The following is a 72089-nucleotide window of genomic DNA, read 5'->3' as shown; positions in this document are numbered from 1 at the left end:
CTCACTTGATGTTGACCCTTGGGCTGGCACTGGTCTCCTCACTTGATATGGACTCTTGGGCCGGCACTGGTCTCCTCACTTGATATGGACTCCTGGGCCGGCACTGGTCTCCTCACTTGATGTTGACTCCTGGGCCAGCACTGGTGACCTCACTTGATGTTGACTCCTGGGCCGGCACTGGTCTCCTCAATTGATGTTGACTCCTGGGCCGGCACTGGTCTCCTCACTTGATATGGACTCCTGGGCCGGCACTAGTTTCCTCACTTGATATGGACTCCTGGGCCGGCACTGGTCTCCTCACTTGATATGGACTCCTGGGCCGGCACTGGTCTCCTCACTTGATATGGACTCATGGGCCGGCACTGGTCTCCTCATTTGATGTTGACCCCTAGGCCAGCACTGGTGACCTCACTTGATGTTGATTCCTGGACTGGCGCAGGTCTCCTCACTTGATATGGACTCCTGGGCCGTCACTGGTAACCTCACTTGATGTTGACTCCTGGGCCGGCACTGGTCTCCTCACTTTTTGTTGACTCCTGGGCCGGAAATGGTCTCCTCACTTGATGTTGACCCCTGGGCTGGCACTGGTTTCCTCACTTGATGTTGACTCCTGGGCCGGCACTGGTCTCCTCACTTTTTGTTGACTCCTGGGCCGGAAATGGTCTCCTCACTTGATGTTGACCCCTGGGCTGGCACTGGTTTCCTCACTTGATGTTGACCCCTGGGCTGGCACTGGTTTCCTCACTTGATGTTGATTCCTGGACTGGCACTGGCCTCCTCACTTGATGTTGACCCCTGGACTGGCACTGGTCTCCTCACTTGATATGGACTCATGGGCCGGCACTGGTCTCCTCACTGGTCTCCTCACTTGATGTTGACCCCTAGGCCAGCACTGGTGACATCACTTGATGTTGACCCCTGGGCTGGCACTGGTCTCCTCACTTGATATGGACTCCTGCGCCGGCACTGGTCACCTCACTTGATGTTGACTCCTGGGCCGGCACTGGTCTCCTCACTTGATGTTGACTCCTGGGCCAGCACTGGTCTCCTCACTTGATGTTGACTCCTGGGCTGGCACTGGTCACTTCACTTGATGTTGACTCCTGGGCCGGCACTGGTCTCCTCACTTGATGTTGACTCCTGGGCCGGCACTGGTCACCTCAGTTGACATTGTATTTACCGCCATCCACAGGAATATCCAGCAGCATGAACTTCGATGAGGAGGAAGATGAGGAGGATGAGGACAGCTCCAGTTCTTCTCAGATGAACAGTAACACCCGACCGGGCTCGGCCACCAGCAAGAAATCCAATAAGGTCGGTCACTTCCCAACCATGGGGGGTGTAGTTGGGAGTTGTAGTCTGTATGTCAGATTATGGTCACAGGGGGGGGGAGAACATCGAGATATAATATCATTGCAGATTTGTAGGACATTCAGGATCTGTAAAAATCTGGGTGACCGCACCCTATGGCACTGAAAGTGTAACCCTTCATCTGCAGGAGACGGCGTCTGCCCCCAGCCCCTCCAACAATGAGCCATCCATCGATGTAGAAGATCTGGAGGAGTTTTCCATGCGGCCGGCCCCTCAGGGGGTCACCATCAAGTGCAGGATTACCAGAGACAAGAAGGGCATGGACCGGGGCATGTACCCCACCTACTACCTGCACCTGGAGCGGGAGGACGGTAAAAAGGTCAAAATGACATCAATTTCCAGAAAACATGATGTTGACTCCTGCCCTTACTGTAAAGAACCCTTCCCAGTACAGTTGAAAATTATAGGGTCACACGTAGAGTGATGAACATTGACCAACATCCAATCATTTTGCTTATGATTGGTTCTTTACAACTCTGATCAGCTTTAGACATGCTGCTCTTACTGTAAAGACGCCTTCCCTCCTTCCCCTAGGCTGCACTACCAGACACTGCCACCAACCTAAATGGCGACATTTTTGATATTTCCAGGTTTTTCTATTGGCCGGAAGAAAACGGAAGAAGAGTAAAACCTCGAATTACCTCATCTCCATCGACCCCACCGACCTGTCCCGGGGAGGAGAAAGTTTTATCGGCAAACTACGGTAATGATGGCGCCGCTCGGCCGTAACCGCCACGTAAGTGTCACGTACATAGCAATAATCACACGGCCGCTCGCCGCAGGTCCAACCTGATGGGAACCAAGTTCACTGTCTACGACAGCGGCGTCAATCCGGTGAAGACGTCCTCCAGCCTGGAAGCCAGCAACCTACGGCAGGAACTCGCAGCCATCTGCTATGTGAGTGTCACCGTACTCTGCTTGCTGGCAGTGAATGGAAACCTTCATTACTGACACATAGTCCTGCACATAGTCCTGCACAAACCTCTCCTGGACTGATACATTCACCTGATACACTGTAACAGTATTTAATTACTCAGGAGAAATGCCGCCACACAGTGCACAGACCAATCCAGTAAAGCAGTGCTTCCCAACCAGGGTGCCTCCAGCTGTTGCAAAACTAAAACTACTATGGTAAAAAGGTCAAAATGACATCAATTCCCCCCCCCCCCCCCAAAAAAAAACAGCACCCCCTGCATGGTGGAAGTGATTGTTGTGATAAATTTTTTTATTGGTGGGAGCTCTTCTTCCCTTACTGTAAAGAATCCTTCCCTGTTCTATTCTCTCATTGGTCAGAACTATTCATTTTAGGATCACAGACAATATGATGAACATCAACAAGAATCTAATAATTAGGCTCGTGATTTGTTTTTGTTTTTTTTACATATATTGCTAGAAGTACTGCCTTTACTGCAAAGAATCCTTCCCTGTACTATGGTCTTATTGATCGAAATCATTCATTTTTGGGCCACAGACAAAATGTATGAATGTTGATGAAAACCTAATAATTTGGCTTAAGATTTATTCTTTACATCTAAAGCAGTGTTTCTCAACCAGGGTGCCTCCAGTTGTTGCAAAACTACAACTCCCATCATGCCCGGACAGCCTTCGGCTGTCCGGGCATGCTGGGAGTTGTAGTTTTGTAACAACTGAAGGCCCCCTGGTTGGGAAACACTGATCTAAGGCTATGGAAGTGGTAACTTTACTGTAAAGAATCCTTCCCTGTACTATTGTCATTTTAGGATTATATACAAAATGATGAACATTCATAAAAACCGGACATGCTGGGAGTTGTAGTTTTTCAACAGCTGGAGGCACCCTAGTTTGGAGGCACTGCGGTAAAGTGTGAACGAACAGCTCCACCTGCAGGCCACTGGGGGGATTTCATCTGTCGGATAATATTTGGCGCATCCGTCTGATCTCACGAATTTTCTTGGTCTTTAGGAAACCAATGTCTTAGGGTTTAAGGGCCCCCGGAAGATGAGCGTCATCATCCCCGGCATGAACATGGACCACGAGAGAGTCTCCATACGACCGCGCAACGTGAGTCCGTGACCCGGAGCCGCCCACATTTCCTTCCCACCACAAATTCTAGGAACCTTAGTTGTTACTTTGTTGCAGGAGCACGAAACGCTTCTCTCCCGATGGCAGAACAAGAACACGGAGAGCGTCATCGAGCTGCACAACAAGACGCCCGTCTGGAACGACGACACCCAGTCCTACGTCCTGAACTTCCACGGCCGCGTGACACAGGCGTCTGTCAAGAACTTTCAGATTATACATGACAACGACCGTAAGGGGTTTTCTATCATCCTCCAGAGCTGCACTCACTATTCTGCTGTTACATCATGTCTCATCCTCCAGAGCTGCACTCACTGTTCTGCTGTTACATCATGTCTTATCCTCCAGAGCTGCACTCACTGTTCTGCTGTTACATGTCTCTTCCTCCAGAGCTGCACTCACTGTTCTGCTGTAACATCATGTCTCATCCTCCAGAGCTGCACTCACTGTTCTGCTGTAACATCATGTCTCATCCTCCAGAGCTGCACTCACTGTTCTGCTGTTACATCATGTCTCATCCTCCAGAGCTGCACTCACTGTTCTGCTGTTACATCATGTCTCATCCTCCAGAGCTGCACTCACTGTTCTGCTGTTACACATGTCTTATCCTCCAGAGCTGCACTCACTGTTCTGCTGTAACATCATGTCTCATCCTCCAGAGCTGCTCTCACTGTTCTGCTGTAACATCATGTCTCATCCTCCAGAGCTGCACTCACTGTTCTGCTGTAACATCATGTCTCATCCTCCAGAGCTGCACTCACTGTTCTGCTGTTACATCATGTCTCATCCTCCAGAGCTGCACTCACTGTTCTGCTGTTACATCATGTCTTATCCTCCAGAGCTGCACTCACTGTTCTGCTGTTACATCATGTCTCATCCTCCAGAGCTGCAATCACTATTCTGCTGTTACATCATGTCTTATCCTCCAGAGCTGCACTCACTATTCTGCTGTTACATCATGTGTTATCCTCCAGAGCTGCGCTCACTGTTCTGCTGTTACATCATGTCTCATCCTCCAGAGCTGCACTCACTATTCTGCTGTTACATCATGTCTCATCCTCCAGAGCTGCACTCACTATTCTGCTGTTACATCATGTCTTATCCTCCAGAGCTGCACTCACTATTCTGCTGTTCCATCCTGTCTTCATCTCCAGAGCTGCGCTCACTATTCTGCTGTTCCATCCTTTCTTCTTCTCCAGAGCTGCGCTCACTATTCTGCTGTTCCATCATGTCTTCTCCTCCAGAGCTGCACTCACTATTCTGCTGTTACATCCTGTCTTACCCTCCAGAGCTGCACTCACTATTCTGCTTTTACATCATGTCTTAACCTCCAGAGCTGCACTCAATATTCTGCTGTTCCATCATTTCTTATCCTCCAGAGCTGCACTCACTATTCTGCTGTTACATCCTGTCTTCTCCTCCAGAGCTGCACTCACTGTTCTGCTGTAACATCATGTCTCATCCTCCAGAGCTGCACTCACTGTTCTGCTGTAACATCATGTCTCATCCTCCAGAGCTGCACTCACTGTTCTGCTGTAACATCATGTCTCATCCTCCAGAGCTGCACTCACTGTTCTGCTGTTACATAATGTCTTATCCTCCAGAGCTGCACTCACTATTCTGCTGTTACATCCTGTCTTACCCTCCAGAGCTGCTCTCACTGTTCTGCTGTAACATCATGTCTCATCCTCCAGAGCTGCACTCACTATTCTGCTGTTACATCATGTCTTATCCTCCAGAGATGCACTCACTATTCTGCTGTTACATCATGTCTTATCCTCCGGAGCTGCACTCACTATTCTGCTGTTACATCATGTCTTATCCTCCAGAGCTGCACTCACTGTTCTGCTGTAACATCATGTCTCATCCTCCAGAGCTGCACTCACTGTTCTGCTGTTACATCATGTCTTATCCTCCAGAGCTGCACTCACTGTTCTGCTGTTACATCATGTCTCATCCTCCAGAGCTGCAATCACTATTCTGCTGTTACATCATGTCTTATCCTCCAGAGCTGCACTCACTATTCTGCTGTTACATCATGTCTTATCCTCCAGAGCTGCGCTCACTGTTCTGCTGTTACATCATGTCTCATCCTCCAGAGCTGCACTCACTATTCTGCTGTTACATCATGTCTTCATCTCCAGAGCTGCGCTCACTATTCTGCTGTTACATCATGTCTTCTCCTCCAGAGCTGCACTCACTATTCTGCTGTTCCATCATGTCTTCTCCTCCAGAGCTGCACTCACTATTCTGCTGTTACATCCTGTCTTACCCTCCAGAGCTGCACTCACTATTCTACTGTAACATCATGTCTTATCCCCCAGAGCTGCACTCGCTATTCTGCTTTTACATCATGTCTTAACCTCCAGAGCTGCACTCAATATTCTGCTGTTCCATCATTTCTTATCCCCCAGAGCTGCACTCACTATTCTGCTGTTACATCCTGTCTTCTCCTCCAGAGCTGCACTCACTATTCTGCTGTTCCCTCAGAGCTGCACTCACTATTCTGCTGTTACATCATGTCTTATCCTCCAGAGCTGCACTCACTATTCTGCTGTTATATCGTGTCTTATCCTCCAGAGCTGCGCTCACTATTCTGCTGTTCCATCCTGTCTTCATCTCCAGAGCTGTGCTCACTATTCTGCTGTTCCATCCTTTCTTCTTCTCCAGAGCTGCGCTCACTATTCTGCTGTTCCATCATGTCTTCTCCTCCAGAGCTGCACTCACTATTCTGCTGTTACATCCTGTCTTACCCTCCAGAGCTGCACTCACTATTCTGCTTTTACATCATGTCTTAACCTCCAGAGCTGCACTCAATATTCTGCTGTTCCATCATTTCTTATCCTCCAGAGCTGCACTCACTATTCTGCTGTTACATCCTGTCTTCTCCTCCAGAGCTGCACTCACTATTCTGCTGTTCCCTCAGAGCTGCACTCACTATTCTGCTGTTACATCATGTCTTATCCTCCAGAGCTGCACTCACTATTCTGCTGTTATATCGTGTCTTATCCTCCAGAGCTGCGCTCACTATTCTGCTGTTCCATCCTGTCTTCATCTCCAGAGTTGCACTCTCTATTCTGCTGTTCCCTCAGAGCTGCACTCACTATTCTGCTGTTCCATCCTGTCTTGCAGCTGATTACATTGTCATGCAGTTTGGTCGTGTGGCAGAAGACGTCTTCACGATGGATTATAACTACCCCATGTGCGCCCTCCAGGCCTTCGCCATTGCGCTCTCCAGCTTCGATAGTAAACTTGCCTGCGAGTAATCGCAACGCCCGCCCCAAAGTGTCTGCGGCTGCGGCCGCTCCGTGTCTCACCCTGTTTTATGGGCTGGACGATCTGTACGTTTTGTTGCGTCGCCATAAGTGGTGAGAAGCCAAGGCCGCGGGCGCCGCCGCTTTCTTCGGAGAAGTCGTCCTGTACGTTGGTGCGATGGCGGCCGAGAACTTTCCTTCCTCCGCTCACGACTCCTTTCTACAATTGTGCGAATTGTCATTTTATTTTTGTATTTGTTTTTATTGAGGCTGAAAGTGGTGGGGGAGGGGTGACGAGGTTATAACTGCCCCTCCCCCTCTTATGGTGGGGGAGGGGTGACCGGGGTTATAACTGCCCCTCCCCCTCTTATGGTAGTGGTGGGGGAGGGGTGACCGGGGTTATAACTGCCCCTCCCCTTTCATATTGATGGTGTGTATGGGGGGGATTTTCTGCTTTATATTTTAATATGAACCTAACACGATGTGTCCTGTGGCCCCCGGATCCATTTCTAGCACCCCCTCCCCCGGACTCATCTGTCTACAGAAAATCTGCAGTTACCACAACTATTATCAGGAAGCACAAACTAAAGGGGCACTCTGCACTCTGCACTCTGCCCTCTGCCCTCTGCCCTCTACACTCTGCCCTCTGCCCTCTGCCCTCTGCCCTCTACACTCTGCCCTCTACACTCTGCCCTCTGCCCTCTGCCCTCTGCTCTCTGCCCTCTACACTCTGCACTCTACACTCTGCACTCTACACTCTGCACTCTACACTCTGCCCTCTACACTCTGCTCTCTGCCCTCTACACTCTGCCCTCTGCCCTCTGCACTCTGCCCTCTGCACTCTGCACTCTACACTCTGCCCTCTACACTCTGCCCTCTGCCCTCTGCACTCTGCCCTCTGCACTCTGCACTCTGCACTCTGCCCTCTACACTCTGCCCTCTACACTCTGCCCTCTACACTCTGCCCTCTACACTCTGCCCTCTACACTCTGCCCTCTACACTCTGCCCTCTACACTCTGCACTCTGCCCTCTGCACTCTGCCCTCTGCACTCTGCCCTCTGCACTCTGCCCTCTGCACTCTGCCCTCTGCCCTCTGCACTCTGCACTCTGCACTCTGCACTCTGCCCTCTGCCCTCTGCCCTCTGCACTCTGCCCTCTGCACTCTGCCCTCTGCACTCTGCCCTCTGCACTCTGCCCTCTGCACTCTGCCCTCTGCCCTCTGCACTCTGCCCTCTGCACTCTGCCCTCTGCACTCTGCCCTCTGCACTCTGCCCTCTGCACTCTGCCCTCTGCACTCTGCCCTCTGCACTCTGCCCTCTACACTCTGCACTCTGCCCTCTGCACTCTGCCCTCTGCACTCTGCCCTCTACACTCTGCCCTCTACACTCTGCCCTCTACACTCTGCACTCTGCCCTCTGCCCTCTGCCCTCTGCACTCTGCCCTCTGCACTCTGCCCTCTGCCCTCTGCCCTCTGCCCTCTGCCCAACATGGAGAGGTGAACGGCCCCGGATAGAACCGTTTTTGTGAAGCCACAATAACATTTATGTAACAAGTTTTGGTATTTAAAGGGTTACTGCAGCCAAAATGACCTTATCCCCTGTCCACAGGATCAGTAATATGTCGCTGATCGCGGAGGGACTGACTGCTGGGACCCCCCTGATCTCTGAGCGGTAGACTGTACGCGCATCATCTATAGAAATGAAGGGAGCGCGTCCAGTCTAGCGGTAGATCCCACGCGCTTCTCACTGGGCGAGGCGGGGTCCCGTTCGGGGATCGTGGGGGTCACTGAGGTCGCCCCCCCCCCTGCGATCAGCTACTTATAAGTTAGTTTTGGCTGCAGTGACCCTTTAAAGTTCCGGTGTCCAGTTCTGGAACTTTCTAATAAACTTTGTATTTCACTTCCTCAACCTTCTAAGATCTCCGCTAGATGTCAGGGAATGAAATCATGATTCACGTTCAGAATATGTTACAATGTTTGGTCTAGATCAGGGGTTTACAAACTTATTTCACCAAATTCCCCGTTTTCAGAAAACAAAAATAATCACTGCTCTGCTACACCCACATACACTGCTCTGCTACACCCACATACACTGCTCTGTTACACCCACATACACTGCTCTGCTACCCCCACACATAACTGCTGCACCCACATACACTGCTCTGCTACACCCACATACACTGCTCTGCTACACCCACATACACTGCTCTGCTACACCCACATACACTGCTCTGTTACACCCACATACACTGCTCTGCTACCCCCACACATAACTGCTGCACCCACATACACTGCTCTGCTACACCCACATACACTGCTCTGCTACACCCACATACACTGCTCTGCTACACCCACATACACTGCTCTGCTACACCCACATACACTGCTCTGCTACCCCCACACATAACTGCTGCACCCACATACACTGCTCTGCTACATCCACACATAACTGCTCTGCTACACCCACACATAACTGCTGCACCCACATACACTGCTCTGCTACACCCACATACACTGCTCTGCTACACCCACATACACTGCTCTGCTACCCCCACACATAACTGCTGCACCCACATACACTGCTCTGCTACCCCCACACATAACTGCTGCACCCACATACACTGCTCTGCTACCCCCACACATAACTGCTGCACCCACATACACTGCTCTGCTACCCCCACACATAACTGCTGCACCCACATACACTGCTCTGCTACACCCACACATAACTGCTGCACCCACATACACTGCTCTGCTACATCCACACATAACTGCTGCACCCACATACAATGCTGCACCCACATACACTGCTACACCCACATACACTGCTCTGCTTCACCCACATACACTGCTCTGCTACACCCACAGACACTGCTCTGCTACACCCACATACACTGCTCTGCTACATCCACACATAACTGCTGCACCCACATACACTGCTCTGCTACCCCCACACATAACTGCTACACCCACATATACTGCTCTGCTACATCCACACATAACTGCTCTGCTACATCCACACATAACTGCTGCACCCACATACACTGCTACACCCACATCCACTGCTATACCCACATACACTGCTCTGCTACATCCACACAAAACTGCTGCACCCACATACACTGCTCTGCTACATCCACACATAACTGCTGCACCCACATACACTGCTACACCCACATCCACTGCTATACCCACATACACTGCTCTGCTACCTCCACACATAACTGCTGCACCTATGTACATACACTGCTCTGCTACACCCACACATAACTGCTGCACCCACATACATTGCTCTGCTACATCCACACATAACTGCTGCACCTATGTACATACACTGCTCTGCTACACCCACACATAACTGCTGCACCCGCATACACTGCTCTGCTACATCCACACATAACTGCTGCACCCACATACATTGCTCTGCTACACCCACCCATAACTGCTGCACCCACATACCTTGCTCTGCTACCCTCACACATAACTGCTCCACCCACATACACTGCTCTGCTACATCCACACATAACTGCTGCACCCGCATACACTGCTCTGCTACATCCACACATAACTGCTGCACCCGCATACACTGCTCTGCTACATCCACACATAACTGCTGCACCCACATACACTGCTCTGCTACATCCACACATAACTGCTGCACCCACATACATTGCTCTGCTACACCCACCCATAACTGCTGCACCCACATACCTTGCTCTGCTACCCTCACACATAACTGCTGCACCCACATACCTTGCTCTGCTACACTCACACATAACTGCTGCACCCACATACACTGCTCTACTACACTACACATAACTGCTGCACCTATGTACATACACAGCTCTGCGACACCTACATGCACACACACAGCCCTGCTACAACTCCATACCTATTGATTTTAATAAAAAATGATTCCCTGCACCCGTGTAATATTTATTCCAGTGGTTTCCCAACCGGTGTACCTCCAGCTGTTGTGAAACTACAGCTCCCTGCATTCCAAAGGCTGGCTGGGCATGCTGGGAGTTGTAGTGTTGCAACAGCTGGAGGCCCCCTGGTTGGGAATCACTGATCTCCTCTTTAGTCCTGGTCTTTCTAGCTGACCTCACCTGAACTGACACAGTGTAACGAAAACCTCATGAAAGGAGAAATTTGTGCTGCTCTATTGGGCACAATGATACAATGTAACAAACCTTTGAATGGCACAATGGTTCTGTACACTGACAGCAAACAGAGATCTTAAAAATGGTGAAAAACGGAAACAAGAAGCTTTTCTGAGATGGACCCTGCGCAGGACGGCTTGGGATGATCGGGGGAGGGGTGAATGAAGCTGCAGAGCAGAACTCTGGACGGGACCGGCGTCTCCTCCCATTGGATCCGTCTTATTTTTTTAATGAATTTAAATTATTTATTTTTCTATTTTTCTCCCCAGATTCTGGATTATTTCTCCGGTCGGTTTTATTTGCCTGAATGCTGAGTCTTCAGCAGCAGAAAATGATAGACTCCGCCTCCAGGGCACCTATGATTACACCCTAGTGACCTCTACAGGTGGAGTCTGGGATTACTGTCTAGTGACCTCTACAGGTGGAGTCTGGGATTACACCCTAGTGACCTCTACAGGTAGAGTCTTTGATTACACCCTAGTGACCTCTACAGGTGGAGTCTGGGATTACACCCTAGTGACCTCTACAGGTGGAGTCTGGGATTACTGTCTAGTGACCTCTACGAGTGGAGTCTGGGATTACTGTCTAGTGGCCTCTACAGGTGGAGTCTAGGATTACACCCTAGTGACCTCTACAGGTGGAGTCTGGGATTACTCCCTAGTGACCTCTACAGGTAGAGTCTGGGATTACTGTCTAGTGACCTCTACGAGTGGAGTCTGGGATTACAGTCTAGTGACCTCTACAGGTGGAGTCTGGGATTACTGTCTAGTGGCCTCTACAGGTGGAGTCTAGGATTACACCCTAGTGACCTCTACAGGTGGAGTCTGGGATTACACCCTAGTGACCTCTACAGGTGGAGTCTGGGATTACTGTCTAGTGACCTCTACAGGTGGAGTCTGGGATTACACCCTAGTGACCTCTACAGGTGGAGTCTGGGATTACACCCTAGTGACCTCTACAGGTGGAGTCTGGGATTACACCCTAGGGACCTCTACAGGTGGAGTCTGGGATTACACCCTAGGGACCTCTACAGGTGGAGTCTGGGATTACACCCTAGGGACCTCTACAGGTGGAGTCTGGGATTACACCCTAGTGACCTCTACAGGTGGAGTCTGGGATTACACCCTAGGGACCTCTACAGGTGGAGTCTGGGATTACACCCTAGTGACCTTTACAGGTGGAGTCTGGGATTACACCCTAGTGACCTTTACAGGTGGAGTCTGGGATTACACCCTAGTGACCTCTACAGGTGGAGTCTGGGATTACTGTCTAGTGACCTCTACAGGTGGAGTCTGGGATTACACCCTAGTGACCTCTACAGGTGGAGTCTGGGATTACACCCTAGTGACCTCTACAGGTGGAGTCTGGGATTACACCCTAGTGACCTCTACAGGTGGAGTCTAGGATTACACCCTAGTGACCTCTACAGGTGGAGACTGGGATTACACCCTAGTGACCTCTACAGGTGGAGTCTGGGATTACTGTCTAGTGACCTCTACGGGTGGAGTCTGGGATTACTGTCTAGTGACCTCTACGGGTGGAGTCTGGGATTACTGTCTAGTGACCTCTACAGGTGGAGTCTAGGATTACACCCTAGTGACCTCTACAGGTGGAGTCTGGGATTACACCCTAGTGACCTCTACAGGTGGAGTCTGGGATTACACCCTAGTGACCTCTACAGGTGGAGTCTGGGATTACACCCTAGTGACCTCTACAGGTGGAGTCTGGGATTACACCCTAGTGACCTCTACAGGTGGAGTCTGGGATTACACCCTAGTGACCTCTACAGGTGGAGTCTGGGATTACTCCCTAGTGACCTCTACAGGTGGAGTCTGGGATTACACCCTTGTGACCTCTACAGGTGGAGTCTGGGATTACACCCTAGTGACCTCTACAGGTGGAGTCTGGGATTACACCCTAGTGACCTCTACATGTGGAGTCTGGGATTACACCCTAGTGACCTCTACAGGTGGAGACTGGGATTACACCCTAGTGACCTCTACGGGTGGAGTCTGGGATTACTGTCTAGTGACCTCTACAGGTGGAGTCTTGGATTACACCCTAGTGACCTCTACGGGTGGAGTCTGGGATTACTGTCTAGTGACCTCTACGGGTGGAGTCTGGGATTACTGTCTAGTGACCTCTACAGGTGGAGTCTGGGATTACACCCTAGTGACCTCTACAGGTGGAGTCTGGGATTACACCCTAGTGACCTCTACAGGTGGAGTCTGGGATTACACCCTAGTGACCTCTACATGTGGAGTCTGGGATTACACCCTAGTGACCTCTACAGGTGGAGACTGGGATTACACCCTAGTGACCTCTACGGGTGGAGTCTGGGATTACTGTCTAGTGACCTCTACAGGTGGAGTCTTGGATTACACCCTAGTGACCTCTACGGGTGGAGTCTGGGATTACTGTCTAGTGACCTCTACGGGTGGAGTCTGGGATTACTGTCTAGTGACCTCTACGGGTGGAGTCTGGGATTACTGTCTAGTGACCTCTACAGGTGGAGTCTAGGATTACACCCTAGTGACCTCTACAGGTGGAGTCTGGGATTACACCCTAGTGACCTCTACAGGTGGAGTCTGGGATTACTGTCTAGTGACCTCTACAGGTGGAGTCTGGGATTACACCCTAGTGACCTCTACAGGTGGAGTCTGGGATTACACCCTAGTGACCTCTACAGGTGGAGTCTGGGATTACACCCTAGTGACCTCTACAGGTGGAGTCTGGGATTACACCCTAGTGACCTCTACAGGTGGAGTCTGGGATTACACCCTAGTGACCTCTACAGGTGGAGTCTGGGATTACACCCTAGTGACCTCTACAGGTGGAGTCTGGGATTACACCCTAGTGACCTCTACAGGTGGAGTCTGGGATTACACCCTAGTGACCTCTACAGGTGGAGTCTGGGATTACACCCTAGTGACCTCTACAGGTGGAGTCTGGGATTGCTCATTTTACACATTTACTCCTTGCTCCACCCAGAGGCCACTTCTAGAAGCACAGGACTGTATGTAGAGGTCGCCCCTGAGCACGGGGATGTCTGGCAGCGCCTCCAGGTCATCTAGAGAACACGGACTCCAGTTCCAGCGCTGCGGTTTATACACCGGTCTATAATTTTCAGATGGTTCACTAACATTGAAGGCTGACGTGTTTCCATTCTGCTCGACCCTTAGTCAGACCACTCCTGCCGTGTCCCGTTTATGCCGCACGCTGGAGCTGGATTCAGGCCGTTTTACGCCACCAGGAATATTTTTTTGGGACGATCCCCATTGGTCCGAGCCGACCCCCCCCCCTTGCGCCTTTGTTCCGCGCGTTCTGTTACGTTTTTCCTTCTTCCTGTGTTTCTTCTTTGCGCCGCAGTCACCGCTAATTTCTCGTGACGTTCTGTATTCTGATTTCTCCTGTTAACTCTTTACTGACCGGGGGCCTCAACAGATGAAATCGCCTTTAATATACGCAAAACTTTTTTTTGCAACTGTAAAGAGGACGACGAAGTGTATTATATATTAAAAGAGAATATCTGGCCCGGTCGTCTGTGTGCAATTACTATTCTCAGAGGTCCCTCCCCCAAGGGTCATGTGACCACAGACCTGCAGTCCTATGTAACACCACAGATAACACAGCGATAACTCTCTGAGTACAGATAATGTATAGATGTGACCTGCAGTCCTATGTAACACCACAGATAACACATTGATAACTCTCTGAGTACTGATAATGTATAGATGTGAACTGCAGTCCTATGTAACACCACAGATCACAGTGATAACTCTCTGAGTACAGATAATGTATAGATGTGACCTGCAGTCCTATGTAACACCACAGATCACAGTGATAACTCTCTGAGTACAGATAATGTATAGATGTGACCTGCAGTCCTATGTAACACCAGAGATAACAGTGATAACTCTCTGAGTACAGATAATGTATAGATGTGACCTGCAGTCCTATGTAACACCACAGATAACAGTGATAACTCCCTGAGTACAGATAATGTATAGATGTGAACTGCAGTCCTATGTAACACCACAGATCACAGTGATAACTCTCTGAGTACAGATAATGTATAGATGTGACCTGCAGTCCTATGTAACACCACAGATCACAGTGATAACTCTCTGAGTACAGATAATGTATAGATGTGACCTGCAGTCCTATGTAACACCAGAGATAACAGTGATAACTCTCTGAGTACAGATAATGTATAGATGTGACCTGCAGTCCTATGTAACACCACAGATAACAGTGATAACTCTCTGAGTACAGATAATGTATAGATGTGACCTGCAGTCCTATGTAACACCACAGATCACAGTGATAACTCTCTGAGTACAGATAATGTATAGATGTGACCTGCAGTCCTATGTAACACCACAGATCACAGTGATAACTCTCTGAGTACAGATAATGTATAGATATGACCTGCAGTCCTATGTAACACCACAGATAACACAGTGATAACTCTCTGAGTACAGATAATGTATAGATGTGACCTGCAGTCCTATGTAACACCACAGATCACAGTGATAACTCTCTGAGTACAGATAATGTATAGATGTGACCTGCAGTTCTATGTAACACCACAGATAACAGTGATAACTCTCTGAGTACAGATAATGTATAGATGTGACCTGCAGTCCTATGTAACACCACAGATAACACAGTGATAACTCTCTGAGTACAGATAATGTATAGATGTGACCTGCAGTCCTATGTAACACCACAGATCACAGTGATAACTCTCTGAGTACAGATAATGTATAGATGTGACCTGCAGTCCTATGTAACACCACAGATAACACAGTGATAACTCTCTGAGTACAGATAATGTATAGATGTGACCTGCAGTCCTATGTAACACCACAGATCACAGTGATAACTCTCTGAGTACAGATAATGTATAGATGTGACCTGCAGTCCTATGTAACACCACAGATAACAGTGATAACTCTGAGTACAGATAATGTATAGATGTGACCTGCAGTCCTATGTAACACCACAAATAACAGTGATAACTCTCTGAGTACAGATAATGTATAGATGTGACCTGCAGTCCTATGTAACACCACAGATAACACAGTGATAACTCTCTGAGCACAGATAATGTATAGATGTGACCTGCAGTCCTATGTAACACCACAAATAACAGTGATAACTCTCTGAGTACAGATAATGTATAGATGTGACCTGCAGTCCTATGTAACACCACAGATAACACAGTGATAACTCTCTGAGTACAGATAATGTATAGATGTGACCTGCAGTCCTATGTAACACCACAGATAACAGTGATAACTCTGAATACAGACAATGTATAGATGTGACCTGCAGTCCTATGTAACACCACAGATAACACAGTGATAACTCTCTGAGCACAGATAATGTATAGATGTGACCTGCAGTCCTATGTAACACCACAGATAACAGTGATAACTCTCTGAGTACAGATAATGTATAGATGAGACCTGCAGTCCTATGTAACACCACAGATAACAGTGATAACTCTGAGTACAGATAATGTATAGATGTGACCTGCAGTCCTATGTAACACCACAGATAACACAGTGATAACTCTCTGAGTACAGATAATGTATAGATGTGACCTGCAGTCCTATGTAACACCACAGATAATGTATAGATGAGACCTGCAGTCCTATGTAACACCACAGATAACACAGTGATAACTCTCTGAGTACAGATAATGTATAGATGTGACCTGCAGTCCTATGTAACACCACAGATAACACAGTGATAACTCTCTGAGTACAGATAATGTATAGATGTGACCTGCAGTCCTATGTAACACCACAGATAACAGTGATAACTCTCTGAGTACAGATAATGTATGGATGTGACCTGCAGTCCTATGTAACACAACAGATAACACAGTGATAACTCTCTGAGTACAGATAATGTATAGATGTGACCTGCAGTCCTATGTAACACCACAGATAACACAGTGATAACTCTCTGAGTACAGATAATGTATAGATGTGACCTGCAGTCCTATGTAACACCACAGATAACAGGGATAACTCTCTGAGTACAGATAATGTATAGATGTGTCCTGCAGTCCTATGTAACACCACAGATAACAGTGATAACTCTCTGAGTACAGATAATGTATAGATGAGACCTGCAGTCCTATGTAACACCACAGATAACAGTGATAACTCTCTGAGTACAGATAATGTATAGATATGACCTGCAGTCCTATGTAACACCACAGATAACACAGTGATAACTCTCTGAGTACAGATAATGTATAGATGTGACCTGCAGTCCTATGTAACACCACAGATAACAGTGATATCTCTGAGTACAGATAATGTATAGAAGAGACCTGCAGTCCTATGTAACACCACAGATAACACAGTGATAACTCTCTGAGTACAGATAATGTATAGATGTGACCTGCAGTCCTATGCAACACCACAGATAACAGTGATAACTCTCTGAGTACAGATAATGTATAGATGTCACCTGCAGTCCTATGTAACACCACAGATAACACAGTGATAACTCTCTGAGTACAGATAATGTATAGATGTGACCTGCAGTCCTATGTAACACCACAGATAACACAGTGATAACTCTCTGAGTACAGATAATGTATAGATGTCACCTGCAGTCCTATGTAACACCACAGATAACAGTGATAACTCTCTGAGTACAGATAATGTATAGATGTGACCTGCAGTCCTATGTAACACCACAGATAACAGTGATAACTCTGAGTACAGATAATGTATAGATGTCACCTGCAGTCCTATGTAACACCACAGATAACACAGTGATAACTCTCTGAGTACAGATAATGTATAGATGTGACCTGCAGTCCTATGTAACACCACAGATAACAGTGATAACTCTCTGAGTACAGATAATGTATAGATGTGACCTGCAGTCCTATGTAACACCACAGATAACAGTGATAACTCTCTGAGTACAGATAATGTATAGATGTGACCTGCAGTCCTATGTAACACCACAGATAACAGTGATAACTCTCTGAGTACAGATAATGTATAGATGTGACCTGCAGTCCTATGTAACACCACAGATAACACAGTGATAACTCTCTGAGTACAGATAATGTATAGATGTGACCTGCAGTCCTATGTAACACCACAGAGAACAGTGATATCTCTCTGAGTACAGATAATGTATAGATGTGACCTGCAGTCCTATGTAACACCACAGATAACAGTGATAACTCTCTGAGTACAGATAATGTATAGATGTGACCTGCAGTCCTATGTAACACCACAGATAACAGTGATAACTCTCTGAGTACAGATAATGTATAGATGTGACCTGCAGTCCTATGTAACACCACAGATAACACAGTGATAACTCTCTGAGTACAGATAATGTATAGATGTGACCTGCAGTCCTATGTAACACTACAGATAACACAGTGATAACTCTCTGAATACAGATAATGAATAGATGTGACCTGCAGTCCTATGTAACACCACAGATAACACAGTGATAACACTCTGAGTACAGATAATGTATAGATGTGACCTGCAGTCCTATGTAACACCACAGATAACAGTGATAACTCTCTGAGTACAGATAATGTAGTAGATGTGACCTGCAGTCCTATGTAACACCACAGATAACACAGTGATATCTCTCTGAGTACAGATAATGTATAGATGTGACCTGCAGTCCTATGTAACACCACAGATAACAGTGATAACTCTCTGAGTACAGATAATGTATAGAGGAGACCTGCAGTCCTATGTAACACCACAGATAACAGTGATAACTCTCTGAGTACAGATAATGTATAGATGTGACCTGCAGTCCTATGTAACACCACAGATAACAGTGATAACTCTCTGAGTACAGATAATGTATAGATGTGACCTGCAGTCCTATGTAACACCACAGATAACAGTGATAACTCCCTGAGTACAGATAATGTATAGATGTGACCTGCAGTCCTATGTAACACCACAGATAACAGTGATAACTCTGAGTACAGATAATGTATAGATGTGACCTGCAGTCCTATGTAACACCACAGATAACAGTGATAACTCTCTGAGTACAGATAATGTATAGATGTGACCTGCAGTCCTATGTAACACCACAGATAACAGTGATAACTCTCTGAGTACAGATAATGTATAGATGTGACCTGCAGTCCTATGTAACACCACAGATAACAGTGATAACTCTGAGTACAGATAATGTATAGATGTGACCTGCAGTCCTATGTAACACCACAGATAATGTATAGATGTGACCTGCAGTCCTATGTAACACCACAGATAACACAGTGATAACTCTCTGAGTACAGATAATGTATAGATGTGACCTGCAGTCCTATGTAACACCACAGATAACAGTGATAACTCTGAGTACAGATAATGTATAGATGTGACCTGCAGTCCTATGTAACACCACAGATAACACAGTGATAACTCTGAGTACAGATAATGTATAGATGTGACCTGCAGTCCTATGTAACACCACAGATAACAGTGATAACTCTCTGAGTACAGATAATGTATAGATGTGACCTGCAGTCCTATGTAACACCACAGATAACAGTGATAACTCTCTGAGTACAGATAATGTATAGATGTCACCTGCAGTCCTATGTAACACCACAGATAACAGTGATAACTCTCTGAGTACAGATAATGTATAGATGTGACCTGCAGTCCTATGTAACACCACAGATAACAGTGATAACTCTGAGTACAGATAATGTATAGATGTGACCTGCAGTCCTATGTAACACCACAGATAATGTATAGATGTGACCTGCAGTCCTATGTAACACCACAGATAACAGTGATAACTCTCTGAGTACAGATAATGTATAGATGTGACCTGCAGTCCTATGTAACACCACAGATAACAGTGATAACTCTGAGTACAGATAATGTATAGATGTGACCTGCAGTCCTATGTAACACCACAGATAACACAGTGATAACTCTCTGAGTTCAGATAATGTATAGATGTGACCTGCAGTCCTATGTAACACCACAGATAACAGGGATAACTCTCTGAGTACAGATAATGTATAGATGTGACCTGCAGTCCTATGTAACACCACAGATAACAGTGATAACTCTGAGTACAGATAATGTATAGATGTGACCTGCAGTCCTATGTAACACCACAGATAACACAGTGATAACTCTCTGAGTACAGATAATGTTTAGATGTGACCTGCAGTCCTATGTAACACCACAGATAACACAGTGATAACTCTCTGAGAACAGATAATGTATAGATGTGACCTGCAGTCCTATGTAACAAAACAGATAACAGTGATATCTCTCTGAGTACAGATAATGTATAGATGTGACCTGCAGTCCTATGTAACACCACAGATAACAGTGATAACTCTCTGAGTACAGATAATGTATAGATGTGACCTGCAGTCCTATGTAACACCACAGATAACAGTGATAACTCTCTGAGTACAGATAATGTATAGATGTGACCTGCAGTCCTATGTAACACCACAGATAACAGTGATAACTCTCTGAGTACAGATAATGTATAGATGTGACCTGCAGTCCTATGTAACACCAAAGATAACAGTGATAACTCTCTGAGTATAGATAATGTATAGATGTGACCTGCAGTCCTATGTAACAAAACAGATAACAGTGATATCTCTCTGAGTACAGATAATGTATAGATGTGACCTGCAGTCCTATGTAACACCACAGATAACAGTGATAACTCTCTGAGTACAGATAATGTATAGATGTGACCTGCAGTCCTATGTAACACCACAGATAACAGTGATAACTCTCTGAGTACAGATAATGTATAGATGTGACCTGCAGTCCTATGTAACACCACAGATAACAGTGATAACTCTCTGAGTACAGATAATGTATAGATGTGACCTGCAGTCCTATGTAACACCAAAGATAACAGTGATAACTCTCTGAGTATAGATAATGTATAGATGTGACCTGCAGTCCTATGTAACACCACAGATAACAGTGATATCTCTGAGTACAGATAATGTATAGATGTGACCTGCAGTCCTATGTAACACCACAGATAACAGTGATATCTCTGAGTACAGATAATGTATAGATGTGACCTGCAGTCCTATGTAACACCACAGATAACAGTGATAACTCTCTGAGTACAGATAATGTATAGATGTGACCTGCAGTCCTATGTAACACCACAGATAACAGTGATAACTCTCTGAGTACAGATAATGTATAGATGTCACCTGCAGTCCTATGTAACACCACAGATAACAGTGATAACTCTGAGTACAGATAATGTATAGATGTGACCTGCAGTCCTATGTAACACCACAGATAACAGTGATAACTCTCTGAGTACAGATAATGTATAGATGTGACCTGCAGTCCTATGTAACACCACAGATAATGTATAGATGTGACCTGCAGTCCTATGTAACACCACAGATAACAGTGATAACTCTCTGAGTACAGATAATGTATAGATGTGACCTGCAGTCCTATGTAACACCACAGATAACACAGTGATAACTCTCTGAGTACAGATAATGTATAGATGTGACCTGCAGTCCTATGTAACACCACAGATAACAGTGATAAATCTCTGAGTACAGATAATGTATAGATGTGACCTGCAGTCCTATGTAACACCACAGATAACAGTGATATCTCTGAGTACAGAAAATGTATAGATGTGACCTGCAGTCCTATGTAACACCACAGATAACAGTGATAACTCTGAGTACAGATAATGTATAGATGTGACCTGCAGTCCTATGTAACACCACAGATAACAGTGATAACTCTCTGAGTACAGATAATGTATAGATGTGACCTGCAGTCCTATGTAACACCACAGATAACAGTGATAACTCTCTGAGCACAGATAATGTAGTAGATGTGACCTGCAGTCCTATGTAACACCACAGATAACAGTGATAACTCTGAGTACAGATAATATATAGATGTGACCTGCAGTCCTATGTAACACCACAGATAACAGTGATAACTCTCTGAGTACAGATAATGTATAGATGTGACCTGCAGTCCTATGTAACACCACAGATAACACAGTGATAACTCTCTGAGTACAGATAATGTATAGATGTGACCTGCAGTCCTATGTAACACCACAGATAACAGTGATAACTCTCTGAGTACAGATAATGCATAGATGTGACCTGCAGTCCTATGTAACACCACAGATAACAGTGATAACTCTGAGTACAGATAATGTATAGATGTGACCTGCAGTCCTATGTAACACCACAGATAATGTATAGATGTGACCTGCAGTCCTATGTAACACCACAGATAACACAGTGATAACTCTCTGAGTACAGATAATGTATAGATGTGACCTGCAGTCCTATGTAACACCACAGATAATGTATAGATGTGACCTGCAGTCCTATGTAACACCATAGATAACAGTGATAACTCTGAGTACAGATAATGTATAGATATGACCTGCAGTCCTATGTAACACCACAGATAATGTATAGATGTGACCTGCAGTCCTATGTAACACCACAGATAATGTACAGATGTGACCTGCAGTCCTATGTAACACCACAGATAACACAGTGATAACTCTCTGAGTACAGATAATGTATAGATGTGACCTGCAGTCCTATGTAACACCACAGATAACGCAGTGATAACTCTCTGAGTACAGATAATGTATAGATGTGACCTGCAGTCCTATGTAACACCACAGATAACAGGGATAACTCTCTGAGAACAGATAATGTATAGATGTGACCTGCAGTCCTATGTAACATCACAGATAACAGTGATAACTCTCTGAGTACAGATAATGTATAGATGTGACCTGCAGTCCTATGTAACACCACAGATCACAGTGATAATTCTCTGAGTACAGATAATGTATAGATGTGACCTGCAGTCCTATGTAACACCACAGATAACACAGTGATAACTCTGAGTACAGATAATGTATAGATGTGACCTGCAGTCCTATGTAACACCACAGATAACACAGATAACTCTCTGAGCACAGATAATGTATAGATGTGACCTGCAGTCCTATGTAACACCACAGATAACACAGTGATAACTCTCTGAGTACAGATAATGTATAGATGTGTCCTGCAGTCCTATGTAACACCACAGATAACAGTGATAACTCTCTGAGTACAGATAATGTATAGATGTGACCTGCAGTCCTATGTAACACCACAGATAATGTATAGATGTGACCTGCAGTCCTATGTAACACCACAGATAACACAGTGATAACTCTCTGAGTACAGATAATGTATAGATGTGACCTGCAGTCCTATGTAACACCACAGATAACACAGTGATAACTCTGAGTACAGATAATGTATAGATGTGACCTGCAGTCCTATGTAACACCACAGATAACACAGATAACTCTCTGAGCACAGATAATGTATAGATGTGACCTGCAGTCCTATGTAACACCACAGATAACACAGTGATAACTCTCTGAGTACAGATAATGTATAGATGTGTCCTGCAGTCCTATGTAACACCACAGATAACAGTGATAACTCTCTGAGTACAGATAATGTATAGATGTGACCTGCAGTCCTATGTAACACCACAGATAATGTATAGATGTGACCTGCAGTCCTATGTAACACCACAGATAACAGTGATAACTCTCTGAGTACAGATAATGTATAGATGTGACCTGCAGTCCTATGTAACACCACAGATAACACAGTGATAACTCTCTGAGTACAGATAATGTATAGATGTGACCTGCAGTCCTATGTAACACCACAGATAACAGTGATAACTCTCTGAGTACAGATAACGTATAGATGTGACCTGCAGTCCTATGTAACACCACAGATAACACAGTGATAACTCTCTGAGTACAGATAACGTATAGATGTGACCTGCAGTCCTATGTAACACCACAGATAACACAGTGATAACTCTCTGAGTACAGATAATGTATAGATGTGACCTGCAGTCCTATGTAACACCACAGATAACAGTGATAACTCTCTGAGTACAGATAATGTATAGATGTGACCTGCAGTCCTATGTAACACCACAGATAACAGTGATAACTCTCTGAGTACAGATAATGTATAGATGTGACCTGCAGTCCTATGTAACACCACAGATAACACAGTGATAACTCTCTGAGTACAGATAACGTATAGATGTGACCTGCAGTCCTATGTAACACCACAGATAACAGTGATAACTCTCTGAGTACAGATAATGTATAGATGTGACCTGCAGTCCTATGTAACACCACAGATAACACAGTGATAACTCTCTGAGTACAGATAATGTATAGATGTGACCTGCAGTCCTATGTAACACCACAGATAACAGTGATAACTCTCTGAGTACAGATAATGTAGTAGATGTGACCTGCAGTCCTATGTAACACCACAGATAACAGTGATAACTCTCTGAGTACAGATAATGTATAGATGTGACCTGCAGTCCTATGTAACACCACAGATAACAGTGATAACTCTCTGAGTACAGATAATGTATAGATGTGACCTGCAGTCCTATGTAACACCACAGATAACACAGTGATAACTCTCTGAGTACAGATAACGTATAGATGTGACCTGCAGTCCTATGTAACACCACAGATAACAGTGATAACTCTCTGAGTACAGATAATGTATAGATGTGACCTGCAGTCCTATGTAACACCACAGATAACACAGTGATAACTCTCTGAGTACAGATAATGTATAGATGTGACCTGCAGTCCTATGTAACACCACAGATAACAGTGATATCTCTGAGTACAGATAATGTATAGATGTGACCTGCAGTCCTATGTAACACCACAGATAACACAGTGATAACTCTCTGAGTACAGATAATGTATAGATGTGACCTGCAGTCCTATGTAACACCACAGATAACACAGTGATAACTCTCTGAGTACAGATAATGTATAGATGTGACCTGCAGTCCTATGTAACACCACAGATAACACAGTGATAACTCTCTGAGTACAGATAATGTATAGATGTGACCTGCAGTCCTATGTAACACCACAGATAACAGTGATAACTCTCTGAGTACAGATAATGTATAGATGTGACCTGCAGTCCTATGTAACACCACAGATAACAGTGATAACTCTCTGAGTACAGATAATGTATAGATGAGACCTGCAGTCCTATGTAACACCACAGATAACACAGTGATAACTCTCTGAGTACAGATAATGTATAGATGTGACCTGCAGTCCTATGTAACACCACAGATAACACATTGATAACTCTCTGAGTACAGATAATGTATAGATGTGACCTGCAGTCCTATGTAACACCACAGATAACAGTGATAACTCTCTGAGTACAGATAATGTATAGATGTGACCTACAGTCCTATGTAACACCACAGATAACACAGTGATAACTCTCTGAGTACAGATAATGTATAGATGTGACCTGCAGTCCTATGTAACACCACAGATAACAGTGATAACTCTCTGAGTACAGATAATGTATAGATGTGACCTGCAGTCCTATGTAACACCACAGAAAACAGTGATAACTCTGAGTACAGATAATGTATAGATGTGACCTGCAGTCCTATGTAACACCACAGATAACAGTGATAACTCTCTGAGTACAGATAATGTATAGATGTGACCTGCAGTCCTATGTAACACCACAGATAACAGTGATAACTCTCTGAGTACAGATAATGTATAGATGTGACCTGCAGTCCTATGTAACACCACAGATAACACAGTGATATCTCTCTGAGTACAGATAATGTATAGATGTGACCTGCAGTCCTATGTAACACCACAGATAACAGTGATAAATCTCTGAGTACAGATAATGTATAGATGTCACCTGCAGTCCTATGTAACACCACAGATAACAGTGATAACTCTCTGAGTACAGATAATGTATAGATGTGACCTGCAGTCCTAAGTAACACCACAGATAACAGTGATAACTCTCTGAGTACAGATAATGTATAGATGTGACCTGCAGTCCTATGTAACACCACAGATAACACAGTGATAACTCTCTGAGTACAGATAATGTATAGATGTGACCTGCAGTCCTATGTAACACCACAGATAACAGTGATAACTCTCTGAGTACAGATAATGTAGTAGATGTGACCTGCAGTCCTATGTAACACTACAGATAACAGTGATAACTCTCTGAGTACAGATAATGTATAGATGTGACCTGCAGTCCTATGTAACACCACAGATAACAGTGATATCTCTCTGAGTACAGATAATGTATAGATGTGACCTGCAGTCCTATGTAACACCACAGATAACAGTGATAACTCTCTGAGTACAGATAATGTATAGATGTGACCTGCAGTCCTATGTAACACCACAGATAACAGTGATAACTCTCTGAGCACAGATAATGTAGTAGATGTGACCTGCAGTCCTATGTAACACCACAGATAACACATTGATAACTCTCTGAGTACAGATAATGTATAGATATGACCTGCAGTCCTATGTAACACCACAGATAACACAGTGATAACTCTCTGAGTACAGATAATGTATAGATGTGACCTGCAGTCCTATGTAACACCACAGATAACAGTGATAACTCTCTGAGTACAGATAATGTATAGATGTGACCTGCAGTCCTATGTAACACCACAGATAACAGTGATAACTCTCTGAGCACAGATAATGTATAGATGTGACCTGCAGTCCTATGTAACACCACAGATAACACAGTGATAACTCTCTGAGTACAGATAATATATAGATGTGACCTGCAGTCCTATGTAACACCACAGACAACAGTGATAACTCTCTGAGTACAGATAATATATAGATGTGACCTGCAGTCCTATGTAACACCACAGATAACACAGTGATAACTCTCTGAGTACAGATAATGTATAGATGTGACCTGCAGTCCTATGTAACACCACAGATAACAGTGATAACTCTCTGAGTACAGATAATGCATAGATGTGACCTGCAGTCCTATGTAACACCACAGATAACAGTGATAACTCTCTGAGTACAGATAATGTATAGATGTGACCTGCAGTCCTATGTAACACCACAGATAACACAGTGATAACTCTCTGAGTACAGATAATGCATAGATGTGACCTGCAGTCCTATGTAACACCACAGATAACACAGTGATAACTCTCTGAGTACAGATAATGTATAGATATGACCTGCAGTCCTATGTAACACCACAGATAATGTATAGATGTGACCTGCAGTCCTATGTAACACCACAGATAATGTATAGATGTGACCTGCAGTCCTATGTAACACCACAGATAACACAGTGATAACTCTCTGGTAACAGATAATGTATAGATGTGACCTGCAGTCCTATGTAACACAACAGATAACACAGTGATAACTCTCTGGTAACAGATAATGTATAGATGTGACCTGCAGTCCTATGTAACACCACAGATAACACAGTGATAACTCTCTGAGTACAGATAATGTATAGATGTGACCTGCAGTCCTATGTAACACCACAGATAACAGTGATAACTCTCTGAGTACAGATAATGTATAGATGTGACCTGCAGTCCTATGTAACACCACAGATAACACAGTGATAACTCTGAGTACAGATAATGTATAGATGTGACCTGCAGTCCTATGTAACACCACAGATAACAGTGATAACTCTCTGAGTACAGATAATGTATAGATGTGACCTGCAGTCCTATGTAACACCACAGATAACACAGTGATAACTCTGAGTACAGATAATGTATAGATATGACCTGCAGTCCTATGTAACACCACAGATAACACAGTGATAACTCTCTGAGTACAGATAATGTATAGATGTGACCTGCAGTCCTATGTAACACCACAGATAACAGTGATAACTCTCTGAGTACAGATAATGTATAGATGTGACCTGCAGTCCTATGTAACACCACAGATAACACAGTGATAACTCTCTGAGTACAGATAATGTATAGATGTGACCTGCAGTCCTATGTAACACCACAGATAACACAGTGATAACTCTCTGAGTACAGATAATGTATAGATGTGACCTGCAGTCCTATGTAACACCACAGATAACACAGTGATAACTCTCTGAGTACAGATAATGTATAGATGTGACCTGCAGTCCTATGTAACACCACAGATAACAGTGATAACTCTCTGAGTACAGATAATGTAATAGATGTGACCTGCAGTCCTATGTAACACCACAGATAACACAGTGATAACTCTCTGAGAACAGATAATGTAATAGATGTGACCTGCAGTCCTATGTAACACCACAGATAACACATTGATAACTCTCTGAGTACAGATAATGTATAGATGTGACCTGCAGTCCTATGTAACACCACAGATAACAGTGATAACTCTCTGAGTACAGATAATGTATAGATGTGACCTGCAGTCCTATGTAACACCACAGATAACAGTGATAACTCTCTGAGTACAGATAATGTATAGATGTGACCTGCAGTCCTATGTAACACCACAGATAACACAGTGATAACTCTCTGAGTACAGATAATGTATAGATGTGACCTGCAGTCCTATGTAACACCACAGATAACACAGTGATAACTCTCTGAGTACAGATAATGTATAGATGTGACCTGCAGTCCTATGTAACACCACAGATAACAGTGATAACTCTCTGAGTACAGATAATGTATAGACGTGACCTGCAGTCCTATGTAACACCACAGATAACAGTGATAACTCTCTGAGCACAGATAATGTATAGATGTGACCTGCAGTCCTATGTAACACCACAGATAACAGTGATATCTCTCTGAGTACAGATAATGTATAGATGTGACCTGCAGTCCTATGTAACACTACAGATAACAGTGATAACTCTCTGAGTACAGATAATGTATAGATGTGACCTGCAGTCCTATGTAACACCACAGATAACAGTGATAACTCTCTGAGTACAGATAATGTATAGATGTGACCTGCAGTCCTATGTAACACCACAGATAACACAGTGATAACTCTCTGAGTACAGATAATGTATAGATGTGACCTGCAGTCCTATGTAACACCACAGATAATGTATAGATGTGACCTGCAGTCCTATGTAACACCACAGATAACAGTGATAACTCTCTGAGTACAGATAATGTATAGATCTGACCTGCAGTCCTATGTAACACCACAGATAACACATTGATAACTCTCTGAGTACAGATAATGTATAGATGTGACCTGCAGTCCTATGTAACACCACAGATAACAGTGATAACTCTCTGAGTACAGATAATGTATAGATGTGACCTGCAGTCCTATGTAACACCACAGATAACACAGTGATAACTCTCTGAGAACAGATAATGTAATAGATGTGACCTGCAGTCCTATGTAACACCACAGATAACAGTGATAACTCTGAGTACAGATAATGTATAGATGTGACCTGCAGTCCTATGTAACACCACAGATAACACAGTGATAACTCTCTGAGTACAGATAATGTAATAGATGTGACCTGCAGTCCTATGTAACACCACAGATAACACAGTGATAACTCTCTGAGAACAGATAATGTAATAGATGTGACCTGCAGTCCTATGTAACACCACAGATAACACATTGATAACTCTCTGAGTACAGATAATGTATAGATGTGACCTGCAGTCCTATGTAACACCACAGATAACAGTGATAACTCTCTGAGTACAGATAATGTATAGATGTGACCTGCAGTCCTATGTAACATCACAGATAACAGTGATAACTCTCTGAGTACAGATAATGTATAGATGTGACCTGCAGTCCTATGTAACACCACAGATAACACAGTGATAACTCTCTGAGTACAGATAATGTATAGATGTGACCTGCAGTCCTATGTAACACCACAGATAACACAGTGATAACTCTCTGAGTACAGATAATGTATAGATGTGACCTGCAGTCCTATGTAACACCACAGATAACACAGTGATAACTCTCTGAGTACAGATAATGTATAGATGTGACCTGCAGTCCTATGTAACACCACAGATAACAGTGATAACTCTCTGAGTACAGATAATGTATAGACGTGACCTGCAGTCCTATGTAACACCACAGATAACAGTGATAACTCTCTGAGTACAGATAATGTATAGATGTGACCTGCAGTCCTATGTAACACCACAGATAACAGTGATATCTCTCTGAGTACAGATAATGTATAGATGTGACCTGCAGTCCTATGTAACACTACAGATAACAGTGATAACTCTCTGAGTACAGATAATGTATAGATGTGACCTGCAGTCCTATGTAACACCACAGATAACAGTGATAACTCTCTGAGTACAGATAATGTATAGATGTGACCTGCAGTCCTATGTAACACCACAGATAACACAGTGATAACTCTCTGAGTACAGATAATGTATAGATGTGACCTGCAGTCCTATGTAACACCACAGATAATGTATAGATGTGACCTGCAGTCCTATGTAACACCACAGATAACAGTGATAACTCTCTGAGTACAGATAATGTATAGATGTGACCTGCAGTCCTATGTAACACCACAGATAACAGTGATATCTCTCTGAGTACAGATAATGTATAGATGTGACCTGCAGTCCTATGTAACACTACAGATAACAGTGATAACTCTCTGAGTACAGATAATGTATAGATGTGACCTGCAGTCCTATGTAACACCACAGATAACACAGTGATAAATCTCTGAGTACAGATAATGTATAGATGTGACCTGCAGTCCTATGTAACACCACAGATAACAGTGATAACTCTCTGAGTACAGATAATGTATAGATGTGACCTGCAGTCCTATGTAACACCACAGATAACACAGTGATAACTCTCTGAGTACAGATAATGTATAGATGTGACCTGCAGTCCTATGTAACACCACAGATAACAGTGATAACTCTCTGAGTACAGATAATGTATAGATGTGACCTGCAGTCCTATGTAACACCACAGATAACACAGTGATAACTCTCTGAGTACAGATAATGTATAGATGTGACCTGCAGTCCTATGTAACACCACAGATAACAGTGATAACTCTGAGAACAGATAATGTAATAGATGTGACCTGCAGTCCTATGTAACACCACAGATAACACATTGATAACTCTCTGAGGACAGATAATGTATAGATGTGACCTGCAGTCCTATGTAACACCACAGATAACACAGTGATAACTCTCTGAGTACAGATAATGTATAGATGTGACCTGCAGTCCTATGTAACACCACAGATAACAGTGATAACTCTCTGAGTACAGATAATGTATAGATGTGACCTGCAGTCCTATGTAACACCACAGATAACAGTGATAACTCTCTGAGTACAGATAATGTATAGATGTGACCTGCAGTCCTATGTAACACCACAGATAACAGTGATAACTCTGAGTACAGATAATGTATAGATGTGACCTGCAGTCCTATGTAACACCACAGATAACACAGTGATAACTCTCTGAGTACAGATAATGTATAGATGTGACCTGCAGTCCTATGTAACACCACAGATAATGTATAGATGTGACCTGCAGTCCTATGTAACACCATAGATAACAGTGATAACTCTCTGAGTACAGATAATGTATAGATGTGACCTGCAGTCCTATGTAACACCACAGATAACACAGTGATAACTCTCTGAGTACAGATAATGTATAGATGTGACCTGCAGTCCTATGTAACACCACAGATAATGTATAGATGTGACCTGCAGTCCTATGTAACACCACAGATAACAGTGATAACTCTCTGAGTACAGATAATGTATAGATGTGACCTGCAGTCCTATGTAACACCACAGTTAACACAGTGATAACTCTCTGAGTACAGATAATGTATAGATGTGACCTGCAGTCCTATGTAACACCACAGATAACAGTGATAACTCTCTCAGTACAGATAATATATACATGTGACCTGCAGTCCTATGTAACACCACAGATAACAGTGATATCTCTCTGAGTACAGATAATATATAGATGTGACCTGCAGTCCTATGTAACATCACAGATAACAGTGATAACTCTCTGAGTACAGATAATGTATAGATGTGACCTGCAGTCCTATGTAACACCACAGATAACACAGTGATAACTCTCTGAGTACAGATAATGTATAGATGTGACCTGCAGTCCTATGTAACACCACAGATAACACAGGGATAACTCTCTGAGCACAGATAATGTATAGATGTGACCTGCAGTCCTATGTAACACCACAGATAACACAGTGATATCTCTGAGTACAGATAATGTATAGATGTGACCTGCAGTCCTATGTAACACCACAGATAACACAGATAACTCTCTGAGTACAGATAATGTATAGATGTGACCTGCAGTCCTATGTAACACCACAGATAACAGTGATAACTCTCTGAGTACAGATAATGTATAGATGTGACCTGCAGTCCTATGTAACACCACAGATAACACAGTGATAACTCTCTGAGTACAGATAATGTATAGATGTGACCTGCAGTCCTATGTAACACCACAGATAACACCGTGATATCTCTCTGAGTACAGATAATGTATAGATGTGACCTGCAGTCCTATGTAACACCACAGATAACAGTGATAACTCTCTGAGTACAGATAATGTATAGATGTGACCTGCAGTCCTATGTAACACCACAGATAACAGTGATAACTCTCTGAGTACAGATAATGTATAGATGTGACCTGCAGTCCTATGTAACACCACAGATAACAGTGATAACTCTCTGAGTACAGATAATGTATAGATGTGACCTGCAGTCCTATGTAACACCACAGATAACAGTGATAACACTGAGTACAGATAATGTATAGATGTGACCTGCAGTCCTATGTAACACCACAGATAACACAGTGATAACTCTCTGAGTACAGATAATGTATAGATGTGACCTGCAGTCCTATGTAACACCACAGATAACACAGTGATAACTCTGAGTACAGATAATGTATAGATGTGACCTGCAGTCCTATGTAACACCACAGATAACACAGTGATAACTCTCTGAGTACAGATAATGTATAGATGTGACCTGCAGTCCTATGTAACACCACAGATAACACAGTGATATCTCTCTGAGTACAGATAATGTATAGATGTGACCTGCAGTCCTATGTAACACCACAGATAACAGTGATATCTCTCTGAGTACAGATAATGTATAGATGTGACCTGCAGTCCTATGTAACACCACAGATAACAGTGATAACTCTCTGAGTACAGATAATGTATAGATGTGATCTGCAGTCCTATGTAACACCACAGATAACACAGTGATATCTCTCTGAGTACAGATAATGTATAGATGTGACCTGCAGTCCTATGTAACACCACAGATAACAGTGATAACTCGGAGTACAGATAATGTATAGATGTGACCTGCAGTCCTATGTAACACCACAGATAACACAGTGATATCTCTCTGAGTACAGATAATGTATAGATGTGATCTGCAGTCCTATGTAACACCACAGATAACACAGTGATATCTCTCTGAGTACAGATAATGTATAGATGTGACCTGCAGTCCTATGTAACACCACAGATAACACAGTGATAACTCTCTGAGTACTGATAATGTATAGATGTGACCTGCAGTCCTATGTAACACCACAGATAACAGTGATAACTCTCTGAGTACAGATAATGTATAGATGTGACCTGCAGTCCTATGTAACACCACAGATAACAGTGATAACTCTCTGAGTACAGATAATGTATAGATGTGACCTGCAGTCCTATGTAACACCACAGATAACACAGTGATAACTCTCTGAGTACAGATAATCTATAGATGTGACCTGCAGTCCTATGTAACACCACAGATAACACAGCGATAACTCTCTGAGTACAGATAATGTAGAGATGTGACCTGCAGTCCTATGTAACACCACAGATAACAGTGATATCTCTCTGAGTACAGATAATGTATAGATGTGACCTGCAGTCCTATGTAACACCACAGATAACACAGTGATAACTCTCTGAGTACAGATAATGTATAGATGTGACCTGCAGTCCTATGTAACACCACAGATAACAGTGATAACTCTCTGAGTACAGATAATGTATAGATGTGACCTGCAGTCCTATGTAACACCACAGATAACACAGTGATAACTCTCTGAGTACAGATAATGTATAGATGTGACCTGCAGTCCTATGTAACACCACAGATAACACAGTGATAACTCTCTGAGTACAGATAATGTATAGATGTGACCTGCAGTCCTATGTAACACCACAGATAACACAGTGATAACTCTCTGAGTACAGATAATGTATAGATGTGACCTGCAGTCCTATGTAACACCACAGATAACAGTGATAACTCTCTGAGTACAGATAATGTATAGATGTGACCTGCAGTCCTATGTAACACCACAGATAACACAGTGATAACTCTCTGAGTACAGATAATGTATAGATGTGACCTGCAGTCCTATGTAACACCACAGATGAGGATATATATGAGTGTACAGAGTGGAGAGAACACATAGCGGACTGTGTGAGTTGTAGTTTTGGAACAGCTGGAGGCGCTCTAGTTTATTGTTTTGGTGACGGATTGTCATGTGACTCTTGTCACGTTTCGGTGATGATCCTTAGGCAGCTCCTCCTCCCGTACACGTCCTCCCATAGGTAGAAGGCCGCGTGCAGCGGTTCGGTGAAGCTGGCGGTGAACGTGTACAGGAGCCTCATTGGGTCGCACAGTTCATAAAAGGACAACTGCCCGGCCTCGTAGTCCAGATGGACCCTGAACCTGAGGACCATGATCCTGTGCGGCACCAGATGGTCCTCGTTGTCGTGCCGTACAGTGTATTCCTCATTCCTCCGGCGTAAGCACCACGACTGCCTATTGTGCCCGATCCAGGACAGATCGCCATGCCTTGCAGCGCTGGCGTACGACACCCCAATTCTCCAGTCCCCCCACTTGCTGCTCTCCACATCCCAGTAATGGCGTCCTGCTGAAAAGCTCTGGACGCTTAGGACCTGACTGTACTGGAATCTCTGCGCTGTTTGCTGTCGGTTCGCTGTATTTTTCGTCCAGGAAAGGATTTTGAGGTTTCCGGCGATCTCTATACTGTTCCCGGCCGTGTCCACATCCAGAGATATATCCACCGCCTCCGATACGTAGACGACGTCTTTCCTGTCGCTCAGTATATGGGATAGTCCACTACGTAAAGCCTCGGAGATTAGTTCTACATCCAGATCCCCCAGCTCCTCGCCGTCCTCTTCCTCCTCAGTATCGGAGACGCCATTGTTGTCCGACAGTCGTTCCTGGAGGAGCGTCACCGGGTCGGCCATACTGCACAGCTCCTCCAATGAACTCATCTTCCCGGCGATCTCGTCCTTCTTCTCCTCCAGCCGCCGGATCTGATCTGTGACTGAGAGCGACACTTGCGCCTCCTGCTGGGAGATGTCACCGTGCAGCTTCGTCTCCAGATCCTCCAGTCGTCTCGTGAGATCTTCGAAGAGCGCGGCGACTTTCTTCTTCGCCTTGGCGGATCTTTCTTTCACGTTCCTCCGGTGTATTTCGAGTCTCTTGATTCTTTTCTCCATTTCCTCTTTTTTGGTTTTTAGCTCCTGCAGGAGATGTCTTATCTCTTCCTTCTTCTTCTCGCCGGCCTCTTGGAGCGTCTGTATCCGGTGTTCGCCGTGTTGCCCGTCCAGCCGGCAGGACACACAGATGCAGGTGGCGTCCTCGGTGCAGTAATATTCCAGGATCTTGCGGTGGGTCGGGCACCTTCTGTTCTCCAGGGACTGGGTGGGGTTAGTTAATACATGTTCCGGGGCCTTGCTGTGGACATTCAGGTGCAGTTCACACAGCGACGCTTCGCACATGACGCAGGACTTGACGGCCGGGACGGGTAAGTGGACGCAGTAGGTGCAGGTGACGCTGAACCCTTGCTGCTCCGTCACCTGGAGGCGCTCTACGATATTGCACAGCGTAATGTTTCTCTGCAGCTCCGGACGCTCCCAGAACACTCGCCTGCAGTTGGGACATTTACAATCCCCGGGTCGGTTCTGGTTCTGGAAAACTTTCTCGATGCAATCCCGGCAGAAGTTGTGTCCGCAGCGCAGGCTGACCGGATCGGTATAGAGGTTCAGGCAGAGAGAACATAGCAACTCCTCCCTCAGATCCGCCATGGCCGCCATCGGTGCAAAGCAGCAGCTGGAATGGAAACCAGAAAAGCAGGAAAAAATAAAGTGCTTGGCCCTTTAAATATGAGGGGGTGACAGGCCTGCAGCTTAAAATGCGGCTGTTAACCCCGTACGTTCCAGGCTGATGTGGTCGACTCTATATTTGGTGAAGTTTTTAGTCTGTTCCGTGTGCAGGGCTGCAGGTCACACAGTCATCCGCCATCTTTCTTTTGCAAACACGAGAGCACTGGGCGGATCAGCTGAGCGCAGGAAGCGTCCAATGGATCGTCCTAAACCCTCAGCCCCCCCCCCCCCCCCGAAGAGAACAACCGCATCACCGCCCACTGCACAGGAATAAGGAAGCAAAATCCTACCACAGCCGTCTCCAAACTGCAGACCTCCAGCTGTTGCAGAACTACAACCCCCAGCATGCCTTGACAGCCATAGGCTCTCTAGTTGGTACAAAACTACAACCCCCAGCATGCCCTGACTGCCATAGGCTCTCTAGTTGGTACAAAACTACAACTCCCAGCATGCTCTGACAGCCATAGCCTCTCTAGTTGGTACAAAACTACAACTCCCAGCATGCTCTGACAGCCATAGCCTCTCTAGTTGGTACAAAACTACAACTCCCAGCATGCTCTGACTGCCATAGGCTCTCTAGTTGGTACAAAACTACAACTCCCAGCATGCTCTGACAGCCATAGGCTCTCTAGTTGGTGCAAAACTGCAACTCCCAGCATGCTCTGACAGCCATAGGCTCTCTAGTTGGTGCAAAACTACAACTCCCAGCATGCCCTGACAGCCATAGGCTCTTGGTACAAAACTACAACTCCCAGCATGCCCTGACAGCCATAGGCTCTCTAGTTGGTACAAAACTACAACTCCCAGCATGCCCTGACAGCCATAGGCTCTCTAGTTGTTGCAAAACTGCAACTCCCAGCATGCTCTGACAGCCATAGGCTCTCTAGTTGGTGCAAAACTACAACTCCCAGCATGCCCTGACAGCCATAGGCTCTTGGTACAAAACTACAACTCCCAGCATGCCCTGACAGCCATAGGCTCTCTAGTTGGTACAAAACTACAACTCCCAGCATGCCCTGACAGCCATAGGCTCTCTAGTTGTTGCAAAGCTACAACTCCCAGCATGCTCTGACAGCCATAGGCTCTCTAGTTGGTGCAAAACTACAACTCCCAGCATGCTCTGACAGCCATAGGCTCTTGGTACAAAACTACAACTCCCAGCATGCCCTGACAGCCATAGGCTCTCTAGTTGATGCAAAACGACAACTCCCAGCATGCTCTGACAGGTTGGGCAACTTTGGTGTAGGACAGTGGTCTCCAAACTGTGGACCTCCAGCTGTTGCAATACTACAACTTCCAGCATGTATTGGTAGCCACAAATTTTCCAGTGATTGCAAAACTACAATTCCCAGCATGCAAGGTATGTGTGAGTTGTAGTTCTGCAAAAGCTGGAGATACACAGGTTGGGAATCACTGGACTAGGGCAGTAGTCAACAAGCTGTGGACCTCCAGCTGTTGCAAAACTACAACTCCCAGCATGCCTGGACAGCCAACGGATGTCCGGGCATGCTGGGAGTTGTAGTTTTGCAACAGCTGGAGGGCCACAGTTTGGAGACCACTGTCCTGTGACACATATTTAAAAACAATTTCCTTGTTTAGTAAACAGACAGGATACAATGTATCACAATAGGCAAAATGTATCAATTATTCAGGACAGAGATTGATACCGATGATGTCTTCAGCTCACAGAGGATTTCCTGCACTGGACACAGTGTAACAAACCTTCAGCTCTGAGCAGAGATGGGTCAGGATGACTTGACAGCAAGCAGAGATATTAAAAATGGCGAGAAATGAAAGGTGTCATTGTATGGCGCAAAAGGGGAGGAGGAAAAAACGAAAACGCAAAACTGAGCGGCTGTGCTCGCTGTCAAGTCATCCTGAGCCGTCACTGTCTAGAGCTGAGGGTCTGTTACATTGTTTCCAGTGTAGACAATACATCAGCACAAATCTCTGACCGTTTGATACATTGTATCCGTCTCTTAGGAGATGTTGTTTTCTATTATGTAGCACATTAATAATATGTAAATTAAAGTCAATATTAGTTTTATTTTGGACACATTTCAAGTACATGATTTTTGACCTTTCCGGGTCTATAATTCAGTTGTCGAACCTAAGAAACGTTCAGGATGAATTGAAAGAGGAGACAGGCTGGAGACTGATAGTGTTATGTGAATAAAGATGCTGAAAACCCATCATGACCTGGTCCCATTCACACAGCTGAGGGGTTGTTACAATGTGGGCAAATTCTAAATACTACAGTTATGACCATTCTGGTTGTCTTTCTGGGTCTATAATTTAATTGTTGAACCTAAGAAACGTTCAGGACAAAGATGAGAATGACTGGAGACTGAGATTGTTCTGTGAAAACCAATCATGACCTGGTCCCGTTCGCAGAGCTGAGAGGTTGTTACAATGTAGGCGAATTTAAAATACATGAGTTTTGACCTTTCCGCTAGTTGAACCTAAGAAATGTTCAGGAGGTACAAGCAAGTCGAACCGGCTCTACCCCGGGCTTCAGCGCACGGACAGGACCAGGACTGGATCCAGAGAAATGCAAAAGAAGAAGAATGTCCAGCGCACACACGTATAAAACTGAGCTGCTTTATTGCATAGTTGCCATGGGAAACATCGGACACTCAGGTAACGTGACGCGTTTCGGCCAGCAAGGCCTTAGTCATACACATGTTACAAGCACTTAGATCGTTTATATATGCAGGGTGGTAGTGTCCCGGGCGGGGCTAAGCCCCGAATCATGTGACATCCCACCTGCACATATAATTACAAACAATGTTAAAACGTATGTATCAAATCTTTATTTCAGCACATCTATAACAAAATTCATTGTATAAAAGAATTAAGACATTGTTAAAATAAATCTTATGCACCAGTTGTGTATGTTTGGTTCAAAACCTAGAGAACCAGACTCCATCCTTTTAAGCATATATCAGATGGTGATACACAACTAGCACTAGGACCTGAAGAATTATAGTGTAGAACTGGGAGAACGGTTATTTAACAGAGCAAGAGATGCAGTTTGTTAAATCTCATGACAGAAACGGATACAAGAAAAGGGGGGGTTATTTCAATCATCATCTTTTGCACCCATGCAAACATGAGAAAAGAGGGGGGGAGAGATACTGAACAGGCGACTGGAAAACGCGAAGCAACTAAGACATATATAGTAGTATTCGGATTATCATAGAGCCACGGTCATAACAACCCACTCATTTAATAGTGCAAGATCGTATCCAGTCTCCTGTTCAGACCTAGTGGTATCCTAATCTCAAGGGTGAGAATCCAGTATATTTCACGATCCAACACCTTCTGTCTCAGGTTTCCACCCTCTCGATACCTTGTACCACCAGACTAGAGGTATTTCCACCATGTACCTCAGCACAATGCTTACTGACCATTGATACGTGCCGTGCCTGAAAATGTGCAATATCTGATAGATGTTTACGTACTCTAATTTTTAGTGGGTTAATGGTGCAACCCACATATTGCACATTGCAGGCGCGGCACGTAAACAGATATACAACTCCAGCTGTGTTGCAATTGATGTATTGTCTGATGTTAAATGTCTTATTATTGCTAGTGGATGTAAATGACACTGAATTGTTCATGTAATTACAACAAATACACTTTCTAGATCCACATTTGTATGTACCTTGGCAACTAAGCCAAGTAGAGACTTTTTTCGGAGAGGTAGAGAAGAGGCTGGGGGATAAAGTCTGGCCCAAAGTTGGGGCTCTCCTGGATACAAACCTAATGCCCCCGTTCAATGCCGTCCGAAACTCAGGATCTGTGTGTATAATCGGCATATTCTTTTTAATGATGTTGCTGATTATTTTGAACTCAGTACTGTATTGAGTAGAAAAGACCACAGGTGAACTAAGGCTATGGATTTTCTTGCTATGTGTATTTTCTTTTATTCGATCACAATGACCCTTTTTAATAGCAATGTTGTGCGCCTTTTTGATAGTCCATTCAGGGTAGCCGCGTTGCTTGAGTCTGTTGCTAATAGCAACCACTTCGTTCGAAAAATCCTCATCGAGCGAGCAATTGCGGCGTGCCCTGATCATTTCTCCTGTGGGTAAGTTCTCGATTACATGTGAGGGGTGACAGGAACCGGCATGCAGAATGGAATTTACTACAGTAGATTTTCTAAATGTGCATGTAATGATATTGCCGGTATCGCTGTCACCCCGCAAAGTAAGATCCAAAAAATTAACCACATTACTCCCCAGGCCGATAGTAAAATGGAGGTTAAGCTCATTTGAGTTCATGAACTCTTCAAACCCCTGTATGACCGCCATATCGGACCCCCAAATAAACAGGAGGTCATCGATATAGCGGCCATACCACAACAGACCAGGGGAGAAGGGGTTAGTGGGGGCGAAGAGAATCCCCCTCTCCCACCAACACATATAAATGTTAGCGAGAGAGGGGGAGAACTTCGCCCCCATAGACGCTCCTGTCACCTGCAGATAGAACTTAGAATCAAACATAAAAAAAATTGTGACCAAGGAGATATTCAACGGCCAAAATTATGAATTCACGTAAGTTGACTGGATATTGTGAATAAGTGTTTAGACACCATGTAAGTGCACTGATGGCTAATCTATGTGGAATGACCGAGTACAGGGAGGTCACATCAGCTGTGATCCATCTGCACTCAGGTCGCCACTGTATACAATTCATCATACTTAAGAGATGTTTAGTATCCTTGATATGGCCAGGTATCATGGGTATAAGGGGCTGTAACAGAGAATCAACCCATTCACATAATCTTTCGTTCAATGACGAGATGCCTGCCACAATGGGCCTAAGTGGGGGAGGAAAAGTGTCCTTGTGCACCTTGGGGAGGGAGTGGAATATAGGTATGACCGGATCCTGAATAATAAGGTAATCTGCAATCTTTTCAGTCATACACCCACTCTCGACCCCAAGGCGCACAAGAGACATAAGGTGATTTTTGAATTGGGCTGTGGGATTACTGGACAGGGGTCTGTACGTATCAGTATCTTCCAACATTCGCGTGTTCAATTTATGATACAGACCACCGTCCAGAATCACCACAGCCCCCCCCTTATCGGCCTGCCTAATCACAATCTGGTCTAATTTATGTGGTTCAGTTAAAGCCAGACGTTCTTGTGTGGTTAGGTTGTGGTGGATGTTTTTGTTATCAGACAGAACCATCAGTATCTCACGCTCCACGGTCTCCTGGAACAAGTCCAATACCGGGGAGCGTGAGGCAATGGGGTAGAAGCCAGGGTTGGAGGTATGAAATTCAGGAACCCTATATTCGGAATTACCATCATTTAACTCCTGTAGCTGCGTACTAACTACTAGATCCCTGAACTCCGACCCACATACACCTGTTGGAATGTAAGTATAATCAACACCCTCATGCAAAGCTTGTTGCTGCAAATCATTTATCGATGGTGTAGAGACATCCAACACATTATCGGAAATACAATTACTCTCTATGCATGAAAAGTGTTTACGTATAGTAATATTTCTAACAAAACGATTCACGTCCAGCATAGTTTGGAAAAAGTCCAGTCTGTGGGTAGGTGAAAATGATAGTCCCCGAGAAAGCAAAGATAACTGAGTCTGAGTAATAACGGTAGCTGATAAATTGAATATAGGGATACAGGTTACCTCTTGTTCTGGCGTGTGAGTATTTTTTCCGGTGCGGTGTTTCCTCCCCGCACGTCGTTTTTTGACTGCTGTTTATTCTGCACTCTGGGGTTTCTGGGAGTCAGCAGGGGTGAAGATGCGGCATTCGGAATCGTGGAATGGAGGTTAGTATCGCACTCGCCCGAATCCAATTCACTGGCTTCAGGAGAAGAAAAGCTGACCCTGGAGTCCTTTCTTTCAGGGCGCTTGCCTTTCTTACCCCGGTTGTATCTCCTCTTCTTTAATATAGACTTGGGGGTTTGTGTGCCGGGTTCCTGATTAGGCCATAGAAAAACGGACTGGGTCTGGTAATCCTCCAAATCACGTAAGAATTTTTGTTGTTTGGTCTCCACAATTATAGTCTCTAACTTTGAGATGTTGTCTGTTATTTGTTCTTCCAAATTTTTATAGTTTGGAATGTCTTTATACTGTTCCAACGATGTACGTATTGTGGAGATTTTTTCATTCACCTCAGTTAGGGCTTTTTCTTCATATTGGATGAATAAATTCACAAATCTCTGTGAAGAATCGGCCAGTAAAAACTCCCAGTCCGCCTTAAACTCTGGTGAGAAAATACCTCTAGTCTGGTGGTACAAGGTATCGAGAGGGTGGACAAACCACTGAGAGGTGGAAACCTGAGACAGAAGGTGTTGGATCGTGAAATATACTGGATTCTCACCCATGAGATTAGGATACCACTAGGTCTGAACAGGAGACTGGATACCGCTAGGTCTGAACAGGAGACTGGATACGATCTTGCACTATTAAATGAGTGGGTTGTTATGACCGTGGCTCTATGATAATCCGAATACTACTATATATGTCTTAGTTGCTTTGCGTTTTCCAGTCGCCTGTTCAGTATCTCTCCCCCCCTCTTTTCTCATGTTTGCATGGGTGCAAAAGATGATGATTGAAATAACCCCCCCTTTTTTTGTATCCGTTTCTGTCATGAGATTTAACAAACTGCATCTCCTGCTCTGTTAAATAACCGTTCTCCCAGTTCTACACTATAATTCTTCAGGTCCTAGTGCTAGTTGTGTATCACCATCTGATATATGCTTAAAAGGATGGAGTCTGGTTCTCTAGGTTTTGAACCAAACATACACAACTGGTGCATAAGATTTATTTTAACAATGTCTTAATTCTTTTATACAATGAATTTTGTTATAGATGTGCTGAAATAAAGATTTGATACATACGTTTTAACATTGTTTGTAATTATATGTGCAGGTGGGATGTCACATGATTCGGGGCTTAGCCCCGCCCGGGACACTACCACCCTGCATATATAAACGATCTAAGTGCTTGTAACATGTGTATGACTAAGGCCTTGCTGGCCGAAACGCGTCACGTTACCTGAGTGTCCGATGTTTCCCATGGCAACTATGCAATAAAGCAGCTCAGTTTTATACGTGTGTGCGCTGGACATTCTTCTTCTTAAGAAATGTTCAGGATGAAGATGAGAAAGACTGGAGACTGAGATTGTTATGTGAATGAAGAGGCTGAAAACCAATCAAGACCTGGTCCCGTTCGTAGAGCTGAGAGGTTGTTACAATGTAGGCGAATTTAAAATACATGAGTTTTGACCTTTCCGCTAGTTGAACCTAAGAAATGTTCAGGACGAAGACGAGAAAGACTGGAGACTGAGATTGTTATGTGAATGAAAGGGCTGAAAACCAATCATGACCTGATCCCGTTCACACAGCTGGGAGGTTGTTACAATGTAGGCGAATTTAAAATACATGAGTTTTGACCTTTCTGGTGGTTGAACCTAGGAAATGTTCAGGACGAAGACGAGAAAGACTGGAGACTGAGATTGTTATATGAATGAAAGGGTTGAAAACCAATCATGACCGGGTCCTATTCACACAGCTGAGGAGTTGTTACAATGTGAGCTATTGGAAATCCATGAGTTATGACCTTTCCGGGTCTATAATTCAGGTGTTGAACCTAAGAAACGTTCAGGATGAAGACAAGAGAAAGACTGGAGACTGAGATTGTTATGTGAATGAAGAGGCTGAAAACCCACCATGACCTTGTCCTGTTCACACAGCTGAGGAGTTGTTACAATGTAGGCGAATTTAAAATACAGGACTTTTGACTTTTCCGGTTGTTGAACCTAAGAATTGTTCAGGACAAAGACGAGAAAGACTGGAGACTGAGATTGTTCTGTGAATGAAGAGGCTGAAAACCATGACCTGGTCCTGTTCACACAGCTGAGGAGTTGTTACAATGTATCAGTGTAAATAAGAACTATCAGCCTGGAGCACTGGTTAATAATTATAGACTGGTATCTTGACTGGTACATTGTAACAACCCCTCAGCTGTGTGAACAGGACGCATTGTTTTTTGGATATTCGATGGCCGAGCCGCATTATGTTCCATTGTAGCATTATTTTCATTGTATCGGGTGAATGTTGCATCTTTATAAATCGTTTCCCGTTTCGTGTATACAGCTCCGGCGCCCGCCTATGTGTCTCCATGGTTACAGCCTATAATGTTTCACCTGTCCCTCCTTCGTGCCTTTAGGAGACTCCAGTCCATAGGGCACACTGGGCTTTATGGTGATGGCACTGTGTGATATTACTGGTTGCCCTGTAGGGGGCGCATGTGATCCCCGCTGTTTCATGCATTTGTGATTTCGGGTCAGGTGACATCATCATCTCTTGTCCCGTTGGTCACGTACAGATTGGCGCACAACAACAACCAGCAGGGGGCAGCGTACCCCACCACGTGTCGCATGCAGCGTCCGCTTACAGGCACATCGCTGCAGGCGACAAGTACAATCATTGCAAAACTACAACTCCCAGCATGCCCGGACAGCCGTTGGCTGTCCGGGCATGCTGGGAGTTGTAGTTTTGCAACAGCTGGGGGTCCACAGTTTGAAGACCCCCCTTATAGGACATCTGAGGGGTATCCTGGATTAGAAAACATAGCTATCTTCCATAAACAGCGCCACCATTGTCCTCAGGTTGGGTGCGGTATTGCAGCTCCATTGAAGTGACTAGAGATTAATTGTAATACCACCAACATCCTGAGGACATGGGTGGCGCTGTTTATGGAATAAAAACAACCCTTTATTAGCCGATACACATATATGTAGCAGGGGCCCCTGTGAGAATAGTGTGTGGGCCCCTCACATCATAGTGGATGCATCTCGTATACAGTAAGTTCTGCAGCTTCCATGGTGGAACTGGGCCACTTTATCTCCTGGGCCCCTGTTTGCACATAGGGATGCACTGAAGATATATGTGACCTAGGGGGCAGTGTAGTCGGCGTCTGATCATCCTGAAAGAGCTGATAAGAGAAAGCACCTGCACAGCAAAAAGAAGGGAAGACAGCGTGAAGGTGTACTGTCCCTTTAAGAAAACAGGAGTCGGTAAATAGGAATCTATATGGTGGGTGTGGTTAGAGAAGTGCATGGAGCTCCCCCTGGTGGTGGCTGCGGAGAGCAGAATTTCATATTGTCACTGTCTATACAGGGGATGTGTATCAGATAATCACAGCAAAAAGAAATAAGATGGGACATTTGGCAGGGTCGGGCCCATCCTGAGTTGTGCTGCGGGGCCCGGTGATGATGATGATGTGACGGGTGTGAATACTTTTTCAGCTCCTGTGTAGTCCTGTACAATGTGATGTCACATGTTGGGGCAGTAATGACATCATCAGACACGGGCCCCTCCTTTGGCCCCCTGTATATTCAGTATCTTATGACCAGATTTGGGATATTTAACAATCCGGGGACTTTTTGCCCCTTTTGCGCAGAGATTGAGACTCCTCCCCTAAAGAATGACTGATGGTCCCCAATAAATCTCCGTTCACAGCCGGATCTGCCGGAGAAGCCTCGGGCCCCTGCTCCCCCTCGCTGGCCATGTCGGAGCTGAAGCCGGCGTTCTCTGCTATAACAGCCGGGTCCTCGTCATCGCTCTGCTCCTCGGGGGCGGTCTCATCCTCCGGGGTGGGGGCGGGGCTGAGCTGGACGACATCACAGTGGTCGTATGTGGTGACCTCATCGCTCCCGTCCTCCGCCTCGTTCTCTGTACAGTATCGGGTATAATCCTCCATGAATTCCATCTGCTCCGCGATCTCCTCGGCCGAGGGCTGGTTCAGGAGCGAAGGGTCCACGAGGATCGTATTGTGCCGCCTCCGGCTATCAGAGGGGTCGTAAACCGGATACGTCTCTTCTGGGTAACCTGCAGCCACGAGAACAATGTCACATGAGATACTTCAGTCACCCCCAGAGCTGCACTCACTATTCTGCTGTTACATCATGTCTTCTCCTCCAGAGATGCACTCACTATTCTGCTGTTACATCATGTCTTATCCTCCAGAGCTGCACTCACTATTCTGCTGTTACATCATGTCTTATCTTCCAGAGCTGCACTCACTATTCTGCTGTTACATCATGTATTATCCTCCAGAGCTGCACTCACTATTCTGCTGTTACATACTGTCTTATCTTCTAGAGCTGCACTCACTATTCTGCTGTTACATCATTTCTTATCCTCCAGAGCTGCACTCACTATTCTGCTGATACATCGTGTCTTATCTTCCAGAGCTGCACTCACTATTCTGCTGTTACATCATTTCTTATCCTCCAGAGCTGCACTCACTATTCTGCTGTTACATCATGTCTTATCCTCCAGAGCTGCACTCACTATTCTGCTGTTACATTATGTCTTATCCTCCAGAGCTGCACTCGCTATTCTGCTGTTACATCATGTCTTATCCTCCAGAGCTGCACTCGCTATTCTGTTGTTTCATCATGTCTTATCCTCCAGAGCTGCACTCGCTATTCTGCTGTTACATCATGTCATATCCTCCAGAGCTGCACTCACTATTCTGCTATTACATCATGTCTTATCCTCCAGAGCTGCACTCACTATTCTGCTGTTACATCATGTCTTATCCTTCAGAGCTGCACTCACTATTCTACTGTTACATCATGTCTTATCCTTCAGAGCTGCACTCACTATTCTACTGTTACATCATGTCTTATCCTCCAGAGCTGCACTCACTATTCTGCTGTTACATCATCTCTTATCCTCCAGAGCTGCACTCACTATTCTGCTGTTACATCATGTCTTATCCTCCAGAGCTGCACTCACTATTCTACTGTTACATCATGTATTATCCTCCAGAGCTGCACTCACTATTCTGCTGTTACATCATGTCTTATCCTCCAGAGCTGCACTCACTATACTGCTGTTACATCATGTCTTATCCTCCAGAGCTGCACTCACTATTCTGCTGTTACATCATCTCTTATCCTCCAGAGCTGCACTCACTATTCTGCTGTTACATCATGTCTTATCCTCCAGAGAGGCACTCGCTATTCTGCTGTTACATCATGTCTTATCCTCCGGAGCTGCACTCACTATTCTGCTGTTACATCATGTCTTATCCTCCGGAGCTGCACTCACTATTCTGCTGTTACATCATGTCTTATATCAGTTGTCCCGCACCTTCCCATTCCTCCATGTAGGGGGCCTCCTCAGCCTCTTGCTCCGGGGAGATGCCGTCCAGGACCTTCCCCTCCTTCATCACCCGGGTGATCTCCTTCAGTCTCTCCAGCAGTTGTTGCTCCTCATCATTACTGACATTACCGTCCTTGCAGCTAAAGCAAAGGTATGACATCATCAGAGTCAGTGACATCATAACAACCAGTGACATCATCAGTCAGTGACATTATAACAACCAGTGACATCATCACAACCAGTGACATCATCACAACCAGTGACATCATAACAACCAGTGACATCATCACAACCAGTGACATCATCAGAGTCAGTGACATCATCAGAGTCAGTGACATCATCAGAGTCAGTGACATCATTACAACCAGTGCCATCATCACAACCAGTGCCATCATCACAACCAGTGCCATCATCACAACCAGTGACATAATCAGAGTCAGTGCCATCATCACAACCAGTGACATCATCACAACCAGTGCCATCATCACAACCAGTGCCATCATCACAACCAGTGACATCATCACAACCAGTGCCATCATCACAACCAGTGCCATCATCACAACCAGTGACATCATCACAACCAGTGCCATCATCACAACCAGTGACATCATCACAACCAGTGCCATCATCACAACCAGTGACATCATCACAACCAGTGACATCATCACAACCAGTGCCATCATCACAACCAGTGAAATCATCACAACCAGTGCCATTATCACAACCAGTGCCATCATCACAACCAGTGCCATTATCACAACCAGTGCCATCATCACAACCAGTGGCATCATCACCCCCCCATTTATCAGAACCAGTGCCATCATCAGAACCAGTGCCATCATCAGAACCAGTGCCATCATCAGAACCAGTGACATCATCAGAACCAGTGCCATCATCACAACCAGTGACATCATCACAACCAGTGCCATTATCACAACCAGTGCCATCATCACAACCAGTGCCATTATCACAACCAGTGCCATCATCACAACCAGTGGCATCATCACCCCCCCATTTATCAGAACCAGTGCCATCATCAGAACCAGTGCCATCATCAGAACCAGTGCCATCATCAGAACCAGTGACATCATCAGAACCAGTGCCATCATCAGAACCAGTGACATCATAACAACCAGTGACATCATCAGAACCAGTGACATCATCAGAACCAGTGACATCATCACAACCAGTGCCATCATCACAACCAGTGACATCATCACAACCAGTGACATCATCACCCCCCCCAATTTTCAGAACCAGTGACATCATCCCCCCAATTATCAGAACCAATTACATCATCCCCCCAATTATCAGAACCAGTGACATCATCCCCCCCAATTATCAGAACTAGTGACATCATCCCCCCCCAATTATCAGAACCAGTGACATCATCCCCCCAATCATCATCACCAGTGACATCATCTCCCCAATTATCAGAACCAGTGACATCACCCCCCCCCCAATTATCAGAACCAGTGACATCACCCCCCAATTATCAGAACCAGTGACATCCCCCCCCAATTATCATCACCAGTGACATCACCCCCCCAATTATCATCACCAATGACATCATCCCCCCAATTATCATCACCAGTGACATCACCCCCCCAATTATCATCACCAATGACATCATCCCCCCAATTATCATCACCAGTGACATCATCCCCCCCCAATTATCAGAACCAATGACATCACCCCCCCAATTATCAGAACCAGTGACATCATCCCCCCAATTATCAGAACCAGTGACATCATCCCCCCAATTATCAGAACCAGTGACATCCCCCCCCCAATTATCATCACCAGTGACATCACCCCCCCAATTATCATCACCAATGACATCATCCCCCCAATTATCATCACCAGTGACATCACCCCCCCAATTATCATCACCAGTGACATCATCCCCCCAATTATCATCACCAGTGACATCACCCCCCCCAATTATCAGAACCAGTGACATCACCCCCCCCCAATTATCATCACCAGTGACATCATCACCCCCAATTATCAGAACCAGTGACATCACCCCCCCCAATTATCAGAACCAGTGACATCATCCCCCCAATTATCATCACCAGTGACATCACCTCCCCCAATTATCATCACCAGTGACATCACCCCCCCAATTATCATCACCAGTGACATCACCCCCCCCAATTATCATTACCAGTGACATCACCCCCCCAATTATCAGAACCAGTGACATCATCCCCCCAATTATCATCACCAGTGACATCACCTCCCCCAATTATCATCACCAGTGACATCACCCCCCCAATTATCATCACCAGTGACATCACCCCCCCCAATTATCATTACCAGTGACATCACCCCCCCAATTATCAGAACCAGTGACATCATCCCCCCAATTATCATCACCAGTGACATCACCCCCCCAATTATCAGAACCAGTGACATCATCCCCCCAATTATCATCACCAGTGACATCACCCCCCCCAATTATCAGAACCAGTGACATCATCCCCCCAATTATCATCACCAGTGACATCACCCCCCCAATTATCAGAACCAGTGACATCGTCTCCCCAATTATCATCACCAGTGACATCACCCCCCCAATTATCAGAACCAGTGACATCATCCTCCCCCAATTATCATCACCAGTGACATCACCCCCCCCAATTATCAGAACCAGTGACATCATCCCCCCAATTATCAGAACCAGTGACATCATCCCCCCAATTATCATCACCAGTGACATCATCACCCCCCCAATTATCAGAACCAGTGACATCATTCCCCCCAATTATCATCACCAGTGACATCACCCCGCCCCCTCCTCCTGACTATAACCTCCAGACACCACAGGTCATAGATGGAGATAGAAACCTGTAAATGTTCCCAATAAGAATAAGGAAAGGGTTAATATGGTAAACAGGACATTCCAGTCTCCTCCCCCAGTATGGCTGATAACAGAGAATAATAATTCCTGCTCGCTGAGACACCTAGTGGCGGTGCAGTGAAGTGCACAGTGTGGCCCCTCCTTACCCTTGGTGGTCGGGCCCCATCCGGGAGATGATCTTCTCCATCGCTTCCTCCGTCTCCTTCAGTTTGTCCTGAAGCTGCGTGAGCTCGTAATCCGCTGAAACCAGAGAGAGGTAATATATAGGGGGCGGTCCTACAGATAATATATGGGGGCGGTCCTACAGATAATATACGGGGGCGGTCCTACAGATAATATACGGGGGGTGGTCCTACAGATAATATACGGGGGTGGTCCTACAGATAATATACGGGGGTGGTCCTACAGATAATATATGGGGGCGGTCCTACAGATAATATATGGGGGCGGTCCTACAGATAATATACGGGGGCGGTCCTACAGATAATATACGGGGGCGGTCGTACAGATAATATACGGGGGCGGTCCTACAGATAATATATGGGGGCGGTCCTACAGATAATATATGGGGGCGGTCCTACAGATAATATATGGGGGCGGTCCTACAGATAATATACGGGGGGCGGTCCTACCGATAATATACGGGGCGGTCCTACAGATAATATACGTGGGCGGTCCTACAGATAATATACGGGGGCGGTCCTACAGATAATATACGGGGGGTGGTCCTACAGATAATATACGGGGGGCGGTCCTACAGATAATATACGGGGGCGGTCCTACAGATAATATATGGGGGCGGTCCTACAGATAATATACGGGGGGTGGTCCTACAGATAATATACGGGGGCGGTCCTACAGATAATATACGGGGGGCGGTCCTACATATAATATACGGGGGCGGTCCTACAGATAATATACGGGGGGCGGTCCTACAGATAATATACGGGGGGCGGTCCTACAGATAATATATGGGGGCGGTCCTACAGATAATATATGGGGACGGTCCTACAGATAATATATAGGGGGCGGTCCTACAGATAATATATAGGGGGCGGTCCTACAGATAATATACGGGGGGCGGTCCTACCGATAATATACGGGGCGGTCCTACAGATAATATACGTGGGCGGTCCTACAGATAATATACGGGGGGGCGGTCCTACAGATAATATATAGGGGGCGGTCCTACAGATAATATATAGGGGGCGGTCCTACAGATAATATACGGGGGGGGCGGTCCTACAGATAATATATAGGGGGCGGTCCTACAGATAATATACGGGGGTGGTCCTACAGATAATATATAGGGGGCGGTCCTACAGATAATATACGGGGGGGCGGTCCTACAGATAATATATAGGGGGCGGTCCTACAGATAATATACGGTGGGCGGTCCTACAGATAATATATAGGGGGTGGTCCTACAGATAATATACGGGGGCGGTCCTACAGATAATATACGGGGGCGGTCCTACAGATAATATACGGTGGGCGGTCCTACAGATAATATATGGGGGTGGTCCTACAGATAATATACGGATGGCGGTCCTACAGATAATATACGGGGGCGGTCCTACAGATAATATACTGGGGCAGTCCAACAGATAATATACGGTGGGCGGTCCTACAGATAATATACGGTGGGCGGTCCTGCAGATTATGTTATATGGTGGGCGGTCCTACAGATTATATTATATGGTGGGCAGTCCTACAGATAATAATATACGGTGGGTGGTCCTAGAGATAATAATATACGATGGGTGGTCCTAGAGATAATAATATACGGTGGGTGGTTCTACAGATAATATTATATGGTGGGCGGTCCTACAGATAATATTATATGGTGGGTGGTCCTACAGATAATAATATACGGTGGGCGGTCCTCGCAGTAATAATATACAGTGGGCGGTCCTACAGATAATATTATATGGTGGGCAGTCCTACAGATATTATATGGTGGGCGGTCCTACAGATAATAATACATGGTGGGCGGTCCTACAGATAATCTGATATGGTGGGCAGTCCTACAGATAATATACAGTGGGCGGTCCTACAGATAATATACGGTGGGCGGTCCTACAGATAATATACGGGGGCGGTCCTACAGATAATATTATATGGTGGGTGGTCCTACAGATTATGTTATATGGTGGGCGGTACTACAGATTATATTATATGGTAGGCCGTCCTACAGATAATATAAGGTGGGCGGTCCTAGAGATAATAATATACGGTAGGCGGTCCTACAGATAATATTATATGGTGGGCGGTCCTACAGATAATAATATACGGTGGGCAGTCCTACAGATAATATTATATGGCGGGCAGTCCTACAGATAATATACGTGGGCGGGCCTACAGATAATATTATACAGTGGGCGGTCCTACAGATAATATTATATGGTGGGCGGTCCTACAGATAATATTATATGTTGGGCGGTCCTACAGATTATATTATACGGTGGGCGGTCCTACAGATAATATTATATGGTGGGCCGTCCTACAGATTATATTATATGGTGGGCCGTCCTACAGATAATATATAGTGGGCGGTCCTACAGATAATATTATACGGTGGGCGGTCCTACAGATATTATACGGTGGGCGGTCCTACAGATAATAATATATGGTTGGCGGTCCTAAAGATAATATTATGTGGTGGGCGGTCCTACAGATAATATTATATGGTGGGCGGTACTACAGATAATATAATACGGTGGGTGGTCCTACAGATAATATTATATGGTGGGCGGTCCTACAGATAATATTATATGGTGGGCGGTCCTACAGATAATATTATATGATGGGCGGTCCTACAGATAATATTATATGATGGGCGGTCCTACAGATAATATTATATGATAGGCGGTCCTACAGATAATATTATACGGTGGGCGGTCCTACAGATAATATTATATGGTTGGCGGTCCTACAGATTATATTATATGGTGGGTGGTCCTACAGATAATATACGGGGGCGGTCCTACAGATTATATTATATGGTGGGCGGTCCTACAGATTATATTATACGGTGGGCGGTCCTACAGATTATATTATATGGTTGGCGGTCCTACAGATTATATTATATGGTGGGTGGTCCTACAGATTATATTATACAGTGGGCGGTCCTACAGATTATATTATATGGTGGGCGGTCCTACAGATAATATTATATGGTGGGCGGTCCTACAGATTATATTATATGGTGGGCGGTCCTACAGATTATATTATATGGTGGGCGGTCCTACAGATTATATTATTTGGTGGGCGGTCCTACAGATTATATTATATGGTTGGCGGTCCTACAGATTATATTATATGGTGGGCGGTCCTACAGATTATATTATATGGTGGGCGGTCCTACAGATAATATTATATGGTGGGCGGTCCTACAGATTATATTATATGGTGGGCGGTCCTACAGATTATATTATATGGTGGGCGGTCCTACAGATTATATTATATGGTGGGCGGTCCTACAGATAATATTATATGGTGGGCGGTACTACAGATAATATAATACGGTGGGCGGTCCTACAGATTATATTATATGGTGGGCGGTCCTACAGATAATGTCCATTATAAGGAGATCCCCCCCCCCCCCCCGTATGTCCTATTGGGGTGTATACAGGTAATAGGGGTCTCCTCAGATATAATACAGCCCATGTGACAAGTGATATAACGCTCTTCTGTTGGAACCCAGGGAGGCGTGGCTTTGGATGGCCCCTCCCCTGTATAACCCCAGACCAACGATTAATCTCTACTCACTGATCTTCCTCTTCAGGTTGCCGTTGGCGATGGGGACACTTTTGGGCTCCATTTTGACATTTTTGCCCTGTGACGAAAGCTGAAAATAATAAAATACTAAAATAAGGACATAAACTCAGGACAGTGATATCTAACCACAGACCACCAGGACAGTGATATCTAACCACAGACCACCAGGACAGTGATATCTAACCACAGACCCCCAGGACAGTGATATCTAACCACAGACCACCAGGACAGTAATATCTGACCACAGACCACCAGGACAGTGATATCTAACCACAGACCCCCAGGACAGTGATATCTAACCACAGACCACCAGGACAGTGATATCTAACCACAGACCACCAGGACAGTGATATCTAACCACAGACCCCCAGGACAGTGATATCTAACCACAGACCACCAGGACAGTGATATCTAACCACAGACCCCAAGGACAGTGATATCTAACCACAGACCACCAGGACAGTGATATCTAACCACAGACCACCAGGACAGTGATTTCTAACCACAGACCACCAGGACAGTGATATCTAACCACAGACCCCCAGGACAGTGATATCTAACCACAGACCACCAGGACAGTGATATCTAACCACAGACCCCCAGGACAGTGATAGCTAACCACAGACCACCAGGACAGTGATATCTAACCACAGACCACCAGGACAGTGATATCTAACCACAGACCACCAGGACAGTGATATCTAACCACAGACCCCCAGGACAGTGATATCTAACCACAGACCCCCAGGACAGTGATATCTAACCACAGACCACCAGGACAGTGATATCTAACCACAGACCACCAGGACAGTGATATCTAACCACAGACCCCCAGGACAGTGATATCTAACCACAGACCACCAGGACAGTGATATCTAACCACAGACCACCAGGACAGTGATATCTAACCACAGACCACCAGGACAGTGATATCTAACCACAGACCCCCAGGACAGTGATATCTAACCACAGACCCCCAGGACAGTGATATCTAACCACAGACCCCCAGGACAGTGATATCTAACCACAGACCACCAGGACAGTGATATCTAACCACAGACCCCCAGGACAGTGATATCTAACCACAGACCACCAGGACAGTGATATCTAACCACAGACCCCCAGGACAGTGATATCTAACCACAGACCACCAGGACAGTGATATCTAACCACAGACCCCAAGGACAGTGATATCTAACCACAGACCACCAGGACAGTGATATCTAACCACAGACCACCAGGACAGTGATATCTAACCACAGACCACCAGGACAGTGATATCTAACCACAGACCCGCAGGACAGTGATATCAAACCACAGACCCGCAGGACAGTGATATCTAACCACAGACCCCCAGGACAGTGATAGCTAACCACAGACCCCCAGGACAGTGATAGCTAACCACAGACCACCAGGACAGTGATATCTAACCACAGACCACCAGGACAGTGATATCTAACCACAGACCACCAGGACAGTGATATCTAACCACAGACCCCCAGGACAGTGATATCTAACCACAGACCCCCAGGACAGTGATATCTAACCACAGACCCCAAGGACAGTGATATCTAACCACAGACCCCCAGGACAGTGATATCTAACCACAGACCCCCAGGACAGTGATATCTAACCACAGACCACCAGGACAGTGATATCTAACCACAGACCACCAGGACAGTGATATCTAACCACAGACCACAAGGACAGTGATATCTAACCACAGACCCCCAGGACAGTGATATCTAACCACAGACCCCCAGGACAGTGATATCTAACCACAGACCCCCAGGACAGTGATATCTAACCACAGACCCCCAGGACAGTGATATCTAACCACAGACCACCAGGACAGTGATATCTAACCACAGACCACCAGGACAGTGATATCTAACCACAGACCCCCAGGACAGTGATATCTAACCACAGACCACCAGGACAGTGATATCTAACCACAGACCACCAGGACAGTGATATCTAACCACAGACCACCAGGACAGTGATATCTAACCACAGACCACCAGGACAGTGATATCTAACCACAGACCCCCAGGACAGTGATATCTAACCACAGACCCCCAGGACAGTGATATCTAACCACAGACCACCAGGACAGTGATATCTAACCACAGACCACCAGGACAGTGATATCTAACCACAGACCCCCAGGACATTGATATCTAACCACAGACCCCCAGGACAGTGATATCTAACCACAGACCCCCAGGACAGTGATATCTAACCACAGACCACCAGGATAGTGATATCTAACCACAGACCCCCAGGACAGTGATATCTAACCACAGACCCCCAGGACAGTAATATCTAACCACAGACCACCAGGACAGTGATATCTAACCACAGACCCCCAGGACAGTGATATCTAACCACATACCTCCAGGACAGTGATATCTAACCACAGACCACCAGGACAGTGATATCTAACCACAGACCACCAGGACAGTGATATCTAACCACAGACCACCAGGACAGTGATATCTAACCACAGACCACGAGGACAGTGATATCTAACCACAGACCACGAGGATAGTGATATCTAACCACAGACCCCCAGGACAGTGATATCTAACCACAGACTCCGAGGACAGTGATATCTAACCACAGACCCCCAGGACAGTGATATTTAACCACAAACCACCAGGACAGTGATATCTAACCACAGACCCCCAGGACAGTGATATCTAACCACAGACCCCCAGGACAGTGATATCTAACCACAGACCCCCAGGACAGTGATATCTAACCACAGACCCCCAGGACAGCGATATCTAACAACAGACAACCAGGACAGCGATATCTAACCACAGACCCCCAGGACAGTGATATCTAACCACAGACCCCCAGGACAGTGATATCTAACCACAGACCACCAGGACAGTGATATCTAACCACAGACCACGAGGACAGTGATATCTAACCACAGACCACGAGGATAGTGATATCTAACCACAGACCCCCAGGACAGTGATATCTAACCACAGACTCCGAGGACAGTGATATCTAACCACAGACCCCCAGGACAGTGATATTTAACCACAAACCACCAGGACAGTGATATCTAACCACAGACCCCCAGGACAGTGATATCTAACCACAGACCCCCAGGACAGTGATATCTAACCACAGACCCCCAGGACAGTGATATCTAACCACAGACCCCCAGGACAGCGATATCTAACAACAGACAACCAGGACAGCGATATCTAACCACAGACCCCCAGGACAGTGATATCTAACCACAGACCCCCAGGACAGTGATATCTAACCACAGACCCCCAGGACAGTGATATCTAACCACAGACCCTCAGGACAGTGATATCTAACCACAGACCCCTAGGACAGTGATATCTAACCACAGACCCCCAGGACAGTGATATCTAACCACAGACCCCCAGGACAGTGATATCTAACCACAGACCCCCAGGACAGTGATATCTAACCACAGACCACCAGGACAGTGATATCTAATCACAGACCCCCAGGACAGTGATATCTAACCACAGACCACCAGGACAGTGATATCTAACCACAGACCCCCAGGACAGTGATATCTAACGACAGACCCCCAGGACAGTGATATCTAACCACAGACCCCAAGGACAGTGATATCTAACCACAGACCCCCAGGACAGTGATATCTAACCACAGACCACCAGGACAGTGATATCTAACCACAGACTCCCAGGACAGTGATATCTAACCACAGACCCCCAGGACAGTGATATCTAACCACAGACCCCCAGGACAGTGATATCTAACCACAGACCCCCAGGACAGTGATATCTAACCACAGACCCCCAGGACAGTGATATCTAACCACAGACCCCCAGGACAGTGATATCTAACCACAGACCACCAGGACAGTGATATCTAATCACAGACCCCCAGGACAGTGATATCTAACCACAGACCACCAGGACAGTGATATCTAACCACAGACCCCCAGGACAGTGATATCTAACGACAGACCCCCAGGACAGTGATATCTAACCACAGACCCCAAGGACAGTGATATCTAACCACAGACCCCCAGGACAGTGATATCTAACCACAGACCACCAGGACAGTGATATCTAACCACAGACTCCCAGGACAGTGATATCTAACCACAGACCCCCAGGACAGTGATATCTAACCACAGACCCCCAGGACAGTGATATCTAACCACAGACCACCAGGACAGTGATATCTAACCACAGACCCCCAGGACAGTGATATCTAACCATAGACCACCAGGACAGTGATATCTAACCACAGACCACCAGGACAGTGATATCTAACCACAGACCCCCAGGACAGTGATATCTAACGACAGACCCCCAGGACAGTGATATCTAACCACAGACCCCAAGGACAGTGATATCTAACCACAGACCCCCAGGACAGTGATATCTAACCACAGACCACCAGGACAGTGATATCTAACCACAGACTCCCAGGACAGTGATATCTAACCACAGACCCCCAGGACAGTGATATCTAACCACAGACCCCCAGGACAGTGATATCTAACCACAGACCACCAGGACAGTGATATCTAACCACAGACCCCCAGGACAGTGATATCTAACCATAGACCACCAGGACAGTGATATCTAACCACAGACCCCCAGGACAGTGATATCTAACCACAGACCCCCAGGACAGTGATATCTAACCACAGACCCCCAGGACAGTGATATCTAACCACAGACCACCAGGATAGTGATATCTAACCACAGACCCCCAGGACAGTGATATCTAACCACAGACCCCCAGGACAGTAATATCTAACCACAGACCACCAGGACAGTGATATCTAACCACAGACCCCCAGGACAGTGATATCTAACCACATACCTCCAGGACAGTGATATCTAACCACAGACCACCAGGACAGTGATATCTAACCACAGACCACCAGGACAGTGATATCTAACCACAGACCACCAGGACAGTGATATCTAACCACAGACCCCCAGGACAGTGATATCTAACCACAGACCACCAGGACAGTGATATCTAACCACAGACCCCCAGGACAGTGATATCTAACCACAGACTCCGAGGACAGTGATATCTAACCACAGACCCCCAGGACAGTGATATTTAACCACAAACCACCAGGACAGTGATATCTAACCACAGACCCCCAGGACAGTGATATCTAACCACAGACCCCCAGGACAGTGATATCTAACCACAGACCCCCAGGACAGTGATATCTAACCACAGACCCCCAGGACAGCGATATCTAACAACAGACAACCAGGACAGCGATATCTAACCACAGACCCCCAGGACAGTGATATCTAACCACAGACCCCCAGGACAGTGATATCTAACCACAGACCCCCAGGACAGTGATATCTAACCACAGACCCTCAGGACAGTGATATCTAACCACAGACCCCCAGGACAGTGATATCTAACCACAGACCCCCAGGACAGTGATATCTAACCACAGACCCCCAGGACAGTGATATCTAACCACAGACCCCCAGGACAGTGATATCTAACCACAGACCACCAGGACAGTGATATCTAACCACAGACCCCCAGGACAGTGATATCTAACCACAGACCACCAGGACAGTGATATCTAACCACAGACCCCCAGGACAGTGATATCTAACGACAGACCCCCAGGACAGTGATATCTAACCACAGACCCCAAGGACAGTGATATCTAACCACAGACCCCCAGGACAGTGATATCTAACCACAGACCACCAGGACAGTGATATCTAACCACAGACTCCCAGGACAGTGATATCTAACCACAGACCCCCAGGACAGTGATATCTAACCACAGACCCCCAGGACAGTGATATCTAACCACAGACCACCAGGACAGTGATATCTAACCACAGACCCCCAGGACAGTGATATCTAACCATAGACCACCAGGACAGTGATATCTAACCACAGACCCCCAGGACAGTGATATCTAACCACAGACCCCCAGGACAGTGATATCTAACCACAGACCACCAGGACAGTGATATCTAACCACAGACCCCCAGGACAGTGATATCTAACCACAGACCCCCAGGACAGTGATATCTAACCACAGACCACCAGGACAGTGATATCTAACCACAGACCCCCCAGGACAGTGATATCTAACCACAGACCCCCAGGACAGTGATATCTAACCACAGACCACCAGGAAAGTGATATCTAACCACAGACCCCCCAGGACAGTGATATCTAACCACAGACCCCCAGGACAGTGATATCTAACCACAGACCCCCAGGACAGTGATATCTAACCACAGACCCCCAGGACAGTGATATCTAACCACAGACCACCAGGACAGTGATATCTAACCACAGACCCCCAGGACAGTGATATCTAACCACAGACCACCAGGACAGTGATATCTAACCACAGACCACCAGGACAGTGATAACTAACCACAGACCACCAGGACAGTGATATCTAACCACAGACCCCCAGGACAGTGATATCTAACCACAGACCACCAGGACAGTGATATCTAACCACAGACCCCCAGGACAGTGATATCTAACCACAGACCCCCCAGGACAGTGATATCTAACCACAGACCCCCAGGACAGTGATATCTAACCACAGACCACCAGGACAGTGATATCTAACCACAGACCCCCAGGACAGTGATATCTAACCACAGACCCCCAGGACAGTGATATCTAACCACAGACCCCCAGGACAGTGATATCTAACCACAGACCCCCAGGACAGTGATATCTAACCACAGACCCCCAGGACAGTGATATCTAACCACAGACCCCGAGGACAGTGATATCTAACCACAGACCCCCAGGACAGTGATATTTAACCACAAACCACCAGGACAGTGATATCTAACCACAGACCCCCAGGACAGTGATATCTAACCACAGACCCCCAGGACAGTGATATCTAACCACAGACAACCAGGACAGTGATATCTAACCACAGACCACCAGGACAGTGATATCTAACCACAGACCCCCAGGACAGTGATATCTAACCACAGACCCCCAGGACAGTGATATCTAACCACAGACCCCCCAGGACAGTGATATCTAACCACAGACCCCCAGGACAGTGATATCTAACCACAGACCCCCAGGACAGTGATATCTAACCACAGACCCCCAGGACAGTGATATCTAACCACAGACCCCCAGGACAGTGATATCTAACCACAGACCACCAGGACAGTGATATCTAATCACAGACCCCCAGGACAGTGATATCTAACCACAGACCCCCAGGACAGTGATATCTAACCACAGACCCCCAGGACAGTGATATCTAACCACAGACCCCCAGGACAGTGATATCTAACCACAGACTCTCAGGACAGTGATATCTAACCACAGACCCCCAGGACAGTGATATCTAACCACAGACCACCAGGACAGTGATAGCTAACCACAGACCACCAGGACAGTGATAGCTAACCACAGACCACCAGGACAGTGATATCTAACCACAGACCACCAGGACAGTGATATCTAACCACAGACCCCCAGGACAGTGATATCTAACCACAGACCCCCAGGACAGTGATATCTAACCACAGACCACCAGGACAGTGATATCTAACCACAGACCCCCAGGACAGTGATATCTAACCACAGACCCCGAGGACAGTGATATCTAACCACAGACCCCCAGGACAGTGATATTTAACCACAAACCACCAGGACAGTGATATCTAACCACAGACCCCCAGGACAGTGATATCTAACCACAGACAACCAGGACAGTGATATCTAACCACAGACCCCCAGGACAGTGATATCTAACCACAGACCCCCAGGACAGTGATATCTAACCACAGACCCCCAGGACAGTGATATCTAACCACAGACCCCCAGGACAGTGATATCTAACCACAGACCCCCAGGACAGTGATATCTAACCACAGACCACCAGGACAGTGATATCTAACCACAGACCACCAGGACAGTGATATCTAACCACAGACCACCAGGACAGTGATATCTAACCACAGACCCCCAGGACAGTGATATCTAACCACAGACCCCCAGGACATTGATATCTAACCACAGACCCCCAGGACAGTGATATCTAACCACAGACCCCCAGGACAGTGATATCTAACCACAGACCCCCAGGACAGTGATATCTAACCACAGACCCCCAGGACATCTGTACACAAGCAGATGAGGGTAAATTAACTGGTAACATAATAGAGATATTTACTTTCCACGTCACTCTACCATGGGAAGCTGCGTATTGATCAATCAGTTTATTATTATTATTATTATTTTATTCCCATTCATATTTAGACGTTGATAGGTCTGGACATCATCCTACACTATTCACTCTTTTCCGACTGCTTCATATCCCAATAGCTCTTTATTTTGTCTATTTAGCTGCAGTAAAATCAAATATACACTTTGTGCAGGAAATATCAGTCACTATTATAGGTAGAAACACCTTCACAGCAAGTTTCACCAAGGTGTCATCAGGGGTCTGTGATATATTCTGCAGATTATTACACCTGCAGGATATATCTGCAGAACATCGCTCTGTCCTCTCTACCTCCTGATACATAGTGACATATCCTGCAGATTATTACACCACTGACCTCTCTACAGATCTGCAGAACATCGCTCTGTCCTCTCTACCTCCTGATATATAGTGATATATCCTGCAGATTATTACACCTCTGACCTCTCTACAGATCTGCAGAACATCGCTCTGTCCTCTCTACCTCCTGATACATAGTGATATATCCTGCAGATTATTACACCACTGACCTTTCTGCAGAACATCGCTCTGTCCCCTCTACCTCCTGATACATAGTGATATATCCTGCAGATTATTACACCACTGACCTTTCTGCAGAACATCACTCTGTCCTCTCTACATATACATAGTGATATATCCTGCAGATTATTACATCTCTGACCTCTCTACAGATCTGCAGAACATCGCTCTGTCCTCTCTACCTCCTGATACATAGTGATATATCCTGCAGATTATTACACCTCTGACCTCTGTACAGATCTGCAGAACATCGCTCCGTCCTCTCTACCTCCTTATACATAGTGACATATCCTGCAGATTATTACACCTATGACCTCTCTACAGATCTGCAGAACATCGCTCTGTCCTCTCTACCTCCTGATACATAGTGATATATGCTGCAGATTATTACACCTCTGACCTCTGTACAGATCTGCAGAACATCGCTCTGTCCTCTCTACCTCCTGATACATAGTGACATATCCTGCAGATTATTACACCTCTGACCTTTGTACAGATCTGAAGAACATCGCTCTGTCCTCTCTCCCTCCTGATACATAGTGATATATCCTGCAGATTATTACACCTCTGACCTCTGTACAGATCTGCAGAACATCGCTCTGTCCTCTCTACCTCCTGATACATAGTGATATATCCTGCAGATTATTACACCACTGACCTCTCTGCAGATCTGCAGAACATCGCTCTGTCCTCTCCTCCTCCTGATACATAGTGATATATCCTGCAGATTATTACACCTCTGACCTCTGTACAGATCTGCAGAACATCGCTCTGTCCTCTCTACCTCCTGATACATAGTGACATATCCTGCAGATTATTACACCTCTGACCTCTGTACAGATCTGCAGAACATCGCTCTGTCCTCTCTACCTCCTGACATATAGTGACATATCCTGCAGATTATTACACCTCTGACCTCTGTACAGATCTGCAGAACATCGCTCTGTCCTCTCTACCTCCTGACATATAGTGACATATTCTGCAGATTATTACACCACTGACCTCTCTACAGATCTGCAGAACATCGCTCTGTCCTCTCTACCTCCTGATACATAGTGATATATCCTGCAGATTATTACACCTCTGACCTCTCTACAGATCTGCAGAACATCGCTCTGTCCTCTCTACCTCCTGATACATAGTGATATATCCTGCAGATTATTACACCTATGACCTCCCTACAGATCTGCAGAACATCGCTCTGTCCTCTCTACCTCCTGATATATAGTGATATATCCTGCAGATTATTACACCTCTGACCTCTCTACCGATCTGCAGAACATCGCTCTGTCCTCTCTACCTCCTGACAGATACATATATATCTTACCTTGAACAGTATATAGAGTATATATACTAATATGCCAAAGCCATAGATGGGGATGATCTGCCCGACCAGGCTCTTCCTGCTGTTGCTTCCTCCTCCGGCCTTCGCCTTCGATACGGCTTCCGATAAATGGGATCGAGGGAATCCCCCGACCCTGGGATCCAGCGGCTTCCCCTGAGGAACAGAGGAGGGAAAACGGCCGGAATTTCCTTCAAAATCAGAGACAGAAGACGAGGAAATATTACAGCAGCGTTTCCCAACCAACCGTACACCGCGCCAATGTAACATAAAACTATATAAAGAGAACGGGAGCCGACCAGACGGGACCCCGCGAGGAAACATTACAGGATTTATAACCCAACACTCCGCACAACGTATTATATATGATCTATTACTACACCAGAAAGCCCAGGATGAACACATACACAGGATAACGGCATCCAGCCCCCTGTATGACATCACAGCCCCGCCCCCTGTATGACATCACCGATATAATATAATGACATGTGATCACAGCCCGCCCCCTGTATGACATCACTGATATAATATAGTGACATGTGATCACAGCCCCGCCCCCTGTATGACATCACCGATATAATATAATAGTAATATAATGACATGTGATCACAGCCCCGCCCCCTGTATGACATCACTGATATAATATAGTAATATAATGACATGTGATCACAGCCCCACCCCCTGGATGACATCACTGATATAATATAATAGTAATATAATGACATGTGATCACAGCCCCGCCCCCTGTATGACATCACTGATATAATATAATAGTAATATAATGACATGTGATCACAGCCCCGCCCCCTGTATGACATCACTGATATAATATAATAGTAATATAATGACAGGTGATCACAGCCCCGCCTTCTGTATGACATCACTGATATAATATAATAGTAATATAATGACAGGTGATCACAGCCCCGCCCCCTGTATGACATCAATTATATAATATAATAGTAATATAATGACAGGTGATCACAGCCCCGCCCCCTGTATGACATCACTGATATAATATAATGACATGTAATCACAGCCCCGCCCCCTGTATGACATCACTGATATAATATAATAGTAATATAATGACATGTGATCACAGCCCCGCCCCCTGTATGACATCACTGATATAATATAATAGTAATATAATGACATGTGATCACAGCCCCGCCCCCTGTATGACATCACTGATGTAATATAATAGTAATATAATGACATGTGATCACAGCCCCGCCCCCTGTATGACATCACTGATATAATATAATGACATGTAATCACAGCCCCGCCCCCTGTATGACATCACTGATATAATATAATAGTAATATGATAACATGTGATCACAGCCCCGCCCCCTGTATGACATCACTGATATAATATAATAGTAATATATTGACATGTGATAACAGCACCGCCCCCTGTATGACATCACTGAAATAATATAATAGTAATATAATGACATGTGATCACAGCCCCGCCCCCAGTATGACATCACTGATATGATATAATAGTAATATAATGACATGTGATCACAGCTCCGCCCCCTGTATGACATCACTGATATAATATAATAGTAATGTAATGACATGTGATCACAGCCCCGCCCCCTGTATGACATCACTGATATGATAGTAATATAATGACATGTGATCACAGCCCCACCCCCTGGATGACATCACTGATATAATATAATATAATGACAAGTGATCACAGCCCCGCCCCCTGTATGACATCACTGATATAATATAATATAGTAATATAATGACATGTGATCACAGCCCCGCCCCCTGTATGACATCACTGATATAGTAATATAATGACATGTGATCACAGCCCCGCCCCCTGTATGACATCACTGATATAATATAATAGTAATATAATGACATGTGATCACAGCCCCACCCCCTGGATGACATCACTGATATAATATAATATAATGACATGTGATCACAGCCCCGCCCCCTGTATGACATCACTGATATAATATAATATAGTAATATAATGACATGTGATCACAGCCCCGCCCCCTGTATGACATCACTGATATAGTAGTAGTGACAGCTGTATAATGTGTAGTTGCAGCAGAGCAGGCTCTGGCACTGCAGGGGTTACATTAAAGGCACAGGCCCCTCTCATGCACATCTTACCCTCCGGCTGTTTCCCTTTGCTCAGGAAGGTTTTGGGCAGCAGCAGGGAGACGCAGAGCACCAGACCGGAGAACATCACCACCTTCTGAATAGTGGAGAGCGCCATGATGTGACTGCAGGAGGAGAGGACGCGCTCATCACAAAGCGCTGCACCAATGGCGGCTCCTCTCCTCCTGCATCCCGGATCCATCACACACACCATCCCATTGGTCCTCGCCGCCCTCCCCTCTATGACAATGGGCCAGATGCCTCCGCCAGCCTAGAGACAGTCACATGACATTGTCACACGTGCTCAGCTGTGTATACAACGTAACAGACGCCATCATCATCATCATCATCATCCATATAACTGATACATTGTCACACGTGCTCAGCTGTGTATACAACGTAACAGACGGCATCATCATCATCATCCATATAACTGATACATTGTCACACGTGCTCAGCTGTGTATACAACATAACAGACGCCATCATCATCATCATCATCATCCATATAACTGATACATTGTCACACATGCTCAGCTGTGTATACAACGTAACAGACGCCATCATCATCATCCATATAACTGATACATTGTCACACGTGCTCAGCTGTGTATACAACGTAACAGACGCCATCATCATCATCCATATAACTGATACATTGTCACACGTGCTCAGCTGTGTATACAACGTAACAGACGCCATCATCATCATCATCATCCATATAACTGATACATTGTCACACATGCTCAGCTGTGTATACAACGTAACAGACGCCATCATCATCATCCATATAACTGATACATTGTCACACGTGCTCAGCTGTGTATACAACGTAACAGACGCCATCATCATCATCCATATAACTGATACATTGTCACACGTGCTCAGCTGTGTATACAACGTAACAGACGCCATCATCATCATCATCATCCATATAACTGATACATTGTCACACATGCTCAGCTGTGTATACAACGTAACAGACGCCATCATCATCATCATCCATATAACTGATACATTGTCACACGTGCTCAGCTGTGTATACAACGTAACAGACGCCATCATCATCATCATCATCCATATAACTGATACATTGTCACACATGCTCAGCTGTGTATACAACGTAACAGACGCCATCATCATCATCATCATCCATATAACTGATACATTGTCACACGTGCTCAGCTGTGTATACAACGTAACAGACGCCATCATCATCATCATCATCCATATAACTGATACATTGTCACACGTGCTCAGCTGTGTATACAACGTAACAGACGCCATCATCATCATCATCATCCATATAACTGATACATTGTCACACGTGCTCAGCTGTGTATACAACGTAACAGACGCCATCATCATCATCATCATCATCATCATCCATATAACTGATACATTGTCACACATGCTCAGCTGTGTATACAACGTAACAGACGCCATCATCATCATCATCATCCATATAACTGATACATTGTCACACGTGCTCAGCTGTGTATACAACGTAACAGACGCCATCATCATCATCATCATCATCATCCATATAACTGATATATTGTCACACGTGCTCAGCTGTGTATACAACGTAACAGACGCCATCATCATCATCATCATCCATATAACTGATACATTGTCACACGTGCTCAGCTGTGTATACAACGTAACAGACGCCATCATCATCATCATCATCCATATAACTGATACATTGTCACACGTGCTCAGCTGTGTATACAACGTAACAGACGGCATCATCATCATCATCATCCATATAACTGATACATTGTCACACGTGCTCAGCTGTGTATACAACGTAACAGACGCCATCATCATCATCATCATCCATATAACTGATACATTGTCACACGTGCTCAGATGTGTATACAACGTAACAGACGCCATCATCATCATCATCATCCATATAACTGATACATTGTCACACGTGCTCAGCTGTGTATACAACGTAACAGACGCCATCATCATCATCATCATCATCCATATAACTGATACATTGTCACACGTGTTCAGCTGTGTATACAACGTAACAGACGCCATCATCATCATCATCCATATAACTGATACATTGTCACACGTGCTCAGCTGTGTATACAACGTAACAGACGCCATCATCATCATCATCCATATAACTGATACATTGTCACACGTGCTCAGCTGTGTATACAACGTAACAGACGCCATCATCATCATCCATATAACTGATATATTGTCACACGTGCTCAGCTGTGTATACAACGTAACAGACGCCATCATCATCATCATCATCATCATCCATATAACTGATACATTGTCACACGTGCTCAGCTGTGTATACAACGTAACAGACGCCATCATCATCATCATCATCATCATCCATATAACTGATACATTGTCACACGTGCTCAGCTGTGTATACAACGTAACAGACGGCATCATCATCATCATCATCATCCATATAACTGATACATTGTCACACGTGCTCAGCTGTGTATACAACGTAACAGACGCCATCATCATCATCATCATCCATATAACTGATACATTGTCACACGTGCTCAGCTGTGTATACAACGTAACAGACGCCATCATCATCATCCATATAACTGATACATTGTCACACGTGCTCAGCTGTGTATACAACGTAACAGACGCCATCATCATCATCATCATCATCCATATAACTGATACATTGTCACACGTGCTCAGCTGTGTATACAACGTAACAGACGCCATCATCATCATCATCATCATCCATATAACTGATACATTGTCACACGTGCTCTGCTGTGTATACAACGTAACAGACGCCATCATCATCATCCATATAACTGATACATTGTCACACGTGCTCAGCTGTGTATACAACGTAACAGACGCCATCATCATCATCCATATAACTGATACATTGTCACACGTGCTCAGCTGTGTATACAACGTAACAGACGCCATCATCATCATCATCCATATAACTGATACATTGTCACACGTGCTCAGCTGTGTATACAACGTAACAGACGCCATCATCATCATCATCCATATAACTGATACATTGTCACACGTGCTCAGCTGTGTATACAACGTAACAGACGCCATCATCATCATCATCCATATAACTGATACATTGTCACACGTGCTCAGCTGTGTATACAACGTAACAGACGCCATCATCATCATCCATATAACTGATACATTGTCACACGTGCTCAGCTGTGTATACAACGTAACAGACGCCATCATCATCATCATCATCATCCATATAACTGATACATTGTCACACGTGCTCAGCTCTGAGCAGATATATACAATGTAACAGATTATATCATTAAAAATTTAATTCCCTTATTTGTAATTTCAGGTTTTACATAACTGAGACACAAAACCTGTGAATATGGTTTATATAACTATTTATGTTTAGTATTAGATTGTATCATCCTCCAAATAACTGATACATTGTTACAGGTGGAGGATTCTGGGAAGGTCTCCATCCATAGTATACAGGTAAGTCCTGAGTTATATATCACAGGGGATCAGGTGAGAAGTCAACAAGGTCTGAATCTGAGTCTCTCCCGTAATGTCAATTCTTGTTATATTCCTGTTATTATAGTTACAGCTGCACAGTCCTCTCTATCCCCTCCCTGCACTCATCTCTATGATCATAGACAGAACTGTGTGGTCATACAGATACAGCTGCACAGTCCTCTCTACCCCCTCCCTGCACTTATCTCTATGGTCATACAGTTACAGTTGCACAGTCCTCTCTACCCCCTCCCTGCACTCATCTCTATGATCATAGAGAGAACTGTGTGGTCATACAGTTACAGCTGCACAGTCCTCTCTATCCCCTCCCTGCACTCATCTCTATGATCATAGACAGAACTGTGTGGTCATACAGATACAGCTGCACAGTCCTCTCTATCCCCTCCCTGCACTCATCTGCATGATCATAGATAGAACTGTGTGGTCATACAGTTACAGCTGCACAGTCCTCTCTATCCCCTCCCTGCACTCATCTCTATGATCATAGAGAGAACTGTGTGGTCATACAGTTACAACTGCACAGTCCTCTCTATCCCCTCCCTGCACTCCTCTATATGATCATAGAGAACTGTGTGGTCATACAGATACAGCTGCACAGTCCTCTCTACCCCCTCCCTGCACTTATCTCTATGGTCATATAGTTACAGTTGCACAGTCCTCTCTACCCCCTCCCTGCACTCATCTCTATGATCATAGAGAGAACTGTGTGGTCATACAGTTACAGCTGCACAGTCCTCTCTATCCCCTCCCTGCACTCATCTCTATGATCATAGACAGAACTGTGTGGTCATACAGTTACAGCTGCACAGTCCTCTCTATCCCCTCCCTGCACTCATCTCTATGATCATAGAGAGAACTGTGCGGTCATACAGTTACAGCTGCACAGTCCTCTCTATCCCCTCCCTGCACTCATCTCTATGATCATAGAGAGAACTGTGTGGTCATATAGTTACAGCTGCACAGTCCTCTCTATCCCCTCCCTGCACTCATCTCTATGATCATAGACAGAACTCTGTGGTCATACAGATACAGCTGCACAGTCCTCTCTATCCCCTCCCTGCACTCATCTCTATGATCATAGAGAGAACTGTGTGGTCATACAGTTACAGCTGCACAGTCCTCTCTATCCCCTCCCTGCACTCATCTCTATGATCATAGAGAGAACTGTGTGGTCATACAGTTACAGCTGCACAGTCCTCTCTATCCCCTCCCTGCACTCATCTCTATGATCATAGACAGAACTGTGTGGTCATACAGATACAGCTGCACAGTCCTCTCTATCCCCTCCCTGCACTCATCTCTATGATCATAGAGAGAACTGTGTGGTCATACAGTTACAACTGCACAGTCCTCTCTATCCCCTCCCTGCACTCCTCTATATGATCATAGAGAACTGTGTGGTCATACAGATACAGCTGCACAGTCCTCTCTACCCCCTCCCTGCACTTATCTCTATGGTCATATAGTTACAGTTGCACAGTCCTCTCTACCCCCTCCCTGCACTCATCTCTATGATCATAGAGAGAACTGTGTGGTCATACAGTTACAGCTGCACAGTCCTCTCTATCCCCTCCCTGCACTCATCTCTATGATCATAGACAGAACTGTGTGGTCATACAGTTACAGCTGCACAGTCCTCTGTATCCCCTCCCTGCACTCATCTCTATGATCATAGAGAGAACTGTGTGGTCATATAGTTACAGCTGCACAGTCCTCTCTATCCCCTCCCTGCACTCATCTCTATGATCATAGACAGAACTGTGTGGTCATACAGATACAGCTGCACAGTCCTCTCTATCCCCTCCCTGCACTCATCTCTATGATCATAGAGAGAACTGTGTGGTCATACAGTTACAGCTGCACAGTCCTCTCTATCCCCTCCCTGCACTCATCTCTATGATCATAGACAGAACTGTGTGGTCATACAGTTACAGCTGCACAGTCCTCTCTATCCCCTCCCTGCACTCATCTCTATGATCATAGAGAGAACTGTGTGGTCATACAGATACAGCTGCACAGTCCTCTATATCCCCTCCCTGCACTCATCTCTATGATCATAGAGAGAACTGTGTGGTCATACAGATACAGCTGCACAGTCCTCTATATCCCCTCCCTGCACTCATCTGCATGATCATAGAGAGAACTGTGTGGTCATATAGTTACAGCTGCACAGTCCTCTCTATCCCCTCCCTGCACTCATCTCTATGATCATAGACAGAACTGTGTGGTCATACAGTTACAGCTGCACAGTCCTCTCTATCCCCTCCCTGCACTCATCTCTATGATCATAGAGAGAACTGTGTGGTTATACAGATACAGCAGCAGAGTCCTCTCTATCCCCTCCCTGCACTCATCTCTATGATCATAGAGAGAACTGTGTGGTCATACAATTACAGCTGCACAGTCCTCTCTATCCCCTCCCTGTACTCATCTCTATGATCATAGAGAGAACT

At 45.3% G+C, this 72089-nt stretch overlaps 3 protein-coding genes across 7 annotated transcripts in view; 1 reads left to right on the top strand and 2 right to left on the bottom strand.

The window, feature by feature from the left end:
* The window catches only part of TUB (TUB bipartite transcription factor), a 133852-nt gene extending 126495 nt beyond the window's left edge, over nt 1–7357 (top strand). For all 5 annotated transcript variants that reach the window (XM_056554301.1, XM_056554298.1, XM_056554300.1 and 2 more), the window contains 7 exons: nt 1193–1314; nt 1499–1690; nt 1962–2074; nt 2154–2268; nt 3313–3411; nt 3490–3661; nt 6562–7357. In XM_056554301.1, coding sequence (XP_056410276.1) covers nt 1193–1314; nt 1499–1690; nt 1962–2074; nt 2154–2268; nt 3313–3411; nt 3490–3661; nt 6562–6695 — 947 coding nt within the window. In that variant the 3' untranslated portion in view covers nt 6696–7357. The remainder of the gene's footprint in view (nt 1–1192; nt 1315–1498; nt 1691–1961; nt 2075–2153; nt 2269–3312; nt 3412–3489; nt 3662–6561) is intronic.
* Nucleotides 7358–31488: 24131 nt separating this feature from the next.
* LOC130342880 (E3 ubiquitin/ISG15 ligase TRIM25-like) lies at nt 31489–36268 on the bottom strand. The gene is made up of 2 exons (XM_056554295.1): nt 34257–36268; nt 31489–31531 (listed from the first exon to the last, which is right to left on the bottom strand). The coding sequence occupies exon 1, from the start codon at nt 35977–35979 to the stop codon at nt 34405–34407; it is 1575 nt and encodes a 524-aa protein (XP_056410270.1). The 5' UTR covers nt 35980–36268; the 3' UTR covers nt 31489–31531; nt 34257–34404.
* Nucleotides 36269–45073: 8805 nt separating this feature from the next.
* On the bottom strand, nt 45074–66321 carry RIC3 (RIC3 acetylcholine receptor chaperone). Its single transcript, XM_056554297.1, has 6 exons — nt 66116–66321; nt 63957–64162; nt 53845–53923; nt 50220–50313; nt 47196–47347; nt 45074–45923 (listed from the first exon to the last, which is right to left on the bottom strand). The coding sequence occupies exons 1-6, from the start codon at nt 66315–66317 to the stop codon at nt 45460–45462; spliced, it is 1197 nt and encodes a 398-aa protein (XP_056410272.1). The 5' UTR covers nt 66318–66321; the 3' UTR covers nt 45074–45459.
* Between the last annotated feature and the right edge of the window lie 5768 nt (nt 66322–72089).

Source organism: Hyla sarda, unplaced genomic scaffold (genome assembly GCF_029499605.1).
Source record: "Hyla sarda isolate aHylSar1 unplaced genomic scaffold, aHylSar1.hap1 scaffold_66, whole genome shotgun sequence".
NCBI lineage: Eukaryota > Metazoa > Chordata > Amphibia > Anura > Hylidae > Hyla > Hyla sarda.
Note: the sequence above shows the minus strand (reverse complement) of the source record. Positions and strands in the feature narration are given on the sequence as shown.

Bases quoted from the DNA above. Each gene is read 5' to 3' on its own strand.
- LOC130342880 (XM_056554295.1), bottom strand. From the start codon at position 35,979: ATGGCGGCCATGGCGGATCTGAGGGAGGAGTTGCTATGTTCTCTCTGC.
- RIC3 (XM_056554297.1), bottom strand. From the start codon at position 66,317: ATGGTGTGTGTGATGGATCCGGGATGCAGGAGGAGAGGAGCCGCCATT. The intron at 64,163-66,115 runs GTAAGATGTGCA...CTGATTTTGAAG, and splicing joins CAAAGGGAAACAGCCGGAGG to GAAATTCCGGCCGTTTTCCC. The intron at 53,924-63,956 runs GTAAGATATATA...TATTATTTTCAG, and splicing joins TACTCTATATACTGTTCAAG to CTTTCGTCACAGGGCAAAAA.